The following is a 72,089-nucleotide window of genomic DNA, read 5'->3' as shown; positions in this document are numbered from 1 at the left end:
AAATGGGTTGGCTCTCTGACCCACTTAATTACATATTTTTAAATAAAAGAAATTACAAATTTTTTATAATTCAAATCTAAACAAATTTAACTCCCAAATTTCACTCCGATGTTTAATTAATTTTGAAAATAGGGAACCTAAATAATTTTTTCAAGCAAAAAAAATAATAAATATTTTTTTATAAAATTAAAATTAAATTTTAATAAAATAAAATTAGGTAGGTGGGTCGGTGGGCCAACCCGGTCCACCACGGGTTTAACCCGCATGAGCCGGGTTAAAATCTGACCCGCATAAAAAAAATACAATTTTTTCAAATCCAACCCGGCCCGAACCCGTGGTGGACCGGGTTGGCCCGCGGGTTGTGACCTATTTTGATAACTCTAATCTAGAGATAAGTTCTTATGAGGAAAAACTTTATGTTGCCTCTGTCACTATATTTGTCGTTGTCGTTGACGACGCAATCTACCGCTGCCAGCAACGCCATCTATCGTTACTGAAGGCGGCATCATCTACCATTGTCGTTTACTACAGCCACTATCGGAGTTTCAGTTTCAACTAACGATCACACAGTTTTGATCGTCTCGGCCAAGCAACCACTATGTCGTCGCCGACGCCTTCATCATAACTCCTACAAGCTCTTAGCACCTTTTGAAGTTGTGGATCTACTCCTTCTTCCGTCATGTGTGGTGGCACGTTTGTCTCTTTTCAGAAAACGATTTAAAGTGTCAAGGTCACTCGTTTTTCTCTTTCAGGTTCATCGTGCATGGTTGCACGTCCCGTCTCCTCTCAGACAACTATTCATAGCATCGAGGTTGCTCTTTTTGCTTTTTTAGGTGCCTTTGTTGGAGAATCTTGGATTTTTAAAGTTTTTCTCTCTTATTAATCCATTGCCTTCTTATATATGTTTTTTCTTTCGTGGAAAAGATGGCTTTTGTTAGTTTATGTATAGCCATGTGGCTCTTCAACAATGAACTCTTTATCAAGTAGATGTCAACAATGCATTTGTAAGACCCGAGAAAAATATAGTAATTAGGGAATAAATTGATTTTGAGACACGTGTATTATTGTTTGGTAATTGGTGTTTAATGTTTTTATGTTTCTTAGAATTATAATTGCTATTTTAATTATATTAATTAGTGTTATTATTGATAAAGTGCAACACATGATTGATATGTTATTAATTTGGTGGTTTGTGTGTGTGTATGTGTGACATTATCAATGTGATGTGTTGGTTTGATGATAGAGATGTTGTTTAGGATTAAATGGATAAGGGTTTAATTCTTAGAGAGAAGAGTTTAAGATAAATTTAAATTTTTAATTATATTTTTGGAATAGGGGTAAAAGGATCTTTTTACCTTTATAAATGGGGCAAAAATTAAGTCAGGGAGTGTAGAAAGTAAAACAATGCAAATAAAATCTGAAAAAAATATAAAGGTTACATGGATTTGGAAAGATTTAGTAGTTGGGAATATTTTAAAAAGTAGTTGAGAGAAAATAGGAGATGAAATCTTGGTGGTTTTTAGAGATTATGTGAGAGATCTTATTTTAATAAAAAAGATAGAGATAAAGTGAAGGGAGATAAAAAGAGAAAAGAGAAAGAGGAAGCACATTGTTACCCTAAATCTAGAAACGAAAAAGAGAGAGTTAGGGAAAGAGACGTTTTCTGGGAGAGGAGAGGAAGAGCTGTAGAAAACCTTAGTGCAAGGGAAGATTGGTGATGTTTTGAGTTGTAGATAAAGCATTAAAATTAACCAAGATATGGGGAAATTTGAATGCATTAGGGTCTATCCATAAGGGTATATGAGATTTGAATGCATGTATGATGTGTTGAGTATGTTTCCTAGTGATCTAGGGTTGTTGTATATATGTTTTGAATACTTGATTTATGTCCAAGAAGTGTTTCGATTAGACAATAATTGATTATAATTTGTTATAATCGATTATTTGTGCATTGGTTTTGAGTTTATTTCGGCAATAATCAATTATCTAGGATGATAATCGATTATCCTTTCATATGTGATGAATATGAAAATTTGTTGGGTTAGAAGCATTAGAATAATTGATTATCTCAAATGATAATTAATTATCACATTATATTTTGTGTAAACATGAACTTCTAAAAAATAATCGATTATGACTTATGATAATTGATTATCCTAGTGCATTTTTGTTAAAAATGACGAATTTGATGAAGAATGGACGTGGACTAAGCTTAAGGAGTTGTAGAACATAGTGATAATCAGAGAATGAGATTTGTAGTTATGTTTAGGGTTAGTCTTGACTTGTATATGAGATTGGAGCATGTGTGGGTGTTGGGATGTACCTAATTGTGTGGTTGATGAGCATAAGAGTGTAGGATAAGTCTACTTGTTGTACCTAGTAAATCCTGAGTTTATTTGCGGATAGGTGCTTCTTTTTGCCTTGTGTGCAAAGGAAGGGTCATTCAGGTACTGAACCTTCCTTGTGTAGGGGTGATAGTGTTTTTCTTGTCCTTGTGTGGTAGGAATAGATGTTCCTTAGCTAGATTATGGAACTACTTAAGCAGATCTGTAGGGAAGGCTACAGATGGTCTATAGGAGCGGCTACAAGCGGGTGAGGTAGGATACATGAGTGAGACCTTTCTCTTTCCACTATGGTGTATGGTATTGAGGATGCTCATGGTTATGTTCATGATGGGGTTAAACATGATGGTGGTACATGTGTTAATGATCGTAATGACGATGATGCTCCAGAGGATGCTATGTTGATAGTGATGGTATACGTGGTGTAGTTAACATAAGTGCTCATGAATGGATAAAATGGTGGTCTAGGGTTAGAGTCGAGGATCAATGATCGAGGATGGATGATCGAGGTTGAGGATGGATGATCGTGGATCAAGCATCGAGTAATTTATTATGATTGAATTGTTATGTTAGAGGATTAGGAACCTTATTGTTATTATTATTGTGTATGGGGTAGTTGTTTATGGTTTATATAATATGTATGCTTATATCTTGTTATTTTGATTGTTGTATCGATAACTTACCCCATACTTGTTTGTGTTTGTATGTTTGTGAACAAAATTATCCATGATGTTCGTATAATGTGCTAAACATGAGAAGATGATGTTGCAGATGTTGTTGAGGCATGATGGATTCGAGAAATGACGGGGAACAGACTTGAGATTTTTTTAAAGTTATTTTTGTTTAAATTTAAGACAATGTAATTGGAATTATTTTATTTTCTTTTTTATTTTCATTATTTTGAATAATGTAATTGGAAATGTCTTTTGAAACTTATATACTTTGAATAAATTATGCATGCTTAAATGTAAGGTTTCGAAAAATATGTTTTTGTGCTATGATATAAAGTTGAAATTTCCTGTTTTTGAATAATCCGTGACACCCTGAAATTTTGGGCGTTATAGCATTTCTTAACAGTGATTTGTAAGAAGAGATTTATATGGAGCAACCTCTCACATTTGTTGCTCAGGGGGAGTCTTCTAGGTTGACATTTCATCTTCTATGTCATCTTCGCAAACCATTAACAATTTGGTGTAATTCGAGTGCAAAAGCAAATATTTTCACTAAATCTTTTTTTATCATATTAGTAACTAGCTTGGTACATACGTTTTGTATGCACCAGCTTGAGAGGAAGCGTTAGATTTATTATCTTTATCTTTTTTTTTTTTTGTTATCATTATTTATTTCTATTTTGGGCTTAGTCCATGTTTCTTCTATTATAAATAGAGGACAATATGTGTATATTAAAACACAATGGAGATTAATCTCATACATAGTTTTCATTATATTCAACATATTGTGTTTCAAAATCCTTTTAAAATTGTTTCATTAAGTATCATCTATACTGAGTAGTTAGACATGATTTGTACGTGTGAAAAAAAAACATAAGAAGGAAGAGTTGAATTGTGTTTTTAGTTATTCTTTCGAAACTTTTTTTACATATTGAGTAATGTTCAGATGATAGTTGTTGAGAGAAGATCTTCTTGAGAAATTAGATCATCTAGTATCCCTACTTTTGAAATTTAACAAATATACTTAATGAAATATTCTTTAGAGAAAAAGAGTGTCCAAAAATAATGAACATAGACAAAACTTTGAGAAAACAGATTTAGACAATAAACTACTAAAGAACCTTGTAAGAAACAAGTGTATGACAAAAGAGAACACAAATACATAAAAAAGAAAACATAGATATATCCTTGAGTGATCACAAGGCAACAAACAATATCTTAGAATCATCAAAACATCTATCAAATAAAATCATCGAGATGATTGTTCGACTAAGAGATAGAAACTAAAAGAATTAAGCTTAAATCGTCTAGAAACGTCTAGCAAAAACATTGAAAGCCTAAAAAGACTTAAGCTCAAAAGCGCCTAAGCGCTTATCTAGAAAGTCTTATCATAAGATATCTAAGTAAACAACGTATTCCCAAACTATAAGGATTATAAAGTGAAAACATAATCAATTTGAAAAGTTCATAAGAACACCTTGTAAAACAATAATCTTAAACGATCAAGAAGAAAAGCGTTTTACAAAGGTATTAGCTTAGAGAAAAAATGAGTTAAAACGATATGACACACTCTTAAATAGAAACATCTTATCAGTAAAGAAAGCCTACATAAAATTGTGAGACATTATGTTTAAAATATAAACACATTCATAAAGTGATGAGTGAAAAAATGTCTAAGAGAATCTTGTAAAACAATAAGCGTGAGAAGCTATCAAGCACAAATATATTTTACAAAGATAAATTTCAACAAGTATTGTCTAAGGAAGACATGGAAAAATGTCAAGATAAGTTCTCATGTGTTGAAACTAAACTATCCTTGATAAGAAAAAAACATTGAAAGCCTAATAACATTATATATTCAACTAATGTTAATGAAGAGAAAAAAAGTTAAAGTGAAGATATTGTCCCATGAATATAAGCTCTGAACAATGAGACGTGGTTTTGAACACTTTGTATCATTTGTCAATATTTGAATGTTGAACTAAATCAGATAATTTATTATTGACATGACATGATAAAAGAATTTTAAACGATAAATGATATTTAATGTATATAAACATTCAAAACATTAAATGTCCATTAATGTATATACTGCAAAGTGCTATTTTGCTTGTATGTTTTGTTCTCGTTTAATGTGGATATTAGAATTACACAATGGACTAATCAGAACAAATGCACATGTTGGATAAAGATGTTGAGAGAAGAAGAGAGCATTCTGGGAATGTTTCTATTGAAGACTTATGCTTTGACAAGTCATACAAGCTGCACATAAATAAAAACTCTAATAAAGCACTGTATAATAGTATAATAAACCTGAGTCTAACTTGGAAGCTAAAAGGGCTATCATACTAATCTAAAAGAAGTTAACTAAACACTCAGCAGATATATTCTCAAGAAAGTTATAAATAGCCAGACGTATGAAGAGAAGACAAGAAGGATAAAAAAAGTGAATACATTTTCTTGCTCAACTCTTTATGCTCGTAGTTTATTAATCGTCTCAAGCTTTTGAGAAAAAAAAAAGAGCGAAACCCATCAAGATTTACATATTAGATTGTATCAAAACATATCATGTCTTAGAGAGTTATTCATTTGTATCTTCTTGTATATCCCATTGTGGATATGTTCTAACCAAGAGTGATACTAATACTCATTGTAACCATAAATGGTTAGAATACTTGTGTAACTAGGAGTGGTTCTAATACTTAGTGTAACCAGAAGTGATGAGAATAGTTGTGTAGCCAAGAGTGGTGTTAATACTCGTTATAACCAGAAGTGATGGTAATAGTTAGTGGAACCTCTCAAGAGTTTTTGAGAAAGAACTGGACGTAGCTTAATTGGAGTGAACTAGTATAAAATACTTCTTGTTCACTACTGTTGGAAGTCTCACATCGACTAGAGATAAGGCCAATTTATAATATATAAGTAAGTGCAAAGCTCACCTTACAAGCCAATTTTGTGGGATTGAGTTAAGCTTAAGTCCACTTCTTAACATGGTATCAGAGCTATGGTTAGAGCTTATCCTAGTGATATTTGTTGTTTGTTGGGCATGTTGTTCCACCCGCTATCGGTCCTTTATCGGACCATCCATTAATGTCTAGTCTCACCCTCGAGATAATGTATATACCTTGGCGTGAGGGGGGTGTGTTGGAAGTCCCACATTGACTAGAGATAAGGCCAAATTATAATATATATAAAGGGGGGTGCAAACCTCAACTTACAAGCCAGTTTTTTGGGCTTGAGTTAAGCTTAAAATCCACTTCTTAACATGATATCAGAGTTATGTTTAGAGTCTATCCTAGCGATATTTCTTGTTTGTTGAGCATGTTGTTCCACCCGCTATCGGACCGTTATTGGACCACCCACTAATGTCTAGTCTCACGCTCGAGATGATGTCTATAACTCGGTGTTTCTCTTGAAAAGTTTTTCCTAAAACCTAGTGTATGCGCAACTCTTGTAACAATCTTCATAAACCTTCTTATAGATGATGAATCACTAAACATATTCCTTGTGCTTACTACACTATTTTATTGAACATACCTTTATACGAGTTTTACAAAACAACAACATCTAAGCAAACCCTTTGATCAAATATATCTTAAAATATTTTTCAAATGCTATATTGCGAAAGGATTTTCGAAAATACTATTTAACCCCCTTCTAGTGTTTTCCTATAGTTTCAATAGTTTTATATATAAAGTAATTAGTCGATGGTAGTTATGTCTAATGTAAAACAACATACAACTTTATAGCTTAATTGGTTTACTTATTTAAAAATCTTTGTATGTATGGTAAAACCAATTATCTTTCTAAGTTTGATAAAATAAATAACAACATGTAATGTACAAAGATAAGGAAAAAGAGAAAACAAACATTATATTTTTATACTAATTCGTCTAACCATGCAAACTATATCTAGTTCGTAATTAATTGATTTATTTATAATAAGCATACTAATGTTGTGAAATACAACTAATTATTCTTTTAGCTCCCAACCACTTTTGACTAACTCCATCTAAGTATTTTATTGACAAGTCAGTTTTTACTTAAAGTATTATTTTAATAAGTCATTTGTGACTCAACTCGAGTATTTTAGACTAGTAATTCCTAGCTCAACCTAATTTTTTATTCGACTCCAAGCCACCCAAGACTAACATCATTCAAGTATTCTTTTCACAAGTCACTTTTGGCTTAAACAAGTATTTTTTTCACAAATTACTTCTAGCATAAGTAAATATTCTTTTACGAGTCACTTATGGCTTAAATAAGAAAAAGATTAATTTTGTTTCTAAGTCTTTCGTTATCTTAAGGATGCTTCCATCAATCTCGCTTATGTTTAGGAAGTTTAAATACTTAAACATACTGAGCAATGAAACAAAGTGTTTCCTCATATAAAGAAGGATGGTTTTTGAATGAAGAAGAAGAAGAAGAAAGACAGAGGTAGTATGTTATTGTGAAAAAAGCCTTTGCGTGTGTGGATGAAATGTACTAAACTTAAAGGAAATACCAAGTTTAGGAAGAAGAGTCCTATAACTACACAAAAGACTCAAATTGAACATATTAGATAAACAACATGCTTTTGACTTCTAACCTTCAATCTTCGTTTGAAGTCATTTGACGAATAAGATGAAATTTATTTGTTGTATGACAATATTGTCACCAATTTTAGTTATCTGAAGAATATTTAAAAGTTTCACTTTGCAAGAATGACTTTCAGATTTTTCACTTTAGAGCTTTCAAACTCTAAATCCTATGTTTTCTAACTTTGAACACACTTCAAATGAGTTTGGTATAGGATATGGCTTGAAGTGGAAGAATAAGATGAAGAAATATATTAAACCTATTTGTCATTATTATGAGAAATTTGGACACTCTAGTATTATATGTATACACAAAAGGTAATAAGTTAGGTCTAACAAAGAACTAAAAAGTATTGGACTTGAAGGATGAATCAACTTAAGCTTTCTAGAAGAGTAAGTGAAACTAGTTTTGGTAGTGATGTTAATGAAGATGGTGTTGAATATTTATTGATTGTTAAAGCTTTCGTATCACATGTGTGGTTGATTCTTATGCAAGGTAATTCATAAGTGCACATAGCTTAATTCATATAGCCTATTTTATGAAGAAAATTAAATGTTTTTTGAAAAATTTTTTAACTACAATTTAATCAATTAAGCATTTTGATGACTTTTTTAAATTTTTTTATTCATGTATTTCCATATTTATAAAGTACATAATAATTTATTAATAGATTTAAAGTTCTATTCATACTTGATTTCAATTTATCTGAGTAATCCATTTAAGTAGAAAGTATTCTCTATCAGAGATTCTTATAGAGTGTAATGAAGTATTTTTCCAATTCTTAACATTATCTGATTTTTATATTTTTTAATCCTTTTCCTTTTCATGGATTCACAAATTTAAAATTATATTTCATCCAATAATCTTTCAAAGAATTCACAGAGTTATTCTTTGAAAGTTGAGTGAAAATATTCTTCAACCCAAACAAGTCCCCTTAAGTTCTCATGAGTACCACTACTTGAAGTCATTAATCACATTTCATTTCAAAAGATTTAATGCTAAAATAGTAGAAATAATTATACCACAACCTAAAATTATTAAGTAGATTCTTAAGATATGCAAAGTGATTCCGTTTTGTACCCATTTTTAGCTTATCTAACATATTTCTTAATGATTGCAAAACTATGTTACATCATAACTTAAGGATTGAAGGAGCTTTAGAATGGTATACTGAGAACAACTTAAAGGAGTGTGAAACTTGAAAATTATTTAATGTATATTTAATGTTTCTTGAATTGATTGACACTAACTTAGATTAACAAAAGAAATATGTAAATGAAAAAACATGAAAAAAAAAAAAGAAGTATAATATAAAACTGGTAAGAGTAAAAAAATTAATGAAAAAAAGAAAAAAGAATAAAGAACCAGTAAATATTATTAAAAGTGTAACTTTATACTTATTTTAACAAATTATCATTTTTCATCTTTCCTCTTCAGTTTTAGAGATCAAAATATTTTACTTTTTCACCATAACTTTATTACAAATCTAATAAAGTTTCTTTAATAATTAGTTACATAAAAGAAATTTTAGAAAACTCGAAAAAAAAAATTACTTATTCATCATCATATTTTATTCTACGTTAAATATTAAACAATCAGTCATAAGATATAGTTTCTTATATTAGAGGAGTTTCTAAATTACAAACTCAAAAGGGAAAGTATGTCTACATCAGTGTAGGTATGCAACTTGGCAATCAATTATTGAATGGTTGCATGATTATTTATAGCATCATGCTTATTAATTAGGAGAGATGTATATGAAACCGACGTATGTTCATGATTTATATTTATCATAAATGTTCAAAAATGATTATTTTATTTTAGTAAGCTCAGCTAAACATGGTCAAATGTTCAGATTCATGAGAGTAAATGCTGAGATTACATATCCACTTTTAATATCATAAATCTTGAGTTGTGTGCAAATAGTTTTGTCTATGATAATGCTAAATCTACAGATGTATTGAATGTAACAATTAAGTTAGATAAATGGAAACGTAATGGTTACACACATGCACTAGCTATACTTGCAGATCTCATCTTCCTTTATTGATGGATCTGACAATCTAATTTTTTATATAATTAATTATTTATCTCTTCTTCTATACTCATATTGATCAATGCATGCATTTATGTAGTACATGACAATATTCGTGATGAAATAGTGAATTAAAAATAAACCATGATTAATAGAAATCTTCTATATATTCAATGTTAAACAAGAGATTCTAGGATAGAAGATTGAAACATATTTTTATTACTTAAAAATTATAAATATTAAGATTAATTTACTACGTAGAACTATATAAATAATTTGATTAATCACGAAATGATATGTGATTAAAAATGAAAGATCTCACTAATCCAAACTCATTCAAAAAAAAAATTACAAAACTCTATAGATAAGTTGACATTTTGGCATATATAAATATATTAAATAACATTTATTACTTATAACAAAAAAAATATTAACTTGAATATTAGAATGTTTTTTACCAACGTACCATCTTACTTATACAATCACATCTTAAACTTAAAAATTATGAATATTTTGAATATCTGAAAAAGAAGCATCTTGACAAGTTTTTAATTCATTATTAAATAAACATTTGTTGTATTATTAATTACGTGTATCTAATTGTTTAAATATTAAATTAGTTTATTTAATGGTGTGTTTTTATTTTAAAAAAAGATAAATTTGTGGAAAGTGAATAGATGAATTTAGATAAATTTGAATATAAAAATTTATGTGGTTTCTTTTAAAAGAGATTTAGATGTGACAGAGATTTGAAGATAAAATTTATAAAAAATTTAATGAATATGATAGAATTAAAAAAATATTTTAATAGGTTAAAATATAATAGTTAAAATTAATATATTATTATTATTATTATTATTTATTATTATTAAGAATAAGGATTGGATATTACATGAAGTCTTGAGAAAAAAAGATTACACGGTATGAAGTAATTAAGGAACCGATTCTAGAATCAGTTGTCTCGCAACATATATTACCATGGAATCAATTCTCTCGCAATATACATTAACATGGAATCGGTTCTCTCTACATGTATAACAATTTAGACTTCATTGACATGAGATATGATTGTAAAAGTAAAGATTTCACCTTCAAATCTTCTCTCATGTCGTCTCCTCTATCTCACAAATTGCTTTGAAATCACTCGATAGAAACAAATTGATGGAAAGAAACAAACTAAAAGAATAATAATCCAGGTGTACAAAAGTTAAAAGTTGTAACAATTCAATGAATACATCTAATGATCGTATATGTGTTGGTATTTGTTGCGTATTTAAGTAGTACTATACCGACACTCCACGAGGCTGCACTACATACCGTATTATTCATTGGTAACAGTAATGTTAATATATAGAAGAAGGATAAACTATTAAATGATTGAGTGACGTGGATAATTTAACAGCGTCCCATCCTCTTTTTTTTTTCATCTCTCCATTTTATTCTTAAACTCTTAACACTGTTTTTTTCTTTGTAGTTTTTTAGCGGTAATTATTATATTTTTCGTGGTAGAATATGTAGATATTAAATGGTACAGTTTTAAATAAAATATATCAGATTTTTGTAAGCACTTTTGTAGTTACCTAAACTTCATAAATTTAGTAACGAAGGGAGTAGAAACATATTCGGTTTTTTTACTTAAAAAGATATAATTTTATTATATGAATTATATGAAAATGAACAAAATATTTAAAAAGTTCAAAGAATGGGTCAAAATAAAGAAACTGTGCTTCTAAACACGAGTTTTGTTATATATATATTATATACTTTTACTTCTTTAAAGTTGTAATTTATTATTTTTTTAAGAAACTTAAAAGAAACGTGGATGATTTTTAATTTTAAAATAATATTTATATTTATTAGTATATTTTTACACAATCTGGTTTCTTAAGTAAAATAATATAGTCCATTGATTGTAATTTGAGAAATAAAGTGATTAAGTAGATGAATAATTTCAAGAATAATACGCAGATTGAACATATAAAATAAATGTTTTTTTAACGTTGATTGAAAGTTTTTTTATATTAAATATTTTGGCTAGTAGAGATTATCTATATATACCACTAGGGTAGAATTTTATTTTTTTTTTATATCGATTGAAAACGATTATCTATATCAGTTTCAAATGGTATAAAAGTAGGAGTATAAAAAAATTTCAGTTTTCTATATCAATTTTAGAATTGGTATAAAATATTTCACTTTCTATACATATTCTAACCGCATCTAGTATAAAAATCATTAACTTACTTCTCACTTTTATCTTTAAAGTAATCGACAAAAAGTAATGTATTTGATTGATCCCAAAATAGTCTTTGAAAAACAATCTATTTGATAATTGAGAAGAGGAAAAAGAAATAGCATCACCATTATAACAAGATTTATATTTATATTTAGTCTTTTAAATAGACTTGGTTGATTTTAATTACACACATGGATGAAACACAAAATGAAACAATCAACTAAACCACATAAAACATTTTTTTTAGAACAATAGAAGAAAGAAAAATGGCAAAACCTCAATCTTTGATCTTAATGGTGTTTGACAACATATTGGTAGAGAGAAGGCATTGTTGGTGCGACCTAAGCAACATTCTACATCTTTGATCTTCGTTTCAACACCTTTTTGGCAAAGCCGTAGCAGTACGTACTGTCGTCGCTGAGCGTAGAGCTTACCCAAGTCTCCCAGAATGTTGGAAGTTCCACATTGACTAGAGATAAGGCCAAATTATAATATATAAGTGAAGTGCAAACCTCACCTTACAAATTGGTTTTGTGGGGTTGAGTTAGGCTTAAAAACCCACTTTTCTAATATGGTATCAGAGCAATTATTAGAGCTTATCTTAGCGAGTTCTAAGTGGGCATTTATGTTTCCACCCGTTGTCGGACCACTATTGGACCGCCCAATTTCTACTATCACGCATGAGATGAGGGTGTATTGGAAGAGTGCTTTATGAAGTTAGTAGGGTTGGAGGTGCTGAAGCAACTTTGAAGGGTACAAAAGAGAAGTCAAAAGTTTGCCAAAATAATTGGGAAGAAGTTAGGGTTTAGGGATTGAAATTAGAAAGAATAGTGAAATTAGGGTGGAAAAGGAAAGTTAAAGAAAATATTTTTTATATCGATTATACTTAATCGATATACAATTTTTTCATTTTATTATAAAATTGTCATTATGCCGCATTTTATATTGGTTATTGGTTCAACCAGTATAAAAAATCTCACATTATTTACAAAATTCACACCACCTCATTTTTTATACCTAATGAATTAGAACTAGTATAGTATGTCAGTATAAAATGCACATTCCCATTTTATACTAGTATATAATAAAGTTTATTTGATTTGCAAAATATTAGAGATTGCATGTTATTTTTGTAGTTATAAGATAAAAATGTCACAAGTTTTGGTTTTACTCTAGTCAAAAAGTTAATTATTTATCTTAGGTGATATTGTTTGACACAAATAATATCATTATCTATTTCAATGATATCATTATCTATTTATATAACTTATTTATGATTCCAAAACACTTTTATCACTCACAGTCAAAGAGATTCTCCATCATTCCATAATTACATTTATTACTAACATTTTTTATTATGCTAACTATATTTTTTTTTTAAATTTTATGGCTCTTTATAGCAAAAATGAAGTGAGACGTTTGATAACATTAATGGTAAGTAATGTATTTGTTTCTTGGATAGTAGAGTTTGATCAAGTTGATTCAGTTGTGATATTTCGATCTTCATCAATTTATTTCTATTAATTGATTTAACTTAGATCAACTCCAAAAGAAGACATGAAAAGATGAAAAAAAATTAGTTGCAATATATTCAAAATAAATAACGTTATGAAATAATTAATATGACATCGTTATGAAACTTGCAATACCTTCACATATGTATGATCATGGAATTGAAAATAACAAAAGACGAAAATAAAGTTAATAAAAATATTTTGAGTGCAAACTCATACACGTTAATTTAATCATAGCATTGCCAAATAAGAAAAGAAATTATAAGAGTAATTTGTATAATTTTCTCTCACAAAAAAAATATTTGTTTACGTTCATTTTTATTGCTCAAAATTAATTCTCATTTTGTTAATTTTTTTTGACCATTTTTTATTCTCTAAATTACATTGAATTAACAACATAAACTCAAATTAAAAAAAGTAACAGAGTCATTTTTTAAAACTATAAATATTAATTAAAAGTAAACACCACATATGTTAATTTATAATTTCTTAGAAAACAATAAAATACATTTTGAAATAAATAAAAAATTAAAAATTCTTTATAATAAAACAAAAAACCTATATCAAACTTTCACGCGCACGATTTTTTTTGTGATAAAAAACAAAGAACGAATAAAAAAATAAGAAAGAAGAGTGAAGACGTGTCTGGCTGCATACTTTAAAAGGAAAAAAAAAAATCCATCTCTCCAAACACGATTTAAGAAAAAAAAAAAAAAAAACTGGTGTACTAAGTTTGTGCGTGTGAAACGGTTTCATAAAAAAACCATTAACCCCAACTTAATAAAAAAAAAAAGTAAAATCGTGCTTTTAACTTTAGCAGCATGATTCCTTCCCAAGCTCGATTTAACAGTTCTTGCATAATAAAAACAAAATTAAATATTTTTTTAATCTCTTTAACATAAAATTATAGATTATAATTTGTTTTATTCAAAATTTTAATATATTTTGTTCTCTACACTTAAAAATAATTTTCTTAATAAAATCACGTTAAATATTTTGGATTTGTGAATGAGTTTTTCAACATTAAATACGTTTAACATATAAAAAAATTAATATAAGTAGTTAAAAAGAAGATAATATCTATTTAATTTGAAAATTTAGAAATCAAAATACCTAAATAAATTTGAATATATGACATGGTTACCCAGAAAAGAAATAGTAAAAATTGGAACTTTATATATATAGAGTTTGGAAACAAAATGGGATGGTTTTAAAATGTCTCAGTCAAGCAGCTCTGTCATATATGACAATTTATTGTGTACAACTACTCTGGTCCCTAGCCATTGAGCATGGATGTATGCATGGTTTTGGTATGAGACAATAACATATAATTGATGCTGTGTTGGTTATGGTTATGGTTATGGTTATTCTCTAAATTTGTGAGCGACGGACTAAACGGTCTCCTCCATGCAGCGCGAGGTTAGCGAGGTGAAACTCTGAGGACCATCCATTGCAAGCAACAATTCATGAAGCATTTGTCACATAGTCAATAATCCTATCTCCATAAGCCCAGCAGTGTTTTGTCCCCACATGCCATCAATGTTCAAAGTTGTCGTACAGCTGAGAGAGGCTTAAATTGAACACATGCAGCAGCTACAGCCACACTTTCAATGCCCTCATTAATTTGTCCATCTCTCAGTACACATACATAACATACATACATAGTCACACCCCTTTCTCACCTAGACACAGTTATACTGCACTTTTTCACCATTTTTTTTCTATCACTCATACATGGCTTCCTACACCACCTCCTGATGCTGTAAAATGGGAAGAACTCCTTGCTGCAGTCACGACCAACTCAGAAAAGGTGCCTGGACTGTTCAAGAAGACCAGAAACTCATTGCTTACATTCACAAACATGGCACTGGAAGCTGGCGTACCCTTCCTCAGAAAGCTGGTCAGTTTTTCCTTCTTTTTTCTTTCAAATTAAACCATCTTACTCTTCACTGCTTCACCATCACTACTCCAATTTCATCCTTAGTGTTATGTTGTTGATGTTGATTTAGACATGTATTTCGGTAAATAGCTTGCATCTCAGTCAGGGTTATCATTGCCTCTGATTTGTTGGAAATCTACCATCAATGAGATATGTATATGATTAAATATAGTTTTTGAGTGTGTTCAAATCTCACATTTCAAGTTGGTTTCTGAGATTGAGTTGAAGTTGAAATTCATGTTTTTAAGATGGTTGGAACAACAGGTTAGAGACAGAGTTGTTTTAGAATTAGTTTGGCTAGCATCGTTCATTAGTTTTGGTCTTGGAGATGATCGTTGAGTAGGGTATTTCTTGTGTACTACAGGTCTTCAGAGATGTGGAAAGAGTTGCAGGCTAAGATGGTTTAACTACCTCAGGCCAGACATTAAGAGAGGAAAACTGAGCCCAGAAGAAGAGCAGAAGATTATAAAACTTCAGGCTGTTCTTGGCAACAGGTGAAAGATCTAACTGCTATTAGTTCTGAATGTTTTTTGTTAGGTGCCCTGCTGCAGAATATTTTCATTTATGCAGTTATGTAAATAACTAAGATACTGGTTTAGTTTAGATACATACCATTTGAATAAATGTTTCCGTAAGTAGGGTATAAAGAAAACAAAGACTTTTTGGATAAAATATACTAAGTTAGAAAGAACTTTTAATGAAACGGAATTGTAATTGGTAAGGAAACTTATTTTATATGTAGGACCTTACTGAGCGGAAATCGTGGAACACTTTTTAATACATTGTATCGCTTTCGTGTTTTTGGTTCTTGCTAGGTGGTCAAGTATTGCAAAGCATTTACCAATGCGAACTGATAACGAAATAAAAAACTATTGGAACTCATATCTGAAAAGGCACTATGAAAAGAATGATGTGTATCCATCTAGCTCAAAACCAATTAGCACTGCTAGTTCAACAGAATCAAAATCCAGTGACTTGTGCAAGGTTCCATCAAAGGAAACTGATTGCCATGGACCAAATGCCACTCCACACCAATCTAACCAGACCAACTTACCAAAGACAATGTCATCCTCAACTCAGCTTCTCAACAGAGTTGCTAGTAAAATTCTTTCATCTGGGTACCTAGATGCAATAAAATCATATCAACATGCTATTGCTGGGAAAAGCAACGGTGATAGTGTGGTTAAAACCGGAATTGGAGTAGAAAAGGAGGGTAACAGAGACCCCCTTTTGCCTAATTTGACCTCATCAAATCATTCAGTAACTTGTTCTGCTCAGCTACTGAACAAGATGGCTACTTCACTCCCTCATAAAGTTCACGGCCTTGAATCTGCAAAAGCTGTTTTTTCAAAATTACTGGAAAGCAGTGAAAAAGGTGACAGTGGTAGTGATGGTAGCTTTATTAGCAGTGATCAAATTGGAGAGTGTTTGAATGCTCTAAGCCCTTTTGAGGATGGACCGCACATAACGAACGTGGTTGGGTCCCCTTCTAGTCCTTCTCTCATATTCAATCAAGTGACCACACCCTCATGCTTTTCAGACAATGAAGATAATTGGCAAAACGTTTCATCTAACTACGTTTCATTCAGACAATGTGCTCCAACTGCTCCTGAATGCAGTGTTTCTGAACTCAACTTGGGTGAGTCTTCTAGTTCAACGTCATGTTTCCTCTTTGAAAATACTGATCTCGGAATCTGTGATGATGAAATAAGCAAGTACATTCAGTATTTGTAAGAAACAAATAAATTACTGAACACCCAATGCAAATCGAGAAAGGGAACAGAAAGAAATAATGTATTGATGATATATGCAGATTTTTCTTCAGAGGTGTTTATCTGTTCTGTATTAAGAAATTTTATTTTTCCTTTCTAAAATTTTCTATACTTTGAGGAGAGACAAAAAAAATTGAGAAATGAAACATTTAGCACAAAACACGTGATACGACAAAAAGGGGTTAAATAATGTGATGTGTGGAAATGTAATTTAGTTGTGTGTAGTTAGGACCCACATCGGTAAGTAAAGTGATCACGCATCTCTCCAATAATCTACGGGAAGGTTGGGTGGACCCCAAGTAATAACGGGGTCAACACTTATTAAATAAAGACCACACGAGAAAATCTAGATATATGAAATAATATAATAGTATGATGATAGGAAAACCAGAGACAAATATAGGGTCATTTATTGTCTCATCTTCTGGGGTTCATGGAAATAAATGGAAGATAGGGTGATAATAAATAGGTTTAAATATGTTTCTAATTTTTCTATTATTTTTTAAATTGATTTTGGAAATTTTAATTTCAGAAAATGTTGCTGCTGGTCCATAACACTGACAGTGCTATATTTGTTGGTGTGACACTGCATTTGGAATTAGTTTCTCAAATTGCAAATTGGACCTTTCGGTCCCTCAATTTTGGACCTTGCGGTCCCTCGATTGGAAAAAATGAATCAAACTTTCAATTAAAAAATGAATGCTAAGCTATTTTGTTTCATTCCACTCCTTTAAAAAAAAAACCACAGATGAAAATGTATAAAATAATTTATAAATAGTACCTACCTCATTTTTTTTGGATGATATGAATAAGTTTATGGATATATTTAGTAGTGCTGTAAAAACAGGTCATCCGGTCTAGTCCATCACGGATTGATGCTTTAGTGAGTCAATCCAATTCGGTTTATTTATTAGTAAGTCATAAAAATTCGAATCCGATCCGATCCATCACGGGTTGGTGGATAAACGAGTTGACTAATTGATTCACTTAATTACAATTATTTTTAAATAAAAAAATTATAAATTTTTTGTAATTTAAATCTAAACAAATTTCAATCTAAAAAATGATGTTAAACTCAAGACAATTCAATATAATAATAAAAATTACAATACAATTCAAATGTCATCTAAAAACAAACACAAAAAACATACAAATAAGTTTTTTAGATTGTATTTTGTATTGATATAATATTTGTACAAATTCTTTAATGATTTTATATTATGATTGAAAACATATTTTTCATATTGTTATAAGTAATATTATCATTAATATGTTAAATAAATCTATCATATTTGCTTATTATTAATATGTTCAATAAAACTTGTCAAATTTGTTTATAGTGAACATCAAATTTTGTTTGAGTGAATAAAGTTTGGTTTTAAAAAATAAATATGTGCCGTGTTTAATTAATTTTAAAAATAGGAAACTTAAATAATATTTTTAAGAAAAAAAATATAATAAATATTTTTTATAAAATTAAAATTAAAATTTAATAAAATAAAATTAGGTACGTGAATTAGTGATCTAATCCAACCTACCACATGTTCAATCAGGATGAATCATGTTTAAATAAACCAAGTTAAAAATTGATCAGTATAAAAAAATACATTTTTTTCAAATCCAATACAGCTTGAATCCGTGATGAATCAAATTGGATCGTGATTGTATCTCATTTTGATAACTAATATTCAGTATTGTAAGAAACGAATTACGTATGATTATATATTCGTATTTGATGATTTACCGGTGATGATTTGTGGGATAGGTTAGAAAAAGGAGTTGCGAGTGAAGTTTATGGATGACAGAGGCTTTTACAAAAATGCCTATATGTTATCTCACATTGCATGTGCATGAAGCTACAATACTGATTCTATGGGTTGAGGCAATATATTCCATGGTTTGATGAACAAATTTCATGGTGCATATTTTACCTATTTAGCATGGTGGATATATATATATATATATATATAACAACATATAATTATAATTAAAATCCCTTAAAACAATTCAAAAGACATTTAAATGAAAATATCATGGTATTTCAAAACAAATAAGTTATAATTAACATAGTGATTTCAAAAGATGATTTATATAATCGTATTAACTAACTCATAAGTATTTTATGTATTTAGTGACCGTTTTCATCACATGTGTTACTATCACCACTTTGTTCATCTCTTTTCATGGATTAATACAAAAAATCAATCAAACGTAAGAAAGAAAAAGTAAGGATGAGTTAATATATTTAAAAGAAAGAACTCAATATAAAAGCAATAATAACTTATTATAAAAATTATCAAAATATCTTTATGCAATGAAAATAATTTTTTAGCTTATTCTTTTACAGTTTCTTTTACTTACACTACAATATGCGTAGAGCATACAATCTCTATCAAAATCTTTTTCACTATGATCTTTATCAAAGTTAGAATATTTTTTGGTATATTTAAGTTTGAAATGGTTTATTTTAAAAGTAATTACGTGTGTGTATTTTAATTACAACATGATTCAATTACTGTTGTGTGAGTATAAATAGTTTATGATAAATAAAGTTTTGAGGATATTTGGATGTTTTTTTGTTAAACATATATACATGGTTATCCATTTATATTTGTATGATAATGTTGTTAATACAGTTGTGTGCTAAGTTAGGAACGTTGGGCATTACCTTAATTATATATTGGGTGTAGTAATGATGTAAGTATAAGTTACACGGTTGCTTGACAATATGAAATGGAACATCTTATTATGAACATAATGCCTACGGATGAGAAACATGCATCTCAATCAAAGGTTAGGGGACTCTAGGAGTAAACCCTAAGGGAGCTTTGAGAGCTGATCATAAGGACTCTAAATGTGGTCTTTGGGAGAGTGATGGGGAGTGGTGTGTCTCGGCCAGAGATGAGGGGGGATCCGGGAGCTGACCTTGAGGACTTCAGTTGTGGTCTCTCAGAGCAGTGAGGAGCGGTGGACTTGACGTAGTTGTACCGAAGGTCAACCTCGCTTGGAGAAGCTCTATAGGATAGTGTTGGGAAGTGAGACCTATGTACTTGACCCGTAAAACTTGAGGAGCAGGGGAAGTAACTTTTGTCCAAAGACTCCTAAGGAATAGGAAGAAAGAGTGATTTTAGCTCTAGAGGAGAGTTGGTTTTGGATGGTAAACTATGTGCGAGGGTTATGTTGACGATTGAACCTCTTGGATTGTGTTTACACATGGATTCAATGTTATTGGATGATACAACAATAGTTGTTATCTGATAATTTGTTATTATATTTTCTTTTAAGTTAGTTCACCTTTGCATGTTCACGGTTGTGATTTTCACCTGTGAGGATCGTATTACTTGTGTTATTTGTGAGCAAATAATATTGTAGATGGTAGTTCAAATGCACAACAGTTGGGGTTGACTTGGGAATGAATTTTCTTTTATTTTGAATGTATTTTGGATAAATTTGAATTATTGATTATTTTTAAATGTTGTCTTATCATTTGAAATAAATTTTATTGAGTGAAACATTTATTTGTTGAAATAAATGAATGTTTTAATTTTATTTTATGATGCAAAATAAATATGTTTATACTATACGTCAAAATAGCATTTTGAAGGGGTGTTACAAATTTAGTTCACAAAATCATGCATATACCATATAGAACTCACTTGCATTTGGTCTACTAATCTCTCAAGCTTTATAAATACAACAATCAACTCATAAGCCAACCCTTTCAATACCATTGATGTCATACTTTAACACACTAATCAATGAAAACTAGAACAATATTCTCTTATCCTTTTAACAGTTTAAACATTCTAATAGTAGTTTTCCTTTAACTAGTGAATCTCAAATTAGTTTAAATATCATAGAAAAATTCAATTACATCAAACTAAAGACCTAACCTATATGGAGAGATAGATATAGTCATAACCTAACCCTCTCACTACCTTTTCTATTTCAATAAAACAATCAATTAAAAGATCACATATAAATTCAAATACATCCAACAACTCAAACTACAGTCAAATTTTCCTTTTTCATCCAACAATGTCACCAATAAATAATTTATCTCTATTAAGTCATACATCTAAAAACAATTTTTACCCATCTTCATTTCATTACTCTTAATCACATTCAATCTCTATCAAGATTAAAATAATATTCATTATAATTTTAATTTATACAATTGTAATTAAATAAGACTATAAAAAATTGATTAGCTTCTCTGACCTTGATGTGGGTTTCTAAAATAAACTACTCCTTACACAACTTTGTTCTTTTTAATTTGCTCTTTCTACCCACGCAATGGGACCTAAACAAAAATAAGAATATGATTCTAAGATTGCAAATGGATAGAATACCATCTAAAAGATAGAGAAACATAATTTAACTAAAACAATGCTACGTAACAAGGTAGAAAATGAATTGATTCAAAGAAAAATGTAAAAATTGAACTTACTCTATTTCAAAATCCAATCGGTCTAAAATACTCCTTAGTTCTTCAACTTCACTGAAGTGTAATTTAATATAATGAGAGATTGTTGGTAAAAATTGAGATAAGAAGGATAAATGAGAAAGTGATTGAGGCCCAACAGAGAAAAAAAGAAAGAAAAAAAGAAAAAAGAAGAAAATGTTGAGAGGCGTTGTGTGTGAGTTTGTATTAATAAGAATAACTATACTTTAATCTCAAAATCAAAAACATAAATTGAAAACTTTATTCATAGAGGAAAAACAAGAACTGAAAATTTTATTCATGATCAGAGGAAAAATAAAAAAATATAAGAAAAGAAGATATCATTATTACAATTGTCCTAGCAATCATATGAGCCCATATTATAAGCAAATGGGATAACTAGAAATGATATAAGAAAGATAAAGACTATTAAAGGGTTTTTCACAAATTAAATACATGAAAGTTACATCAATAAATTTTCAATAACATAAAATTTGAAATTACTTCTTAGTTAAAAAAAAAATTAAAAACCATTTTTAAATTTACGGAGTAAAAGATATTTTGAATTTAGAGTACTATAAAAACAGTTTTCAATTTGAAGAATTGAGAAATATGAAATTTATACTTAAGGAGAAAAAGTCATTTCTAAGTTTATTGAATTAAAAATAATTTTTTTTATCTAAATTTTAGAGACTAGCTATATTTAGTTAAAAATTTTAAAAAGTAAGTATTTAAGTGCAAAAATGATATTTTAATTAACGTTTTCTTCTACTCTTATATCATAAAATGATGTGACAATCTAGTCTACATGAACGTAATGCCTACATATATGACATGATGATGTGGATGAGAAACATGTGTCTCGGCCAAATGTAAGGCTTTGGGAGTAACCCTAGGAGGGCTTTAAGAGCTAACCCTGAGGACTTTAGCTATGGTCTCTTAGAGAACAGCGAGGAGTGGTGTGTCTCGACCAAAGATAGAACGACTATGGGAACTAACCTTTAGGGGTCTTTGTAAGCTTACCTTGAGGGCTCTTGTTGTGGTCTTTATAGAAGAGTAATTGGGGGTGGTGGACTCGATATAGTTGTATTGAAGATGAACTTCTTTAGGAAATGCTCTAGGAGAGTGGTGGAAAGTAGCACCTATTTACTTCTCTCGTGAGGCTCCTAGAGAGTAGGAAGGAAGAGTGACTTTAGGTTTAATGGTAAGTTGGTTTTGGATGGTAAGCTACATGCGAGAGTTATGTTGACGATTGAACCTCTTGGGCTATGTCGACGCGTGGATTCATTATAGGTGGATGAGACAACAATAATTGTTATTTGATTATGTGTTATTATATGAATTACTGAAAGATTGAATAATGTGTATTATGACGTGTTGTTATTTTATATATATATATATATATATATATATATATATATATATAAGTTTAGTTATTATGTTTTTCTAAGTTAGCTCATCCTTGCATATTCATGTTATGCGTGAACATATAATGTTGCATATGGTGGTTCGAGTGCACAACAGTAAGAAGTTTGAGGATTGCTTTGAGAATGTATTTTCTTTTATGTTGAATGTATTTTGGATATATTTTAATTATTGACTATTTTTAAATAATTTCTTATTATTTGAAATAAATTTTATTAAAGTGAAACATTTATTTGATGAAATAAATAAACATTTTAATTTTATTTTATGATGCAAAATATATATGTTTAGAATATGCTTGAAAAATTCTAAGTTTATAAATAACATCCTTAAGGGTTGTTATAAATTTAGTTATTGAAAAATTCTAAAGTTTTTAATAACATCCTTAAGGGTTGTTACAAATTTAATTTACAAAATCACGCATATACTACATAGAACTTCACTTGCAATTAGTTTACTAATCTCTCAAACTTTATAAATACAACAATCAATCCATAACTCAACGCTCTCAATATCATTCCAATTATACTTTAACACATTAATCAATAAAAACCATAACAATATTCTCATCTCCTTTTCACACTTTTATTTAATTAATCAATCTTAAATCAGTTAAGATATTACAAAGAAATTCAAACATTAAACTAAAAACCAACTTTTATGAAAAGATAGAATCAACCATAACTCAACTGTCTTAATACCTACCTTTTCTATTTCTATAATACACTCAATTAAGATATCACACAACGATTCAAATACTTCAAAAAATCAAAACACAATCAAGTTACCTTTTCATTCAATAATGACCAAAATAATTTATTTATGTTAAATTAGACTCCTAAAAACAACTTTTACCTATCTTCATTTAATGGCTTATAATCAAAGTTCAATGTTTCTTATGATTCAAATAATATTCATTATAATTTCAATTCATAAAATTGTAATTAAATAAAAATAAAAACATTTTATTAGTTTCCCTTCCCTTATCCGAGTTCCTAAAACAAATAATCCCTTAAACAATTTATTCTCTTTAATTTGTTCTTTCTACCCACACATTTGGTCCAAATAAAAATTAAAATATGATTTTAAGATTATAAAACTAATATCTAAAAAAAATAGAAAAACAGAATGTAACAAAATTAAAGACTACATATTATGTGGAAAATGAATTGATTAAAAAATGATAGAAATTAAACTTATTTAAATTCAAAATCCAATCGGTCTAAAATTTTCTTTTACTCTTTAATTTTTTTCTTGGTGTAATTTAATTTTAAAAAAGATAAAAAAAAAATTAGAAGTGAAAATTGAGATAGAAAAAGGGTCTAGACACGTAAGAAAGAGAAACAAAAGAAAGAGAAAAGAAAAAAAGAAAATGGAAAGAGGGACTGCAGGAGGTTTTACACTAATAAGAATAACTATACTTTAATTCCAAAATAAAAAACATAAAGTCAAAACTTTATTCATGCATCATGAGAAAAAACCAAGAAAAGTATAAGAAAGGAAGATATCATTACAGTTGTCGTAGCAATCATATGAGCTAATATTATAAGGAAAGGGATAGCTAGAAATAAGAAAGATGCTTCAAAGACTATTAAATGGTTTTTTCACAAATTAAATAAATGATAATTTCATCAATAAATTTTCAATAACATCAAATGTGGAAATCAAAATGAATTATTTCCCAATGAGAAAAAAATTAAAAACTGTTTTTAAATTTGTGGAGTAAAAGATATTTTGAATTTAGAATATTAGAAAAACAATTTTCAATTTGAGGAATTCGAAATATGAAATTTGTATTAAGGGACAAACAGTCATTTCTAAATTTATGGAATTAAAATAAAATTTTATTTAAATTTTAGAGACTGGCAATATTTAGATACAAATTTTAAAAAGTAAGTTTTAACTACGTTTTCATTTTGTCTCATAGAGACTAACAATATTTAGTCACAAATTTAAAAAGTAAGTTTTTAAGTGATACTTGTTATTGTTGGAATTGATGTCATTAGTCATGTTTTGGAATGAACATAATCTTGATAGTAATAACTGTCTAGAAAGAACATTTTCTGAAACAGAGAAACTAAAATAAAATATTTTAATTAAGACAATAAATAGAAAAAAAAAGGGTTGAATTATGTTTTTTAAAATGTTACAATTCTTTGTGCAAGGAAAATGTATTGTCTTTAGTTTAGTATCGAATAACATAAGATGTCATTAAAAAATTATTATTTTCACAGCATAAAAGAAAGAAAAAGAAAAACTCAAACCTAATATATGAAATAAGATAAAGAGACAAGAAGGAACACAAAAAAATTATAATGGGTGAATTGGTTTTAAAAGTTTTTGTTTTAAAAGATTTACTTTTTTTATTCAAGTTTCTTGAAAATGGTTTCAATTTGAAAAACTGAAGGTAAATAATTTGGAAATTAAGATTAGTAAACAACAAAATAAAAAAGATATTGAGAGAGAAAGATTATAAAAATATATATATTATATTGATTCATATCACAAATGATCTTATGTTTTATCTTAGTTATATAGTCTTGGAATAATTATAATCCACTATCTTTTAATGCTTGTACAAATACTCATGTTATCAATATTGATAGTTATATTAAATTGTATAAGTAATAAAGTAGATAATACCAGAAATGTGTTATTTATAAAAGTTATGATTATTTACTAATTTAGATGAAAAACTTTGATTGATGAAAATAATGAATTTTTATGATATAATTTTAAGATCTAAAATACAACTAAATTGATGAAAGTACTTATGTGGTAAAATCTTTAGCGAAGTTAGATTTTATGTACCAAATCAATATGTAAACACTAAATGATATATCTCTAATTTCTACTATAGCATCCACACAACTATTTAACAAGTCCTAATGTCTTAGGGACAAATCTAAATTTATTAATAAAAACCTTAATGTCTTAAATCGTTTTATTAAAAGTCCGCATTAAGCATTAAGTTTGGATATTTAGAATGACCAATTGATGAACTATATGTATAGATGTACAATCAATTAATTGTTCTATCCTAGTTTAGGTTCTTACATTGTGTCCAATAATTAAATGCTTAACCTTGTGAATGAGGGAGTTATTTACTCATATACATTTTGAACACTAGAAAAAGAATAATGATGAATGTCTTTTATAGATTTTCAAAAATCCAAAGCTTCTAGACTAGGCTTAATATTCGTACTTGAAGTAGTCAACTCCATTGATAATTGATTTTATTGATATATTCTTTAATCTTCAATTATTTTCACTTATTTACAAAATTATAAATCGAGTACTTATCTTTTCTAAATTATTAAATAAGATCTTAATTATCTAAAAAATAGTAATCAAAATACCAATAAAATATAAAATAATTATCTTTTATCTATAAAATATTAATTATCTAAACAAATAATAATCAAAATATTAATAAAATATTTATCTTTTCTAAAATTCTTTATAAAACCCCTAATTATTTAAAAAGATAATAAAAAATATCAATAAATGATAAAATAAAAAAATATAAAAAAACATGGTAATGTGAATTATAAAAATATCTCAAAGTTTAAACTTTTTCATGTTTTCATGAAAGATAAATCTAAAAACTCAGAAAAAACTCATATCATAATAACATATGACTTCTTAATCAATCTTAATCATGCAACAAAAAATAATTTCACTTTTAACTCTAAAAAATCAAAACAAAATTATATGATTATTTATATCACTTCAATCCTTAAAACATTATAAGAGATAATGATCAAACTATTAAATCAAAAAGCTCACAAGAATTAATATTTAATCTCCACACAAGTGTTTATCCATGATCTCTCATAAGCAATGTGTTATAAAATCACTTCATCGACTTTTGCTCATCATTTAATTTACCCAATTCACACATTTAGTTAGATCAAAAGGTCTTTCTTAGGTTGTAATGAAACTAAGCTAGAAGAAATATGGTTTTTCAAGAATTCAAAAACACTAATAGTCTGGAATGAACAACTAAATGTAAATAATTCTAAGGTATCTTAGTATTCTCTATCAATTCTCCCAAAATTTTCCATATACTTCTTATAACTCAACCCTTTTTTCATCACATGTAAATTGTTGGATTTTTCCTTCTTTTTTATGGACAAATAGCTTTAAGAACTTTCCAACAATCATGTTTCACATATTTAGGTAGGGTATTGACACCCTCCCCCAAACTTATTCAATTTTACACTAAAGTAGGGTGTTTATACCCTACCCAAACTTATTTGATCTCAAACCATTACTCAATATTTACTTGTTCTTCTTCGTTAAACTGTAGAACAAGCTATATTTTCTTTAAAGGCTAAAGGTAGAAGAATGAAACAATTAATCTAAAGAAAGATTTACAAATGCACATACCAAGGTTGGCTATTTGGCCAAGTAGCTTAAACACAAAGATCAAAATAATTGTCTTTACCCTATCTAACCAATTATGTTATTATAAAAATCAGACAAAAATCAAATTCATGGTCATAATTGCTTTTCTCTTAACTCTCTACACTTAAGCTCACTACTCAAATATCCAATTTGGTCATACTATCAAACTAAACAAGGACTAACTCAATCAATGAACCCATATCAAACTATCTCAAAATCAATGCTTATCACAAGGTATCCCAATTACATGCACAAATATGAAATAAGATAATCACTCCTCATAAGTATTTTAAAACAACTAAAAATCAAAAAATTGAAACATTCAAACATTCCATGCACATAGATTAATTTAAGATAAGATCATGATTAAAACAAGTTCAAGACGTAGACACAAATTAAAACAAGAAAATAAAGAAAAAGAAAATTACTAAAATATAAAAAAAAGAAACATAAAAGAAAAAAAATACTTTTTTAATTCTTTTAAATAGTGACTACTCGTTGGGTGAGCATAGTAGCCTTGCGATGGATGAAATAGTGGCATTAATTTGTTAGGCAAGCATAATAGTCCAATGACTAATGTGAAAAATTTTAAAAATTAAAAATTTAGAAAAAATTAAAAAATACATAGAAAATAATGGATTACCTCTCAACAAACGCTTGTTTAACGTATTTTAGCTTGACGCATAATATTCATGGTTCATTATTAGTCCTCGTGGTGTGTTTATTCCCTTCATCACACCTGTAAGGCTTCAACTTTTTACTGATCACCAATTTTATCCTTCTCAAATAGGGATCTCCAATCTCAACCTTTCCATCAACTTTTGTTTCTTTGACAAGCCATATCTTCGACCGTTTTGCTCTCCATCTTTTTGAAATAATCTTCAAGTTGGGTTGAAAAAACTTCATAGGTTGGTATGATTTGAATATATTTTCTTCATTCACAATACTATGACGATCCTATTTATCACCCTTTTCGTTCAGTTAAGGGATTCTATTAACTTGTTGTACTTCATTGACCATTTCTTACAATAATTTCTCTTTCTTTTTGTTGTTAGATTATGAAGAGAAACCCTAAACAATTTTCCCAATTTCAAACACATTAAATTTCATCTCTCCATCTTGACTTCTTACTTTTAGCTTTCCACCATTAACATCAATGAAGACATTATTTGTTTTCATAAATGGTCACTCAAGGATGAGAGGAATCTTCATATCTTCCTCTATATCCATAATAACAAAGTCCAATAGAAAAGTGAATTTGTCCACGTTTACAAGTACATCTTTAATGACTCCATAAGGGTATTTAATAGATTGATATACTAACTGCAACGTCATTCTTTTTGGCTTGACATCAAGTTCACCAATCCTCTTCAATATAAAACGTGGCATCAGATTGATACTGTCTCCTAAGTTAATAAGAGCTTTTATCATGTTCTAATTTCCAATGGTGTAAAAACTCCCAAGATCTTTAAACTTTGGATGAAGAGTTTTCTGAATAATAGTACTGCAATTTCCTTGAACTTTAACAGCTCCCTCTTCTATATACTTTTTTTATTGAGGAAATCCTTCATGAATTTAGCAAAAGAAGGCATTTTTTATAGTGCTTCTGAGAAAGGAATGTTGACCTCAACTTCTTGAAAATATTTGTAAAGCGAGCAAACTACTTTCCTTGTCTTTCTATGAAGGGACTAGTGAATATAGAAAAGATTTTTCCACACCTCTCTTATTGCTTTTCTCGTGGTCTTTCTTCTTTTGAATTCCTTCCTCAACTTTCTCCTCATTCTTTTCACTTATTTTTTTCATTATTTTTAATTTTTTCCTCATTGTTCTCATTTTTCTCACTCTCTATTTTTTCAACCCTTCTTTTTTTCACTCTCGCCTCCAATACCTTCCTGCTCCTAGTAGTGATAGCATTACAATGCTTATTTGGATTGACCTTGGTGTTGGCCATAAAAATAATTAAAAATTTTCCTCCAACTTTCGTACTAATTGACCCATTTGAGTCTCCAAATTATGGATGGATGTTTCTATGCTCTTATTATTGGAAACAGAGACTTGCATGAATTGTTGAAAAGTTTCTTCAAGGTTTACTGTCCTTTCATTCCAAGAAGGTTGTTATTATTGAGATGACCTATTTGAAGGTTCAGTTTGTCCCATGCTTAAATGAGACTTGGATCCTTGATTGTAATTCCAATAATTTCCTTTTCGTCCTTGATTTCCTATGTAATTAACCTCCTGTTGAGGTTGGTTTTGCATCCATTAACATGATCTCCTCAACACAACACACAATTTTGTATTGGTTGTTGGTGTTACACTTAAGGAGATATTTTGGAGCTCTTAAGGAAGTGTTGAGAGTTTCTTCATTAAAGCTTCCATTTGTTGAGTCGTTAGCTTGTTTTGAGCTAATAATGCATCTTGAGTTTTCAGCTCCAATACATCCCTTTTTTGGCCTTGAATTCTTTCGTTCTACACTTTAAATTCATTGGATGTCGTATTCTCTATCAATGTATTTGTTTCCTCAAGTGTCTTTGACTTAATCATGCCTTCAGTTGAGGCATCTAACATCAGCTTTGTGCTCATTCCTCCCAAGAAGATGTTAATTTGTGTTGGTTCATCAAATTCATGCATAAGAGTCTTTCTAAGAAATCCTTTGAATCTTTCTCATGCTTGACTTAATGTTTCAACATAATCTTAGTAAAAGGAAGCAATATCTTCTTTCCTGTTATTAACTTTTTGACTAAGCGAAGAATTTGTGAAGAAACTTTGTAACAACATCATCTCAAATAGTCAAGCTATTCTCAAGGAAAGAATGCAACCACACCTTTGTGTTACCTGCCAATGAAAAAGGAAACAAACTTAGACGAATAAGTGAGTATATAGGTTCTCATGAGATAATCCATGGAATTGATTACTCTACAGTAGATGAATAAGAGCAAGTTTCATCTCCATATTGGTTGTATTCACCACTAGTCTAGTAATATTGTTAAAAATAAATGGTCCTACAAATGTTGAATATTCTCCCAAAATAAGTTGTTTGTGACCTTCTCCAACTATATCTACCTCTTTTTTTTTTTTTTTTTGCTCTAAAGGTGGAAAATGAGAAACTTTTAAGAAATCTAAAATATTGTCTACTTCCCTTGCAAAATAAGGAACACTAGAAGAAACGAGTTAGTAGTAACTATTTATTTATACATAAAAATTAAACTATACACAAAAATAGAAAGAAAAATATATAGACAAATTTAACTAAATTGGTAAATGAAACACAATTTACTCAACAAAATGCAAGTCTTTGGCAACGATGTCAAAAACTTGTTATCAATATTGACAAATGCATTAAATCATACAAATAATAAAGTAGATAAGTTCATATATTGTTCTCCCACAAAGATTCACGTTGTTTAGAAAAACTATGATTGTTTACTATTTTAGGCAAAAACTTTGAATGATGAAAATAATTAATTTTTGTGATAATAATTCTAAGATCTAAAATGAAATTAAATTAATGAAAGTACTAATGAAGGAAAGACTTCACTAGGGTTAGATTTCATACACCAAATCAATATGAAAACACTAAACAATATATTTGTAATTCCTACTCTAACATTCACACCACTATTTAACAAGTTTTGATGTCTTAGAGACAAGTATAAACTTATTAATAAAAACCCTAATGTCTTAGATCATTTTATTAAAAATTTGTATTAAGCATTAAGTTCGAATGTTTAGAATGACCAATTGTTAAACTCTATGTCTAGATGCATAATCAATTATTTGTTTTATCCTAATCTAGGTTTCAACATCATGTCCAATAATACTATAAATATGCACTACATAAATTATCATGTAATTAAGAATTAAAATAGAACACGAGTAATAGAAAAGAAATATGTTAAATAACAAAAATTATAAAGAGTTAAGATACATTATGTTCATTCTCCTTGAATAAGAGAGTTAATTATTCATATAAATTTAGAAACATTAGAAAAAAAAGTAATGATAAATGTCTCTAATCATCAAAATGTGTCTCCACCAAATAATTGAATTTTAATTGTGTAAAACCTTCTATTTATAGATTTTAAAAAACGCATAACTTTTGTGCTAGACTTAAAATTTGTACTTGATTTTATAATTGAAATAATCAACTCTATTGATAAGTGATTTTATTGATACATTCTTTAATTTTCAGCTATTTCCACTTATCTTTCAAATATTTATCTTTTTCTAATTATTAAATAAAACTTTAATTATCTAAACATATAATAATCAAAATACTAATAAAAATAAAATATTACATTTTCTTAATTTATCGTATGAAATATTAATTATCTAAACAAATAATAATCAAAATACAAATAAAAGATAAAATACTTATCTTTTATAAAATTATTTAATAGACCTTAATTATTTAAAAAGATGATAAAAGAATACTAATAAAAGATCAAATTAAATAAAATAAAAAACATGATAATTATCAACTTCCCACTAGCCAAATAAACACAATACAAGATCAACTCTTAAACACATTCAAGATGAAATGTTTGTTACTCTTAAAGCAGTGCAGAAGGATACCAACCTATCAACTCTTAATCACACAAAAGGATATACACTAGAAACAATCAAACTAAAAAAAAAAAGAGTGTACCAGAAATTTCACAAGTGAAAATTGATTGTGATATATTTAATTGATTTTTTTAACATAATCGATTACTTTTTTTCCTGAACGCTTTTTATTTTGATCGATTATGACACAATAGATTATTTTAGTTTTTTAATTTTTGCAAGAAAACAAATCTAATTGATTATGTAAGAGTTAACCAATTAATTTATGAGAACATTTGAATACACATAAAACCCTTTTTGTTGTTTTAAAAGTGCTTTTTCTAGTTTCGAAACCATTTACTATTTCTAATTAATAGTAAAATCTACTTGGAGATACATTTTCATGATACTTTGTTGCATTTATCAATTTAATTTGCTTCACTTTAAAATGCTTAAAGTAAATTTAGGACAATTTTATTCATGTAAATAGATTTTGATTAACTAAAAATTACAATAATTTGAATATAAATTAAGCCAAGTGAGTTTTAAACCATTTCTTTTTTATGTTACATCATTGAATTTGAAATGCCAGAACTTAACTTGACTATTTGGATTGAAACTTATTTTATGCAATTTCCAAAATGATTGAGGCCTTCCTTATTTTAAATCACGGCCCAATTAACATACCCCCGAAATAATCACCTTGTGCATTCCATTAAAGTCAGACTGCTCATTTCTTTGATTTTGAAGCTAACCAGAAGCCAGTGAAAAATAATGAAAAACCTAAATTGACAGAATTTGAAAAGCATTGAAACTCTTTTAGGAGTTAACAATGAATAAGTGTGGGTTTCAAAACTAAAAAAGCTATTATTTAGCTAAGTTAATTTGCTCGATGAATTCAAGCTTTTAAACTTGTTTGGTTCTCGCTAAATCAACCTCAAGTTCAATCCAATCAACATGTGATGGATTGCTTCACCACTCTTGAAAATTCAATTTGGTTAAATACACTCTACCATAAACATTATGCAACTCAACAAACATTAATGAAGAGACAAGTTAAGAATAGTTAATAAATTATTTTAAGTAGTAACTAATTATCCGCACAAACAACTAAAAAATCTTTAATTAATCAATTATATTTTGAAAATAAGCAATTGTCTTGCTCCAAACCAAGAATTCCACCTTCAGATCATGTAACATTTTGTATATTCCTTTCCTTCATGGAGCAACCAAACTGAAATTACTCAGAGTCAGAATCTGATAGTGGAACCTGGTAAGAATTCGATGGTTCAAAATCAGTCATAGAAGGGGGTGGTTTTTTATTTGACCGACTCCTGACCCGGTTTCTTGGTATTTGTTCCTTTTCATCCTGTGAAGACATCTGTCAGAATGAAAATATACAAGTAACTCCTACAGTTTGAAAAAAATGCAAGATAACATATCAGGGCAAAACTTACCTTTGAACTGGGTTGACTTGGTTGATTTGATTCAGATGGCTGATTGGAACTAGATTGATTTGGTACAGAAGGATGAACTTGTTGGCTCCTACGCAGCCATATAGTACCCAAAGAAATTAATGCACCCAAAAGCAAAAACGGACCAACTCTAGGATCCTCACGGTATAGAGAGAGTCCACTAAGACTACCAAGAATACTCTGCTTCAGATTTTCCAGAGGAATATTTTGTGCTGCTACGGACCAAATTGGTTCTGTGTCATCCGGGACAAGCTCAGGAGTTCTTAGCGTCTGCAATGAGATGGTATTTTCTTAATCAGTAACTACAAAATTAATCCCATCAACAACCTCACATTTTAAAATGTTAACCTGGGCAATTGTGAAATCATGACCACATAAATGAATGTAACATTTAGAGAAAAACGGTAAACAGAAATTAAATACCCAAGTGAGGGCCAAGGTTATTAATTCAACATTGAATGTGCCCCATACAATTAGGCTTCCCTACAAAACCTATTCAAAAGTTGATAAAACTTACAAAGAATGGTAAGTCTCTAGAGTCACCATCAGAAATAATGTTTGCAAGCCAGTGGGTTATCTGCAAATGAAAATAGAAAATATCTTAAAAGAACTGTCAATCTACGTCATTGTACATCATTAGTTCTTATGATGAAAATACATTAAGTTATAAAAGAAATGTAAAAGCAATTTGTCATTGTGAATCTTTTATTGCAAAATGGCAAACCTGTAAAACATCATCTTCGCCCTTGTACCCAGCGACAAACTGGCCTGCAAGATCAGAATCAGTAATTAGATCTTGGACCAGTGATGATTTCCACTTGGATTTTTGTTCTGTTCTCAAATCAACAGCACTATTATTCCTCAGGTAACGAATGACAAACAACCTAGGAATATCAGTCGCACTCCGTCGTTGCCCACAAGTGTGATCAGTACCCGCTTGACCAAGGTAAAATTGGCAGTAATCCTATACAATCAATTCAGGTAAATAATTCAGGTTAGAAATAGTAGCAAAGATGATGCAAAAGTATTTTCAATTCAAAATACATCAGAAAAAATTTAAAGAAATGACTCACTTATTTTAGGATTTCGGATTTTGAAAACATAAAAGATATTTTTAAAGAAATGACTCAAATATTAAAATAAATCCTCAATCTTATCTTCCTAAATCTAAATAATAAATAAATATATTTTAATCTTTATGTAAAAGATATTTCTAAAAACTAAAGATTTTTTAAAAACCAATTTATAAAAGATATTAAGTAAATATTGTCAATAACATAAATAAGATTAGAATTAGGGGAGTGTTTAGTTCGAAAAATGATTTTGCTTTCATTTGCTGTTAAGAGACAATTTAAAAGACATGAAAAATCTAGTTTTCAATATGTTTCTCATTTCAAATATTTGTATATGAAACTGTGAAAACAAAAGAAAAATCTGGCATACACCACGTTGAAAGAGAAGAATAGAGGACATTTAGAGAGTACTGTGTCTCAGATACTTGGTGGTGACTTTATTATATTGTCTGAAAATGATAAATACAATTGATTATATTTGTTCCATATCTGTTATACAATAAGTCAACAATAATCAAAATTGATTCTCAACACAAAGAAAAGGTCAAGTTCCAAATGTTGTGTTGGCATGAAAGCACTGGGATGTGGGCCAAAGCAATAGTAATATAAATGTCACAAAATAAATGAGTAGAAGTGATAGGCAAGTGAAACATAACTGTAACGTGAACCCTTTGACATTATCTACAATGAATATGAAAACCTATGCTTTTTAAAATGCCCCTATTTCCACAATTTCCAGTAAAAAAGGCATAATCAAGGCTCCAAGCCACTGTAGGCTAGTGAACAAAACCATCTCTGTGCATATATAATAGCACAAAATAATACGTTTTATATTTAACAAAACAAGTGCATCATCCTAAAAAGATAAGTAACACCTGGATGAATATGTAAAATTGAACATTATATCGTGGTAAAATCTGGATAGATATGCATAATAAAGCATTCTAATGATTTAGTGGTGAAATTAGGTCATGTGACTAGTTCATCAAAGTGACGTATTATACAGCCATCATCTTGCAGATTAGATGCTGTCAGGGAAGCAATTTAGAATAACTTTTGCTTTGATGTCCATGGGTCATTGTCAAATGAAATTGGCATTCTTAAAAAAGTTCTCTAATACGTTTTGTTAATTCAATCACTGATGACAAGCATCAGCATTATGAAATTTACTCTGATAAAAAAAAAGGGTAATTTATTTAGAAAAACAAGCTAAAACGTAAATCATTCAAATGAAAGAAGAAAAAAAATACCTTTTGCTTTTCACCATCAAGCCAAGCAAATGTCAATCGCCTTCTCTTAAATGCATCCACAGCTGGAGCTAAGGATTGATTTTCAGATGATGCATCCACTTGGCTGTACTTAGAAAATGTTTCCTGGACCCTGTACATAGTCTATGGAACAAAATTACAACTCTACCAAATTTAAAGCTGTAAAAGATAAAGGGTAAATAGTCGGTTCAGCATAATAAGTATTGACATATTTTGCTTTTAATACAGCAAGAAAAAATAATTACAATCTTAATACAAAAACTTTAATTCATTAATTTTTATTTAAACTCTGTTTATAGTTGAAGTAATTGAATACGTGTTTGATCTTTAGTAATTGGTTTTTGTGTTTATTAAAAAAAAATGACTGTTAATATGTAATTAAACTTGAAGGACTCTTTACCTTTTGCTTTGCAAATTTAATCCTTAGTGGTTTCTTCAAAGTTAATTGCATGTCAACATCAAATTTACTTTTAATAAACACAAGTGACATTTACTAAAGACCATACGCGTTGACTTACCTTAACTATTTACAGAGTTCAATTAATATTAATGGAATTAAAGTTTTTGTACTAAAAACAAAATATACCAATACTTGTTTCGAACTGGCTATTTACCCAAAATAAAAATGCAAAAACAGAGTAAAAAACCCCATTTTCTAAAGATTATGCATATATTTCCAATACTAGAATAGAGCCTCAAGTTTACTTTACTAAGAACCTATCAAAACCCAAAGTAACAATTATCATAACAGTGATTTGACTTTTATAAGGAACTAAAATTAGCATCATTATGAATATAACCAAATTATGCCCAAAACCGAGACTAAGAAGACATACTTCACGCATTCTGTTCAGCTCCAGACTTGGCCTTCCAACCACAATAGCACAATACCATATCATTGTATCATAACCAGCACGAGAATAGCCGTGAGGATCACAACCTAGCTCCCTTGATGTCACACTCCTTAGTTGCCGAAGCTCTGAAAGCAAACAGGGTGAACAAATATTTACCATTATATAAACAAAAGTTAATATTAATAATGCCTTGAATAGAATAAGACATGCATCAGATGGTCAAAGTAATTTATATATACATTCAAGGAGTATTTGTCGTTATACGCAGATAAAAGTAGTCATCACTAGCTAGTACCTAGTCACAAGAAATTGACAAGAAAAAGGCCAAAGGCACATAGTATGCAAACAGACAAACAGTTTTGGGTTAATATTGTGCTCCTTGCAACATGCGTTGAGGACAAAAATTAGTCAAAAGTCATAGCCTACATGATATTGGACATCCCAGTTTTTGTTTTCATTTCTCTTCAGATGAATGAACTTGATACTAAAGTTTTAGAATGTATTGTCATACAGGAGTCAACTATCATATTTGTTTTCTGAAAACGTAAGGTTTATTCCAATCTAAGTAGAAGTTAATTCCATCTATTTCAGGACTAGATCTTTCAACTGTCAATTGAAGTTAGTTCACTAATCCCACATGCAGATTCTCCACCCAATTTTCCCAACCCACCTTTAAAAATTATAGGTATGTAATTTTTCGTTTCCGAAAAATTATAGCTATCAAACATGTACCTTGCTGTTTATTATTTTCGATCAAGTTCAAAAAAATTGAATTGTTGACAGAACCTGCAATACACAATGCATAGATAGTCAGTGGATTTGAAGAGCAGAAGTATATTCGTATAGTAATGGGGTAATATGAAGAAAGATGAAACGGACCATGGTGAACCACAGGTTTGACACCAGGATCTTTAAGAAATACAATAGCCGGTGCAGATTCCACCCCAAATCTGAAATTTGAAAACAGATAAACCAAAATAAATTCAACACTTCAATGCCAGATCAAGCAATGAACCAATAGGCTGGTGAATATAACATTCATAGCACCATCCTCTTCAGTACAGAAAATGTAATGCAGAATATTGTTTTCCTGATTCATATTTTCTGAAAATTGTCACTTACGCTCCCAACCAATAGGAAGATTCCTCTTCCCGCCAGAGAATGAATGCAAATGAAGCAAAAGCCCAATAGTCTTTAGCTGCTTGTCGTATAAATGGGGCAGCACGCTCACCAAGTGTTGAGAAAAAGAGGACTTTTACCTATATGTGATGATCCACAGCAAGTAAACCTTAAAACAGATAAATTCAAGTATAGATCTACTCAATCAGAGGGCATCCAAACAAGATTAAGTGCGTGGTGTTAGGGAATATATTATTTCTAGGAAATAATTGTTCTTTTTCTAGCAAGACTACCATAAAGATGAAAAAAGTGAATTACTATTTCTCCAAAATAGATTGAACCTTTGAGTTTAAATAATTGTAAGTGTCTCTTTTGTTCTTGTATATAAGTACTAAAAGGTTCCTCCTCCACTCACCTAGCATTGTCTTAGATCTCAAGATCCCGTTAAATACTTATTGAGTCAAAAGATACATTATTCTCTTACAAATTTCAAAACTTTAATAGGGGTGCCATCAAGACCAACAATTTTACTGTTGTCCATCCTCTTGATCATGTTGTTTACCTCTTCAACTCAAATTTTGCATCAATATTCATACTTCAGAACGGAAATTGTATTCCACACCAAATCCACATTGGACACCAGGAAAAAACAGAATGAAATAGAATTTGGTCACCAGAAGATAAGGGACCCAATGCACAGATCTCCCAAAAGTATGAGCTATTCAGCTTCCTTTTGGAAGAACTTTTGCATGACAAACCCCATCCCAGCTGATTTCATTTATTTTGACGTCTTCTTACATTTTTTTCTTGGACCTTCCTTTTCCTCAAAGCTTCACACCGTCTGATACAAACACCCCACATCTAGGTCCACACACATCATCCTCTGTCCTAAAAGAATATTTCTGTTAGATTAGAGTTAAGTGAGGTTGAGTTAGACTTATAAACTCACTTTCTAACATGGTATCAGAGCTATTGTTAAAGTCTATCCTAGCGATATGTGTTCGGCATATTGTTCCACCCGCTATTGGGCCGTTATCGGACCACCCATTAATATCTAGTCTCACACGCTCGAGATGTATATACCTCGGTGTGAGGGGGTGTGTTAGAAGTCTCACATCGACTGGGTGTGTGTTAGAAGTCCCACATCGACTAGAGATAAGGCCAAATTATAATATATAAGTGAGATACAAACCTCACCTTACAAGCCAATTTTGTGAGGTTGAATTAGACTTATAAACCCACTTTCTAACAGTCACTACAAGACACCTTTACCTTTAGTGTATACAAAGCCTTATAAAAGGGAAAAACTATTAAATAAAAGACAGAAGAAAGTTTTTTTTGTTTTTTCTCTTTCCTTTTCTTTATCCATGAATCCAACAATGTAACACCGTCCCCTCCCTCCAATGATATTTTCATTTCTCATTCTCTTATCAAGGTTTAAAGCGTAGCTCATAATTGGATGAAAGATGGAGTGGATAAGAAATATTAACTTTCCACTTTTCCTTAACCTTGAAACTTGGCCCAGAGGTGGAAAAATATTTTTTGAAGATCTACAAGCTAATTGCAAAGGAGGACAAAAGTTGTATAATGAGTAAAAGATGGTGCTTTTGAAACCAAAAGGATTTTTCTTCTCCAAGATTAATCAAAACCAAACATAAGTAATAGTTATTTCAAACCTTTCATAGCACCATTTTCTACCAGCATACTTTCTGTCAACCAAGCACAAACCGAATGTAACAATTCATGACTCAAAAAGTATTGCTTACGCATATTATGGAAGAAGACTGATTTCTAAACATATTAAATTCATTATTGCTGCCACAAGACAAAACATGGTAGTGTGTAACAGTAGTTGTTGCTCATTGGCTAGAATTAGGGCAGAAAACTTAAGATAGAGAAGAAAAGTGGTTAATGTGTTTCCAATGACATGCTCAAAAAGAATATTACACCACTGGACAATAGTAGTTTAGCATTTTCTTTAAAAAATGATTGACTAGCCGCTATTTTTCAGGCCATATTTTAAGCTATTGCAAACTGTACAGGTTACAAATTACTAAGCAAGAAAACTGAGCAACAGTTTACAGATACATTACAGCCATTTGTAACCTAATTACATTGGATAAAATTGACTTCTCATTAACCTCAATCAGTTACACCAGAAATCCAGTAAAAGATCCACACAATAATATGAAAACTGTGTTATGAAGTGTTTGGCATATATTTTGAATTAATGAACAATGTTTTTTAATTTATTAACTGCCCTCATCTTCCGTAATTTGAAATATTTTCAGCAAGCATTCCTAAAATATTATTTTCCTCAAACAATTAGCAACTTAAATAAACATTAAACTTTATTCAATAAAAATGTATGATGAAAGTACAGAAGTTCACTAGTAGGTGGAAAATAAGAACGATATTTAAGCTAAGAAATCAGAGAGAAAAATATGTAGATAGAAGAGAAATGTATTTGTACCTTATGATGGCTAGTTTTACCAAGAAAATTTGGTACCTGAAATTTTGGAAGTGGCATTCCAAATACCCTTAGTAACCATTAAAACTCTCAATAGATAACCTCAAGTTAGTTGGACAATAACAACGAAAGCAAGATAACCCAATAGAAGTTAGTTTTCAAATTCATTAGATATGCCATGAACTTGTTTAAAATCTTCGTTCAGTTGTCCTTATACCAAAAAAAAAATTATTTCCATTATTGTAAAAGGACCTTTTCTAAGAATAATAACTGAATTGGTCAATATTCGACTATATACCTATTTCTATAAGCTATAGACCAAATAAAAAATATTATCATGTAATTGGTTATCACTTATTCACTTTGTTTTTGGTTAATCAGGTATCATTTCATAAACTCCACCCTTTCTATGTATTGTTTCAAATATATACAAAGCTATTCTAAGCCTAGATAAAAGTGGAGGTTGTGTTAGGCAGTCAACTTCTAACATAAAACAATGCTAAACTTTTATGGCATGGACATATTTGATTGTTTAATGCTGATAATTTGGTAATGAAGTTTAAGAAAGGCCAGATGAAAGAAGGAGAAACACTTTCATGTTTATTTAGGATTAAGGAAGGCATAGAGCTATACCAACCACAAAAACCAGCCATACCATGAATGCATTACCAAGTAATGGGAAACATTTGATAATGAAGAAGAGATACAATAATACGGAAGAAAACTATACCAAGTAATGGGAAATATTTGATAAGATATTTTCCTATCAAATAATATCATATTTATTTGATATAACCAATTCGTATTTATAACATAATTAAATCATATTTTTAACACGTTTAGACAAAATACCAGAGTTTCCCTTGAGTAGTAGTTAATTTGAGGTAAAGCCAGTATAGTTGTTGCAAACCAATTTGTAACCTTATCAACAGTAAGCTCACTATTAAACCTGACACAAGAAAATAATTTATAGTAACTCCATTTAGTAGAAATGATTAGTGCAAGTAGACTACAAACATGATATAATAATGATTATTGACCTACTTATACAAATGTGAACTAGCATGTTAGTAAAGTTTAAAAAAATCAAAACTCCTATTGCCTAATCTCAAACGAACCATTGGTTAAATAATATAACTCACCTCCTAATACATTTAGGAGATCGACATCCTGCAGGAATGGCAACAAGAGATGGAACACCTGGACAATTTTTTTCAATACATCAGGACAAGGAAAATGCTATCTTTATCATCGAAAACTTAAAACAGACATCTATCATTGAAGACACAAACAGGCATTTGGAAGTCAAGTGGAAAATAGAAGTAATGGCAATCTATAAAGCTAAACCCCTTTTCTAATATTGCATCTCTAACTCATTTTTGATACCATGTTAAGGTGGACATTAAACCTAAGTATATCCTATAAAACCGATTTGTAAAGTGAGATTTGTACCTACTTATATACTCTAAAATCATCTTATCTTTAGTTGATGTGATACTTCTAACATTTATTAAAGGATGTTTTATATGTCCCAGAATGACATATTCCCAAGTATGGGTTCATCATGAAAGACTGGGATATTCCCCCTTCAACATTATAAAATCCTTGGTCCCTCATTTGTTCACTAAAAAGTCGGTTGAGTCTTTCAAACGTAATATTTGTCAACTGTCAAAGTATCATCATGCATATTATTGCATCTCAAGTAAAAAAAGTAATTTCCCATTTGACTTGATTCACTTTGATGTTTGGGACCCAATATAGAATTTTTTTATTTCAGAGCTACAGTTTGTTACTTTTATTGATTATTATACTCATGTCACGCAGACATGTTATGAAAAGTAAATATGAGGTTTTTCAATTTTGTTACTTTTTTCCATCTTGTCCAAAATAAATTTGGGAAAAACATAAAAGTAATTAGGCATACAGAATATGTAAACCAAGAATTCTCCAAAATTGTCTCATAATGGTATGTTTATGAACTTATAAGTGTAACACTCCACAACAAAACAGAGTTGCAGAAAGAAAAAAGCATCATCTTCTAGAAGTAGCTAGAGCTTGCCTGTTCCAAACGTGTGTTCCTAAATCATATTGGAGAGAAGCTATGTTAACTGCTACATGCCTCATGACTGACTACTCTCTTGTATCTTAAAGAATTTCAAACAGTAGGCATATCCAATAAAGGACTTCATCAAGGTAGATTTGAGGATTTTATTAACAAATTGAGAATGATTTATATTTATTTACTAACTTGAGGGGAAGTGTTGTAAATAACATGTTATTATGATAAAATATATTCTCAATATCTTCAAAGTAATTAGGAAAAAATATCTTCAGAATCTTATTCATTTCAGCATAATCTTATTTTCTTTTCTCAAAGGTTTTGATATTACAAATAGGGACTGTGAGAATGTATCTGGTATAAACATCATTGAAGTTTGACTGAGAATGCATAGGTGTTTTGCCAACATTTATTGATGGAGAAAATGTTTAGTCTGAAATAGTTATCTTCCTATAATCATGATCGGGAATAAAGAGAGCAAGAATGGGACTAGAAAGAGACGATTGTAACCAGACTTAACATTTGATCTTGTTGTTTCCAAACAAGATAATTTGGAGTCACATAATTAAGATAAAGATCTTGTTCAGAAAGAAAATAAAGAGGAACTTTCAGAGTCAAACTAAATTATGCAACCTATGTGCTTGAATTGTTGACACCATAGCAAAGAATTTTTGTCATCACGTTTCTCTGAAGTATTATGAGAAAACGTGATTGGAGCTAGCAGAATAGATATGACAGAACCACTGCTAGTTGCAGTTCTGTGAGTTTGCAACCACATTGTCTAAGCCACTGCAGGTAGTAGAGGGTAATGTGATGGAATATTCTTTTAGGCCATGGATCACTATGCTCTAATACCGTATTGAAAGAAGATTATATTGAAACTGAATGGAAGATGTACATTCTGAAGAGTTAGTTCTCTATGAAATTTGCTGTTATTGAGAAGCCAAATACAGATGTGTGGTACCTTATGGAATATCATCTATCTAACTGTGTTTTTCTCCCATTACACAAAAAATCTAGGCCAGTCACAGCTTTCTGTCTAAAAAGTATACTACTATTTTAATTTTATTATAAGGTCGTCATCTTGTATTTATATTTAATCAACAAAGAAGGAAACCACCAATAATAAATTTGTTTTATCACAGGTATCATGGATAGATGCAACTCGATTGTTATAAAGAAATACTCACAAGTCTCACACACAAGTGTGTATTTAGTATACACAAAAAGAAACATACTCGGAAACAACACGCATTGAACTAGTACGATTTGGATAAAATGGAACAATCTTTACAGTGAATTTACAAATAATAATTGCACGTTTTGTATAGAATGCTCCTTATATTGAACTGTTTTATAAATATATAACAGAAAGGGTCAAATAAAACAACTACTAAAACAAGGGAACATTCATTTTTTATAGGGATCCCACCCACAAAAACAAAAGGGCAGAAACAAAAATTTGACTGTATTCAGCACATACCATTTCTAAAAAAAGGTTTTCCAGTTGATCTTCTATCAGCAAGGTATATGGCAAGCTCCTTCTCACCAAGTTCCACCACACCAATGTTTGCAACATCATCCAATAAAGAAGCTAAAAGCAGAGGAATTCATCAGAATAAACTGGTCCTTGAACTGGTGACTAAAATAACGAAGTGCTTGGATATAAATTAGATTAAATCCATGCAAAATATAAACAATGGTGCCATAAATTTATCACTGTTTAGGGAAGGAAACACTGTCCAAAAAAAAAGACTGAGTGGAAACTTCCAAGAGAAAGAGAGAAACAGAAACAGGGATAAGGGGAAAGATACACCTAAAATTGCAAGTATTCCCTCATTATGAAACATGCTCGCATATTTCTCATATAACTTCAATTTACTGTGACAAGGAAATTTCTCTTCCTTTTCTAGCAATATCATTCAAAAACCTAAAGACTAAGTGACTAACTCAAGAAAATTAAATGCTATTCATCAGAAAAGGGTAACATTTTCACAGAAATATATGACGTGCACAAAGAAAAAATTTTATGCCCAGAATCAAGTTTAAATAACTTACCAATTTTATTCCAGGACTTGGAAAATTGAGCACAATTTTCGCTCCCTGATGAATACAACTGATACAAATACATCCAACATCAAATTCAAGTTAATTTTTTAAAAGAATCAAATAGGTAAAAATTATGGAAGCAGGCAAGAACGGTGATATACAAGCTTTAAAAGAAAGATTGATCAAATATATCTTTCAAGAGGCATCATGTTACTAAAAAGTGAAGAAAGCTGATGAATATCTTTCCAATTTACAAAATGAGATTAAATATGACTAGTTTTCAATTTCCTCGAATAACACGATGAAAAGCAAATAATTTACCAACATATAGTTATAGTCTCACAAATACCACCACATTTCTTTTTTCAAAATAATGTTCCAATATAATCAAAAAATAAAATGTTATCTTGAAAGTTCACATGACATTCCCAATTCTTATGTTTGAAGCAGTACAACAAAAGGTGCAAGAAGGGATGGTTAAGGTGCTAAAATCAGGGAACAGGAGTCAGCACCTCTTGATTAAGGTGCAGCCACTTCAATGAGACACGCCATTTTGGTTCATTCATTTAAGCAAGGCATGACTTTAATGTATTATTATTTAATACAACAAGAGCCTTATCCCACTAGGTGAAGTCGACTACATGGATAACGCCAACATTATTTGTCTCAATTAAAGATCGAATCTTCAAAGATATTATTTACCTTGAGATCCCCTTAACTCATGCCTCCTAAGGGTCCCTTTTGGTCTACTTTTCATAGGACTAAAAGGTATGCAATCTACTATCCTCAAAAGTGTGCCACTAAGCTGGGCTTAAGAAGGACTAAGGCTCAGATACATGCAGCGAATATGTTGCTAGTATATTACTAATAGGAAGTTAAGTTATCTCATAATGACTAGTCAGGAAATTATCTTTCCTATTAGGGTTGTCAATCAATTTCTCAATTCACCAAGTGATTGTCATAGGAATGCCGTTGATCAAGTCCTAAGATAAATCAATGAATAGGGATCACGCTAACATCAAAGGAGGAATGGGCAGGAAATGCTAGTGATAGATGATTCTTGATAGGCTACTGTGTTCTAACTGGTGGGAACTTGATCTCTTGGATAAAGAAAAATATGAAGCAAATTGTGGTTGCACGATTAAGTACAGAAGTAGAGAGTATATGGCTATGGATAATATGATTTGTGAACTCTTGTGGTTAAAGCATTTGCTTCGGCAGTTGAAATTTTTGAAGATAGGTATCATAGAACTTGCTTCAATCAACATTTCTCCAAATCCTATTATACACAAGATATAAAGGTTAATTGTCACTTCATTACAGTGAAGTGAAGATCTCCCTTGGTATCATCAAGACTACTTTTGTAAGCTCTAAGGAACAACTTCTAGACAGGCAAACTAAATCCCTACAGGATCCTTGGACAGCCTACATGTGTAATATGCTCACTGCTACTTGACATATTTATATTTCAGCTTGAGAGGAAATGTTTATTATTCTTTTGAGGTTGCTCAAAATTAAACCAATTCTATAAAATCGACTTGTAAGATGAGATATACACATACACTTACTTATATATCGCTCATTATCGTTACTCGTAAGGTTGAGGATCCTATTACCATTGCATAAATCACTTGTTACATTGTGGGCCTTAATTAGAAGCACAAGCAGAATGGTGGTGTTCACCCCTTGGGGCTTTCCATCCTCATGGTTGGGTTTGATTCCTACACTAGCACACCCTCACTATACCAAATAAACTCCTCAGGCACATTGAACTTTGGGAAGGACATTGTGAAATTAGCTATTCATGCATTGCTTGAAGCTGTAGAGAGTGGAGGGAAGAACATAGAAGTTGTAGTGATGACAAAAGGGCATGACCTGCATCAACTAGAGGAAGCTGAAACTGATGCCATTGTTGTTGCTGCAGAGATTGAAGCAGAGAAAGTAGCAGCAAAGGCTGCTAGAAAAGATCGTCTTAAGGACACATGATTTTCTGTTTAGTGTGTGATGCAAGCAGTGTTCTTGCTAGGTTGTGGCTATACTCGATGAAGGTAAAATTGATGCCATTGTGTCTGAGATTGAAATAGGGAAAATGACTTTTGAGGCTGCAAAGAATACTTTTTTTAAGGAGACATGATTTGTTACTTTTGTTTAACTCGTGAATTATTCTTCCTAAAAACATGGTTTTATAAGTTAAGTTAGACCTAAACTCACTTTCAAAACTTTAGGGGTAATTGATTTGATCCAAAGCTTTAGGATCAATTAGTGAAATACTACGATGCAAGTGTAGAAACCAATATTTAAGGCATCATGAAAAAAAAATACCAAATTTAATAGTCAATAATACAGTTTCAGAAACTCAGATTTTCATTCAATTAAATAGAATATAATTTAATTGAAAATAGTTTTAATTTCATTCAGTAGTTATGGAGGTCAATAGTGGTAAAGCACAGTTAATTCAGTTACACAAAATAAAAATGAGTTAAAATAACAAGAATAATTTGGCATGAAAGTTAAACGGAGATCACATTTGTTACAATATATCATCATATGTACCTGCATTAGCCATGGCTTAACATCTGGAAATATATACTGGAAGTCACTAGCTGTAATGACTTTAGAAGAATGATCCACAGATCCTAAGAGGTAAAAAAATTTGCATCCATCAATAAAAGAATTTTCATGTCACATATCCATTGAAAACTTCAAAAAAGAAAAGGTATCACATCTAATGAATGTTTTGACTAACCAGATTGGGCCTGTAGTAAAGGGAAGTCCAATTCTGAAATATGTTTCCCTGCATAATGCTTGCTGGCACTCTCAACAATATGCTACCATTGTATAATTATATCAGTTAATGAAACCACTTGGAGATGATAGTAATCAGGGACGATACAAACATTTACAAGAGAGATCTTAAAAACAGACACAAGTTTAAAAAGATGCAAAAGAGAGTACTCACAAGTTGTTCATCAATACCAAATATGTCATAGTCTCTTTTCCATAAAGGATTTGTCAGCAACTCATAAGCATACCGAATCTGCAAAGCATGCTCTCATTGCAAATCACATAAATAAAACCATAGTAAATCCACCATGCTAGTGTGGTAGTGAACAGCAATCAAACAAAAATCATGAGTAATACTTAAAACCGTGTTAAAGTACCAAGGCATATGGTAGGAAAAAGAAAGACCAATTTATAAATAAGAGTACTACAGTCCCAAGTCATGAATGCAAACCCACTTCTTTATAACATGTTTGTGAGTTATGATATCCAAAACAGTTTCTGCATATTAATTTCATAATAATTACACTGCACGACAATAATCACATGCAGTTTACATATCACAAGTTAAATGAATTTAGTCTTTCTCTGAATTAGGACTTGGAACCTAACTCAAATCATTGTTCTTTCTAATCAGAGATACTTATTTGAATCACAGTTGTTACTAGCACTCCAGTATTCTTAGCCCTTGTGACTGTGGGGAGCCCTACCAATAAGATTGTTAAAGCCCTCTTTTACCTATCATCCATATTGGGCATACCAATAACACAAACTGTGGAGAGGATACCAATATCTCAACTAATTGGGCTTTCTCCATGGTCCTTATATGACTTTTGTAATATTATACATTATATATAGGAGTTTGTAACTTAGCATCATGTTTTCATATATTTTAAGACACTTTTCAGATTTAGCTTTCAGAACTCTTAGTTTCACTTTACTTTCGGTTGCTCCTTACAAGCTTTCTTTACAATTTGGAGCAACACTCCCCCCATGCCCAGGACTCCCAGCTTGGAATGTGGCAAATTCACTGACCAAATAATGGATCTAGGATAAGCCCTTATACTATCATAAAAATTGGCTTCCTTAATTATCTCACTGTATAAGTCATATTTCTAGTCAATATGGAACTAAACCACAACCTTTGCGGCCATAATTAAGGCAGGCCCCTAAGAGGGCCAGCGCTCCCTACTATTAAGAATGCTTTCCAACAGTGTTCATAGGAAACAAGTCCATGGAAATAGCACCCAGTCACTTATACTTGTAAATTGTATCATGAAGTGTATAGTGTGTGTGGGCGTGGTGTTTCTAGTGCCATTTCATTCAAAGCTATTCTATCTTATGTCTCTATCGTTTCAACATTTTTCAATAGAAAACTGTTTCAAGCTTTCAACATATCCTTTTGGAGGAGTTGCATATTGTTAAGAAGTATAGTTTAGACCTAACTCAATCCTACAAAACCATCTTTTAAGGTATGGTTTGCACCCACTTATATATTCTAAATTGGCTTTATCTCTAGTCGCTTTGGGACTTCCAACACACCCCCTTATGTCGAGGTATATACATCTCGTGCATGGACTAGACATTAATAGGTAGTTCGATAACAGGTAAAACAATATACTCCAACAAACAAAAAATTTTGCTAGGATAAGCTCTAATCCATGGCTCTAATATCATATTGAATATAGTGAAAAACTATATGGGATTAATCTCCCTTGTGTAGAAAATATTCAAATGGTACTGTATTTATAATAAATAAAATATGAGTTAAGTCCAATATACAAATAGAAAATAATAACAAAGTAACTGAAGATAAAACATAAAGATAAGATATTTAATAATCTAATATATCTAACACTCCCCCTAAAGTTGGTGAATACAAATCATATGTACCAAACTTGTTACAAATATAATCAATTCTCCATCCCAGCAAAGACTTAGTGAAAATATTTGTTAAGTAATCACTTAAGTTAACAAGCACAGTTTTGATGTCTCCAAATATAATCTTCTCTCGAATTAAATGACAATCAATCTCAATGTATTTGGTTCTCCCATGAAAGACAAGATTAGAACTAATATGCTAATATGAAGAGCAGCCTAATTGTCACATATAAGTCTCATTTGAGTGACATCTCCAAATTATAACTCTCTAAGCAATTGCCTGAGCCAAACAAGCTCACAAGTGGTTAAGGCCACAACTTTATATTTTGCTTTTGCATTAGATCTTGTCACAACCCTTTCTTTCTTGCTTTTCCAAGATATTAAGTTACCACTAATGGAGACACAATATCCGGATGTAGATCTTGTATCAAAAGAAGATCATACCCAATCAGCATCTGAATAACAAACAATTGTTGTATGGTTATTGAAACCATACAACAACCTTTTTCCAGGAGATCCTTTAATGGACTTTAATATACAAATGACTGCATTTCAATGATCTTCACAAGGAGAATTAAGAAATTGGCTTACCACACTATACTGCTCAGGAGTTACATAGGCTCCCCCTATTTGATGGAAGTTTAGTATTAAGATTCATGGGTGTGCCATCATATTTTGAATTCATCAATCCAATTTCCTCCAAAATATTCAATGCATATTTCTTTGATATAACAATACCATCATTGGATTGTGTCACCTCAATACCCAAGAAATATTTGAGTTTGCCAAGAACTTTAGTCTAAAAATGATGACAAAGATGTTGTTTCATCTGGGAGATGACATGGTTGTCACTACCAGTAAGAACAACATCATCAACATATACTATCAAGTAGACACATGGGTGACATAAAAGACTTAATGATTTCCCTCACACCGAGTCATACCAAATTTGGCCTGTTCCCAAATTTCAGAACATGTGTCGTGAGCATGAAATAATTGTTTTAAAGAAAAGTGAAGGGTACCCTTGATAATGATGCATAACTAAGCATCAGTTTTCTTCCAACGGGAACCTCTGCAAAGCAATAGCAATCACTTTTTGAGTAAGATAATTGACATAACCTTGACTCTCAAGCTAGAGTTTAATGTCTGACGTCCAAGTCGCATAATTAGTGTCATCTAACTTATTAATAGACGAGTGCAAGTTGACATAATTAGTATATATTAACCTGTCAGACACATTAGTGGCAAAAGAGATGTCAAAAAAGACAGCAGCAGAAGAAGCCATAGATGAACAGAAGAGAGAGAAACCCTAAAAATCCAAGGTTCTCCAATCAAGGAACCAACCAGAGATCCTGAAAGCGGAGAAAGAGGCGACCTCGGTGCTTTGAATAGCTGTTGGAGAGGAGTCAGGGTGCATTGCCACGTGCAACAAGAAAAGGGAGTAGAATTGTAACTTCAAGAGACACGTAAAACCGACTTGTAAGGTAAGGTTTGCACCTATTTATATATTTTAAATTGACCTTATCTCTAGTCGATGTAGGACCGTCAACATAGCATGGTAAGGTTCAACCTTCATGAGAGGGGAAAAATTGAATGGTGTTCGAACTTGAACTACAAGTTACAATAAGATATCTAACTTCAACACTTTATTGGCCTGAATATCATTACCTCCACATACCAATACCAACAACGACAATCAAATTTTGTATGCAAAATTCAATCTAACTGAAAAGTCATGATTCTTCCTATGCACCAATTCACACTAGGCTAACTTCCATAGAAAGACCATACTTCAACTATACATTTGAAACACACGTGTATATACAAAGTTTAATCTCATCACATCATTCCAACATTGTTTGCAAAACCATATTAAGGCAGCTGTAGTTCAACATCAAGGCAGTAGATTTTGATCTCCGATTAAGCAGATCTGTATCCTTAAACCTATGTTGATGGGATTCATTCAAATAAATTCAACCGTCTATGTTTGGAAGTATTAAGTATAATTTATATAATGTGAATCAAAATAGTCCTAAGAAAACAAATTGAATCATGAAACCAACACAATAAACATAAAAGTTAAAACTAGATTTGGCCAAAGTGTAAACCAAGTGCAATGATCCTTATCATATCATAGTGGTCTTAAAGCCATATGATGAGTACCACAAAGTACTTAGAGAATCCACCCTCAAAAGCTAGTTATTAAGGGGGAAGAACAAAGCACTTGATACTCCACCGAACCTTCCATATTACTTGATGTGGAATTTGAGCACCCCATGATACCAAAGTCACTATCACCTTAGGAGAATTTTTTTCTTTGGAGGATTTTGTGCATCATGCAGTAATTTGACTGATAGACAAGATAGCTAATAAATGTCCTCTCAATTACCTTTAAAAACTCGTGAATATCAAAAGCTTCCTCCGCAGAATTCCTGAAAGACAATTTAACTAATGTCATAAGATTATTAATAGCATCTCAGGTAACATGGCACACAGAATGCTCCACAAAAGTTTAAGCACACTCAACAAACTAAGACCAGAAAACCTATTCAACAGCCTATATGAAAAAACAAAATCACTATTCTTTATCTGAAATTTTGCTAAAAGAATCCTAACTATCCTATTATGGCAATTGAACAATTTTTACATAAAATAAAAACTCCAATTTAAAAAAATAAAAAGTACACACACACATACACATCTAAGGTGCCCTGACTAAAAATAAACTTAATAGAAAAATGTAAGAAAATAAAATAACCAAGCTACGGTAAATAAGCTAAGTAGAGTGAGCACTGATCACTAACCTAGCCACTACTCATCTCAAACAGCAAAATGCAGAAACCAATCATTTAGCAATCCCTTCATCTTGCACCATACACGCTTTTTAAGACTAAATACTCAAAATAAATCAGGCAGTGAATAAGAATTCCCTTTATCCATGTCTGGTCATCCACAGTCCTTACACATAAATCAGAGTTTCAAATTGTGGATGGGAAAAGCATACTTCTTAGTCACATCACAAATTCAATCCATGCACATAGCTAACGTTCAATTGTGCGTTTAGGTTACTTCATATTGAGAAAATAACCACTTCTATTTTAACTTCTTGAATTCCTTTAGCAAAAAAAAAAAAAAGATAGGTATGTGCAAAATTTAGAGTATATTCACAGTTACCACTGCCAAATGCTAAAATACAATAAAATCATTCCATAAACTAATCTAAAGAGACATGAATGAATTACATTTTAGATTCAAGCTTCTCATAAGCGTCCTGCACTTTGTCAACAGAACTATAGCTCTCAATTTGCAAAACTGCAATACACAAACAAACAGAAGTAAAAAATCAGTTTCTGAAAAAATAAATAAATAGATAGATTGATAAAGAAGGAATTACCATCGTAATGAGAACGAGGGAAGGCATTGGGAATAACGAAGAGCTGGTAGTACATGGCTCCGGCGAAGAGAACAATAGGGAGCGCGTAAGCTCTGACGGTGGAAGCCACAGAGAATAAGCCTGAGGAAGAAGGATTCGCCGAAACCCTTGGCATGGTTACAGAACCAGGAACGGTGATTCTGTGTTCCTTTGTGTAGTACTAAATGAACAAACTTTTTCTGAATGTTTTAAGGTTTTAGTAGCAGTACTCTTGCTCCCTGGTCAAGTCTTCTCTTTCCCTTTTCATCTGTTTCTCTTTTGTTCCATGAACTTTTGTAAAAGTTTAAATACTCAAAATTTGAAGAGAACAAATCTCAACCTCCAACCATTCACTTTATAATAACTAGTAGAAATATGAGTATCCGTTTCTTTGTTATAATAATAAAATCTAATTTTTATCATAATTATTAAAAGAAATAATATATGAAATAAATGCTTTTATCATTTTATTTTATATAATTACTTAAATTTTAAAATATAATTATACAATTTACAAAATTGAATAATTAATAAACAATTACCAAAAGGAAAACTTGATAAATAAAATTGTATATCAAAACAGAATCTTAATAATACATTATTTTGGCTTTATATTTTTTTATGGTTAAAATTTTAATTTTATTATATTCTTTTAAATCTTTTACAATTCAAATATTTAGAGATAAAAGAAATTTTTACGTTTCAAAAAATAGTTGATATTCTTATATATTTATTATATGTGAATTGTTGATAATATTAATATTTTTAGATATTTATTTTATATGTACTGTGGATAATGATATTTTAATAATAGTTTATAAACGGGTTAAATGTTGATATTATATAATCTAAATTAATAAATATTTATTATTCATAAAAAATAAAAATAAAAATTTAATTTATATTTGTTAAATTTAATTTAATTAAAATTAATTTATATGTTATAAAATTAAATTTATTTAAAATTAAATTTTAATTTATATGTAATTTAATTTATATTATCTACTATATATTTTTTAATTTTATTTTAATAATTTATAAAATATATTTTTAAATATTTGTAATTTTAAAATATCTTGTCGATATTTTTTAAACGGATATATATAAATAATAAATACATTAAAAGATATTTTTTAAATGGATATATATAGATAATAACACACGCTAGAAGGTGGATTTTCTTTTTTACATCTCTATATCCTTTTCAATATAAAGAAAGAGTTTATGAATATATTAGAAAAGATTATCCATGATTATATATATACTATATATATATATATATATATATATATATATATATTTACAATTTTGTTAAATCTTTTAACTTTAAAATTAATCAATCTCTCCCATAAAAGAATTATTAACTAATCCAAACTTATTGTAGTTGATTTGTGTTTTCCATAGCCATAGATATATTAGTATGGTGTTATTTTCTATAAGAAAACTGCATATAAATATACTGTAGATTTTCTGTCAATTTTAAAATTATATTTACAATTTTGTTAAATCTTTTAACTTTAAAATTAATCAATCTCTCCCATAAAAGAATTATTGACTAATCCAAACTTATTGTATTTGATTTGTGTTTTCTATAGCCATAGATATATTAGTTTGGTGTTATTTTCTATAAGAAAACTGCATAAGTAGATTTCCTGTCAATTTTAAAATATTATAATGTTTATTTGCCAAATTCTTTTCCCAACAAAATACGCATGAAAAACTTTAAAAAATCTATAATTTTTTTTTAATTTTTTAATCTGCAAAATAAAATTTGGCAAAAATTTTATGTAAAATATATTTTTTTAAAATTGGTAATAATGTTTTGCAAATTAATATTCATAGCAAAATCTATAGGTATTTTCTTGTAAAAAAATTCTAAAAGAAATTGACAGGAAATATGCAATTTCTTAGTAGTGCTTGCTTAGTAACTTGCAATAGCTGTTAGTATGTTAGTACAGAGCTCTACCCATGTACCTTTCTATGAGCACAGATCAGCGGGGTGAAATCATTGAGATTTTTCTCCTTCTAAATTATATAATCTTCTAAATATAAAATAAAATAACAAGACAAAGATATGGATAGATCGAGGTTAATTAAGAAAAACAATTCTTATAACAAAGAATAAGAATATCAGATAAAATTATAAATAATTAAATATTAAAAAGAGTGGTTGAGGCACACAAATTATTGCCCTTAGAGAGAAAATGTCTTTGTTGCACAAGGAAAGACAAAATATTATGTATTTCTCTCCCTAAATATAACAACTAGTATAAATACAAATGTTTTAAAAGATAATATAGAGGAAAAGATAGAACACATTTTTATGAGTTGTGGTGTTTTTTTATTTGTGTATTTTCCCAATACAAACAGATAATATTTATAGGTAGAAAGAGAGACTTATGAGTAGATTGTAATTAATCTAATTTAAAAAAATTATAATTTGTGGTTAATCTTATTAAAATAAAATAAATGTAAAAAGTCATTTATTCATAAATAACATTTAGCTCTAAATTAACATTATTAGTAACAATAAGATTTTATTTTATTTTTAAAAACTATACTAATATTTTTAACATTCCCCCACATAATTTATATATATATATATATATATATATATATATAACATTATCTTTTAAAATAAATATCATATTATTTTAGTATAAGGAATTTATGGATGTGAGCCTTATACTAGTGATTGTAAACTTTCATCCGAAAATATACAGAGATTTAATTATCTTGATTTACATCTCCTAAAATCATATTTTAATAAATAACACAATTAATATTCATCTTTATTTTAGGTTTTTAGAAATGGTTACAAAGTATGATCTTATGCATGTATTTTGTTTCATGAGTATCACTTAAAAACTTACCCATGTCTCATAATGGTGACCCACCAACACACTTACTATGTAAACCATTAAAGTGGTTTGTGAGTTACACCCTTACAAAATTATCATTGATTTTAGGGTTAAATATGGACGATTTTGGTTTTAGTCCCTCTTTCAAACTAAGGTACAATTTAGTCTTTCAATTTTAGAAAACTCTGATTTTAGTCCTTTTTACCAAATTTTTTTAACTTTATTTGTTGTTTCAAACACGTTTCTCAGTTAACATTGAAGCAAAAATGTGTCAAACAGTGTAAACAATACAAATGCTATAATGAAACGTGCTTAAAACAGCAAATAAAGTTAAAAAAATTTGGTAAAAAGAACTACAAAGTTTTCTAAAGTTGAAGGACTAAATTGTACCTTAATTTGAAAGAGAGACTAAAACCAAAATCACCCTAAAGTATAGAGACTAAAAACATATTTAACCCTTGATTTTATTACGAGATATTTTAAAAATTAAGGATAATAATACATATACTTAAATCTTATTATTTTCACAATTTGTAATACACTTCGCCATAGGAATGAGACATAATATTTAATCAAATCAACTATGTACATTAGTCAACAAAAACTTCATTATAACCAAATGAACTTCATTCCATGAGAGTCATTCATGTGGAGATAGGTGTCCATTGTTACAACTAATTTATGGGCTTTAATTACATTTCCCTCAATGACTTAAGTAATTGTTGATGTGTGAATCCTTTGTTAAGCAAATATGCAATATTTCTTTCTAACATAACAAAGTAAAGAGAAATAATACCATGAATAATTAAGGTTCTAATAGATTTAGGTCTCCCTTTCATATGTCTTTTTTTTCATTAAAGGATACCTCAGCATGTCACATAGCAAGAAAGTAAACGTCGTCCACATCAATTAACGACAAGGGTATTATTGACTCAATTTTACCAAAACAAGACCTAATTGAACACTTTCAAAATACGAGGACCTAATTGATATGAATCCATATAAATAGGGACATCCGAAATTATTAAACCTAAACAATAACAATATTAGATAAAATTATAAATAAGGAATGAATTAGAACCAACAATTATCAATCATTTTTCTGTGATTTTTTGGGAATCTCTTCCATGTAGCATAAGTAGAGGTATGAAGAGCTTTTATGTTTAGAGAGAAAATGCTTCCACTACACACGACAAGACAAAATATTATGTACTCCTCTCTCAAGGTACAACAACTTGTAAGATTTATCAAATACAATGATCTCTGAACTTTATGAACCCAATATTTTGAAAGATTGTATAGAGCACAAGACAAAACACTTTTGTATGAGTTGTGATGTTTTTTTTTTATATATTTTCCTATCCAAATAGGTATAGTATTTATAGATATAAAAGATACACAGTAGTGAATTGTAATTAATTTGACTTTAAAAAATAATAATTTGTATGCCCATTGCTAAAAAGCTATCATGGTTTATTCATCAAAATTGATCAAGAATGTATGGACACGATTTGATCCTAAACATACCAGATATTCTTGGTTGAAATTATACTTTTATAATAATAAATAAGATTGAGTTTTGAAGTATTAATGATTTATTAAAATGTATAATTTTTAAGTAGAGTGCATAGTATTCATCAAATCAAATAAGCAAATCATAACCTCATGTATTGTTTTGTTTATCATTTATATAATATTGTGTTAATATACTATAATAATAGATAAGTAAGAAGCAATAAGATGCATTTATATATTATATATGAATATTTTATTAGATGTTTTATAGACATCTTCAATTAACTTTATTATTATTTATGAGAATAATTCTCATATAAAACATTTGTATCATATCAGAAAGAAGTTTAAAACTAATGAAGGAGTTCATGCTACCTACAATACATTTTATAAAAGGTATTAAGCTATATGAAGAAGAAAATTTTTGTAGCTTGATTGCCTACATGACTTTGTGGACTTTGTGAGAAACACATTCCAATGTAATCACTTATTGATGTTGGATTCTCATAAGGAATGTTTGCTTGAATAAAATATAAACACACTATTATTAATTTTTATTAAATGACCAAAGTATAGATCATAAATGTGTTTCATTTGAAAAATGAAAGCTTTCTAAAACTTCAAATTTCGTAAGACACAATAACATCCTATGATCTTTGCTTCATCTGATAAACATAATAGTATCTTATGATAAGTGAAATCTTCATCAAACGATAAGAACATAATATTAAACTATAACATACAATTTTGTAAAGATTATTAATTTAGTAAAATTTTAGTTAAGTTTCTTACACTATCTAATGTCGTGACTATCTTATAAGTTCAAAAGTGTCTAGTACACAAAATTATTTGTCTATTCTAAATTGTTCAATTAAAAAAAAAAAGGAGAGATTAAATAATCTTTTTGAAAAGTTTGAGATTAAACAATGTAAAAATATATGTTTGTGCGATCCAAAATGCATTTCCAAATCACATTTCAGGTTACATATTCGAAATATATGCTTGTGTTTCAGACATATTATAGATTATACAATCCATAATGCACTCTAATAAACATATTTTGGAATGTGTAATCACAAATATTTTTCCAAGTCTGGTAACATATCACGGATTACAATAAAAAACATACTTAAAAAAAATCCAAAATTCATTCCATCCTAAAACACCACACCTATCCCAACAACAAAATGAAAAAATAACTACATCTACATCTTCTTCTGAGTTGATGATGAAGGTGATGTAAGATGGAGCAAACCTTCAAAAACTTCAATAAGAAGAATTGTGAAGCAATAGTGAACTCAATCGTGAAAGTGAATGTGAGTGAAGGTGAAGGAAGAGTTAACCTTTTTCATATTTTATTAGGTATATCATATTTTATGGAAGTGTAAGAAGAAAAAAATATTAAGGTAGAAATGACCTTGGTTGTAGGAAGTAGCCCATGTGAGTTTTAGGTCACTTCTTCCAACACTCCTTTTTTTCTTCTTGCACGCTCCTAAAATAATATTTTCCAATTTTACTCTTATAGAGAAATTAACTTCATTAACTTAAATAGTTGACTTCAAACTCTCATTTCTTTAGTTGTGTTCTCTTTTTGAAAAAAGTGAACACAGTTAAAAAAAAAACTTATAAAGGAATGTGAAGAAAGAGAAGTTTGGGGTGAGAGATTCAATGAAAATTTTATCATAAATTTGTAAGGGTGAAATTGGCTTATGTGATTTAGTAGTGGAGGGAAAAAACAAGGGGGTGAAGGAAGAAGCGGCCGGGTTTTTAACTTGGGTCTGGCCCAATTCGTGCATTTGAATGCGTAAAAACGAAAAAAAGCGAAACGGAAAGAGATTCTTATTTCTCCAGTACCAGCCAGTCCTTCATCGCCCTTCATAACTTCTCAGTCTCCGACTCGGGTATTTTTTCTATTTCATTTGTTCTTTTATCTGAAAAGGTCCCAGATATTCATATACTTGTCTGTTCCAATTCTCTACTTCCTCTTTGTTTGTGCATATGTTTTCTATTGCTTATGCTGTGCGCTTCGACACATCTGTGCTGTAACACTTTCACGAAACTCGACATCAATTTCCATTTTCATATTGCCCTTGATTTAATCACATGGCTTATGCTCATGGTTTGGTTCGGATTGTGTTTTTGTTTGTATTAATTGTTCCATACACCTCAACCCTTGTGTTTTCTTTTTAACTTTAATTGTGTCTGTGTCTTTCTTTTTCCTTGTACCACAAGTCTTTAGAGCCTTTAGCGACCCTCTGTTGAACGATTTTAACTGGAATTAAGAAGGTCTGAAGTTTAAAGTTAGATAGTTCGTTATTTTGGTGGATATAGAAGCATAGATTCATTTTTGTAAAACCTGTTGTTAGGAGCAATGGGTTTGTCTTGGGCTTTTGAATTTTTGAGTTGATTTCTGTATGTTAGAAAAAAGTCTGAAAATTTGTGGATATGAGCTCATTTTATTGGGTTTAGTTATGGTCTTCGTGGACAGACGAAGGTCAATTCCAGTGATTTTATTCAGAATACCCCACCCGTGCATTTCTGTCAGACAGATTGGAGTTGTTTCCTAGGAGTTCAATGTTGGGTGGAGTGGATAAATTCTCTTTTTTCTTTTTTTTTTCTTTTTCTTTTTACTTGGGAGATTGAGGGCGGTTGCTTGTTTTTTTGGCCACCCATTTTTCTCTTCTTTTGTGGATGGTTTAAATTTTCTATGCTCTCCTCTTGATATTTTCATTACTTTTATCTCCAACAGGGAAATCCATTAAGCATATGGTACATTCGGTATTTCTGTTGAAGTTCCTAGAGTTATATACATTACTGGATTTTATTTGCTTGTATTATCGTTGTGTGAATCTGTTAATAGTCAGTGTCCCTTTGTTATTTGACTCTTATTGGTTTACTTCTGCAATCTTCAAATGTTTGGTCTGCTTATACAGTGGAAATTATTTAAGTTGTGATAAACATGGGAAAAGACTCTAAGCCAAAGGAGTCAGGAGGGAAGGGGAAGGGGAAGCAGGCTGCAAGTGGAAGTGATGAGAATGCTTCTAAGGGAAAAGGAAAAGGTGGGAAAGGTGGAGATGGGCTCGGTACTTGCACTTACGTAAAAGGTAAACAAAATTCCAAGATACAATTGTATCCATCATTAGTTCTTTTCATAGTTTGGTTTACAATGATTTATTTTTTAGCTTTTTATTTCGTTCAGCTAGGCATATTTTATGTGAGAAACAAGGTAAGATCAATGAAGCCTACAAGAAGCTGCAAGATGGTTGGCTCTGCAACGGAGATAAGGTCCCGCCAGCTGAGTTTGCCAAGGTATTTTTCTTTTGGAGGTCATACAATAAATTTTATTCTTGTTTCATTTTTCAAATCCTTATTTTGGTTTTCTGTTCATAAGGGAGATTAGTTAAATGCAGAATTTTTTTCTTCCCCCACAATCTGTTGTTAGTAATGCGAAGTTTGATGAATGTCTGTACACTGAAAAGTATAAATACCAATCTGTTCATTTGCAATTAAATCTAGAGCAAATATTTTGATCAATTATTATAAAAAATATTTCGCTTACCACAGATAGCTCAAGAGTATTCTGAATGTCCTTCGGGAAAGAAGGGTGGAGACCTTGGATGGTTTCCTCGAGGAAAGATGGCCGGGCCATTTCAGGACGTTGCCTTCAGCACACCTGTTGGCGCAACTAGTGCTCCTTTCAAATCAACGTATTCTCTTGCCCTTAACTTTAATTATTCTGATTAGCATTTCTGCTCATTCACTTCATTATTTAGGAAGACTTGGTAATGTTTACTTGGATGATGTTGCAGGCATGGCTACCATATTATCTTAAGTGAAGGAAGAAAGAACTGATCCCTGATTAAGAACGAAGCTGAACTTCAAGAACATCAGAGTTCTTAATTTTCTGATATAATTATCTGCTTTCTCTCCTTTTGTGATTGTGGTTGAGGATAGAAACCGACAGTTTCTAGTATGTGTATTGATTTTGCTTTCTAATACTTTGATAATTCAGAGAATATATGTGAATGTGGATGGTTTTACCTCTTTTGTGTCGTATTACTGCTTTAATACCAATCATGCAGACCCCCAATTTCATCTTCGAGAAAGATTTATAGGACCCCTATTAGGATATTACTGTTAATCATACATGTCTGCATTTAAAACATACCATTTACAAACATAGTCAGAATACTGCAATAGGTATGCGACTTGTACAATCAAATCCAACTTATTATCCATGAATTCAATCAAATGTATGATATACATCTCTATATGCATAGCCTGTGATATAAATTAATATTTAAACCATTTAGTGTTTATATGGTCTGATAAAAAATGTATTTTATGCAAGAGACACCCATTACTGAGCAAATTCAATTACAAAATTATTCTAATTGCTATCTGGTTGAGGTTTGCTCGGTAAATGTAATTCTATTGTGTAAATTCATCTAATCCACTGTAACATTTATCTGATTCACTGGGTGAATTTGAATTTGCATAGCAAATTTAGGCCTAGAATTGGCCTTAACTTTGGAGTTGAAATTCATTAGCTAAGTCCCAATTTTCTCAGTGAATTATGTAAAACCAGTAGTTTTACATCTGCAGAATCAATTTTTCATAATATTTGAATACACTCATATCACACATTTCACGTTCCAACAAGCATTTCAATCCAAAATGATCATTTAAAGTTCTATTCTATTCAATTAGATTGCATCGTCATTCCAAACCTAAGTCAATTCAATACAACTAAATCTAATTTGTCGTACCAAGTTTCAAACCTCAAATTAAAGTAGTTTTCCACTGTAACATGCACCATGTCTCAGGAAATCCCAAAATGACCATCCAACATTCCAATGATCCTTAATTGTCATAATATTTCTTAAATTTCAGAGGCAGAAACGTAGGCACCCATTTTAATTTCTATTAAACATAAATCAATTTGCAATATTTGATCAAGAACAACTTCTTAATTTGAAAGAGTTGAAAATTCTTTAAAATTGAAAAAACTCCGGAGCAACATAATCAAACAATATAGTTAAGAGTTAAACTACTCGAGAGAGTAATTTTTTCATTCAATCGAACAAATAATGAACTCTTATATAAATGAGAATTGACAGATTTTCTTTTAGAAAAATCATTATTCCAAAAATATGACTTTGAAAAAAATAAGAAATTGAGTGAGAAATTTATGAAGATGAGAGAGATACTAGAGTTAGAGAAATGATGAAAAGGAAGAAATAATAAAGAAGAAAAAAAAAAGAAAAGGGAAAGGGCGGATAACACTCACGAATCTTACAAAAGTTGATAATTAGTTAAATGGAACAAAAACAAGATAATCTTACGGATGAAGAATGATTGACAAATCAAGAAATGCATTCAAAAAAGGTGTTCGTTAGATAAAATTGAAAAATAGATTACTCGAAACCGAAAGAGAAGTTCATATAGTAACTACCATTTATGGACGTAGCATAAGTGACACAACATGATGCTTTTAAACAGTTATTATAAATTATGTAATTTTTCATTTATTTTACATAAAATAGGAAAAATATAAATAAGTTGTTCATATTTAAAAAAGGAGGTGATAAATTATACTTTGTGTAACATCCCAATTATATAAAACATAATATAATATAGAAGTCTACATTTTAATATAGGAAAATAATTAGAAGTAGAATGACAATTAGAGTATAGGATTATAGTCATCCAGTAAGATCCCAGAATTTAAACTTTAAGTAGAAGAGGTCTAAATCTAAAACTTAGACGTAAAAAATACAACAAAGTGATATAAATATAAGAGTATTTCAAAATGTCATCAGGTAAAAGAAATAAATCCTAAGGAAAACTAAGTTGTCGCATTGTCATCGCCTCCCAACATTTGTTTCAAAGGAACCTTCTCAACATCTGCTCACATCCAAGTGGATGATCATCGTAAAAGAAAACACACACAACACAGAAGCAAGGGTGAGCTAGGTATAAAAATCATACAACCCATACCAATTTAACCAATACATAAGCATGTGACAACCAAGTATTCCAAGTATGCAAGGACCATGCCACAATACAAACTAAGACCGAATGCATTATTCTGATACCAATGACCGACCACGTGATTTGACCATCCGAACTAGTATGAAATGTCAAGTTCCAGGGGTTCGTGCACCCGGGTAGTGTAGTAACTGGAAAACCATCAGCTGCCACCCGAGGTTAGTCTGTTATAACTCACCCAAGAACATGGGCTAGGACCTCCTGCTATTCTCACCACACGACTCATCACTTTCTACTTGAGCATGGATGATCATTAGAATGTCAGGATAAACCCCATAAGAACACTCCGACCATTCATACGATCAATCACAACAAACCACAAGACACCACCATGTAACCTCCCTTGAGGATCATGGAATTACGTCCATCAACCATACTTTCACTTTAAAACTTAACTCAAGACATGAACCACCAAATACCATAATATTATCACATTGAATCCAAACATATAACCTCACTGACCATACAATATCATAGATACTTTTACACCATTCTAATAATCAAAACATATATATAATATTAATTATACTTCAAAAGACCACAAACAACCCAATAAGTCATCAAAAATCGCATGAAACCATTCCATATACATTAACAGACAATTATAGTCCAAAAAGAACCACTAAACAACACAAAACCCCGTAACTCATACTCAGACAAAGAAAATGGCTTTGAAACCATCACCAACAGTTTCAGAAAGGTCCAAAACCCCCAAAACGACTTAAAGAACGTCCAAAAATGATACCCAGAACCCCGAAAACCACCCAAAACTGTCTTGGATGATTTTTCGATGACAATAATCGATTATCATACGTAATAATCGATTACTTACGAGAGCTTCGAAGAAAATACGACTTTCTGACTAGAATAATCGATTATCAAGTGAGACAATCGATTATTCTTATCAGTTTTTTACAACAACCTAATTTTTCTGGTTTTGGTGCATCTTAGACATATCCAATTGATCAATTTAAAATCTGTAACACTAATATTGATATGAAACATGTTTATAGATGGAAGTAAAGTATTGCATTGGTCATTTGGATAGGAATTAGATGTACTAACCAAATTAAATTCTACTCCAAAACATCAAACTCAATAACTAAAGGACCCCATACCCAATTCTAACACTTTGTACCTATTTTGACCAATTTGTTGACTCAAACAAGTCACAATCTACTTGCTAAGACTGCCTCAACAGCCCAATTATACCTAGAACCCCTAACTCTCAAAATCACCCTCTCACTTCCCTTCAAACTACCTAAAATGCTCTCTAACTGTTAAACTATCCATTAACTTACTTATCACAACAGATTACTTACTCTAATCCCTTCTTACTAACCCAAATTGGTCATTGGAGAAGAATCAAATGTTTGAACGCATCAAGCTCACCATAAGTGACAACACATATGACTAGTCACAACTGATTAGATTAAACTAGGGCTGCTCTATGATTAGGGATATGCCAACTCCGGTTTTTATGATTCCTCTATCCTACCAACAAAGTGCTCTCAACAAGTCCCAAATGACCCCTCTAAACTATCTCAACACTCCAAAAGCACCCAAGTTACTAAAAATCACTATCTCAGTTCCTCTCAAATTACCCAAAACCCTCTATTTTCACTTAGGCTTCTGTTCAATTCAATCATAATAGTTTTAATACCCCAAGTGCTGCCCAATTTAAAACAACAAGGCTCATCAAAAACAGATCACCACAGTGCATTACCAGTTCACAAATTTAACGTCATAGCATATGGACTTCAAGCCACCAAAATTTAACATTAAGCCCAAATGGCATACTCATTCAACTTAATTCATATTCAGTTAATCAAGTTTCACAATTTTCACAGTTTCAGTTTAAAGCCACTCAACATGTTCCAAACAGAGAAAGAAATGTAATAGTACAACAGGTTTAAATATACCAAATAGGCACATCATAAAATCACTTTTAGAAAAAGGCCTAGCTCCCCTTACTTGGAAATTTCATAGCTCTATACCAAAGCTTGGTTCTACAGTACCCCGGGTCACACCGAACTTGGACCTCACCCTATAGATCACAAAATTATGATCAAGAATAGTTCTTAGAGATCAAGAATAGTTCTTAGAGCTACTGTTGAACAAGGATTGGAAGGATAGAAACGAAAGGCACATGCATCGATAGAATTGTTGCATGCTCAAAACCCTATAAGCATAAGGAAAGGGGAAAACGACTTATCGGCGAAATAACGAGAACTCAATCGATTCAAGTCAAAGCTCTCGACTCCGAGAATGCAGGGATGCCACCTAAACGAAAATGCACGGGTTAAATTAGTGTGAAGATTAGAGAGAAAGTAGAGGACAATGGAAAAGATGGGTTCTAGAGAGAAAAACGTCATTAAGAAATGAGTTTAACTTTTTCTAAAACTTTTATAAATCTGTTCTTATTTTTAATAAAGCTCCTCCGCTCTTTCTTATTACATTTCTGCCCATCTTCTTTTAAAATATATTATATAATTAAATATAATTTCTTACAGTTTGCATCACATATATTACGAGATTGTCGCGAAGAGAAGAATGGCTAATTTAGTAATAATGTTTGTTATAATTTGGATCACCATTTTTATAGATTTATTTTACAAGTCTTGTTCTCTCATTTGTTAATTTGTTTTCAGGTATTTACATTTTTAGCACTTGACATTTTCAGTTTCTCAAATACTTTCACATTAATCCATCTTCATTTTCTTTAATTCTCTTTACTACATTTTGTTTCTATTCTCGTCATTCTATTTTTATCTAAAAACACAAAAAAAAAAATATTATTGGAAAGAAATACATTAATTTGTAATTGGTATTCACATAAAAATAACTTAGTGAATTAAATGTATTTATGAAATTGATCTACAATGTAAATTGCTTATATCAATTTTGTGTTAATTGTAGAATTCTGAAGTAAAACACTCTAATTTATATTAAAAAATAATTACTTACAAGTCTTATTGACAGAGTTTACATTAAGTTAATTTGGTTTACTTAAAAGAAAAGTTAAACAAATATCAAATCAAAATTCTCGAGAAACTCTTACCCCATGTGGAGCGGGAAAGAAGAGGAGAAAGTAGTAGTTGAGAAAAGAAAAAGAAAAACAAAAAGAAAAGATGAAAAAAAAGAAGAGAAAAATAGATGTTTGAGGACAAATGAAAAAGTGAAAGTTAAAAAATAAATTTATAATAATCTATTTTTTAAATATACACCAAATATATATTTGTTATTGTAAGTATTAATTTTGATAGTAAAATATCTTCTCTTCATCTTCTCTCTCTCTGTTACTGCACACTATTTGGAGTCAGGATTTTCAAAACCCCATCCCAAACGTGTTTTATTTCTCCAATCATAATTTATATGTTCTCAAACTATGTCAATGGGTTTGATGAAGAATATGAAAACAAAGGTTTTTTTAATTTAATCACAGTTTATATGTCAAGAAAAAATAATTAACTTCACAGTTAATCTGATCTATGTTGAGTTTGTGTCTAAGTAGGACTTTTTTAAACCGTGGTTCAGAATATGATTAGTTTTTACCACTTAAGGTGATTCTAATGCCATTAGATGTAAAGAAATATAATTAAACGAAGAAACATTGTTAAAAATAGGCAGTTACATTCTCGAAGGAAAGGAAAATGATATTTTAACACCATTTTTTGACACTGCAAACGTGTCAAAATGTGATTGGACGATTTCAAATTAAAAAAGTTGAGACAGGAGTATGTTTGGAAGAAAAAAACCAAAGTTTGTTTTTTAATCTGAAATTGTCTAATCACATTTTGACACGTGCGCAGTGTCAAAATAGTGTGAAAAAAATAGTGTTAAAATTTTATTTTCCCGAAGGAAAACCAGTCATCGACGAAGTTAATATTTCACACCTAAATCAGTACTACTCTACGCAAGTACATCCAAATATACACAAGTCATATGCTACCTGTTATCGTAGTCAGTCCAATAGATGCTAATACATTATACACTCAACCGAAACATAGTAACGAAGGAGAAAATTTTCTATTTCATGGTTTCTATAGGAAACAATAAAAAATTTAAACCAATAACCAATTCTATAGTACAACAAAATTTGCAAAACTTATGAGTTATGACAGTCATGAAGGCATTCATGACCGTAGCAACTTATTGCGAACTAAAGCTGTCTACAAGCTTAAGACCCCAGCTCATATCCTCACAATGCCGTACATGTGGAACAAGTGCACCAGTATCAGTTCCTCTCTTAGCCTTACAATCATAGAAGGGAGGAGCATGGAAGCATGGCTCCATTGACATGGCACGTTGACAAGCTGGATCAGGGGCTGTTCCATTCTCTGGCTTGTACAGTATCCATGGTTTCAAACCTCCAAGCCCCTGTGCCACATAGCCGAAAGTAGACCACGAGCTCGTGACCAACGCGTCGGTCAAGCTCAATAAGTACATTTCTGCCCAAGCTTTTTGGTTGTGCATCTTCTTCTCTGTTTGTTGATAACCTTCATGGCTTGGCTGGTAAATGCCAATAATTTCTCCTGTCGCTGTAGGATGTTCCCAATACATGTCTCTCACTTTCTCAACATAACCAGAGCTCAACGATGTCATCAGTACAGCTTTTGACTTCGGCTTTCCTGATGAGTTAACAAAATCACCCTTTCGAATAACATCAGGTAAAAGATTCTCCTTTAAGGTGCAAGCTAAGATCTGATCCAACACATGTTGAAATGGACCAGTTCCAGTTTCAAACACTCTTATCTGGATGCCTAATTTTTCATCAGCATTAGCTAAATAAGCTTGATAGTATCTACTAACAAGTCCCCATACTTTGTTGGTGGGGTGGAAAAGATATCTACCCAAGAAATGAAAAATTGTTTCCTTGTTCGGAAAGAGATCACTCAGTTGCTGCTCAAACGATGGCATCAAGAATAGAGATGGGACAAAGTAATTATCTGTTCTCACCGCTAACCATGGTACTTTCTGAAGAAAAGTTTGGTCTTCATCACAGAAGAAAAGTTTGTCTTGATCATCATAGTCATGTGCTAAATGAAGATAGACAAAAGAGGGCACAGTGGATTTTGTAGTTGCTTTATTTTTCAGCATTTTCCCGTAACATTGATCAGATTTCTGATCAAATTTGGAAAAATGACTGTTGAGAGGGAAATCAGGAGGGAGAAACCAGGAACCATGTGGAAACGGTTCACAAAAAAGATCTACCATATCAGCTCCAGGATCAACTAATAAAACACGATTCGTGAGGAGGGCGTATAGAAATGCAGAAGCTAAGGTCAATATCCTATTCCCTAGCCCACTATATGAAATCCATACCACATATTTACAAGGGGAATCACTTACATGACCAGACCTGAGATCTTTCACAGTTTTATTATAGGATTCAGTGTAAGGTCCACATTCCTTGTGAAGAGCTTCATATTTTCTCAATCTAGAAATAAGGTAAGGTGAAGGATTTCCTGATAGTCCTTTCCCATACGAGGCAGAATGGTACCTGCTGAAGCAAGATCTTTCATCGAAACCACCTGCTAAAAGGCCACCAAGTAGTTTATCTTTTTGCAACTCAACAGAATCAGATACGTCACCTACAAGCCAAAGAAGAAGAGTTCCATTGTAAACCACAATATTCATCCATGGACATAAGAAGAAAATCATATAAAACATCTGGAACTGAGAAAATCAGATCACTACAATAATAGCAACATCAGAAGTCATATTCCTCTAGGTTAAATCAGGTACATGAATCAAAGTGCTTTTGAACCCACCTAAAACCTAAGTTCTCAGGGAAAATCAGTTTATTCATTTACAAAGCTACAAAAACACAGGGAAAACATCAAGTTCTCTCTCTCATCGAATTCATGTCTGCTTCCTTAAAATTTTGAGTTTGATTCTGACTCAATCGAATAAGTTTTCTCATGTAACCCCACTTATGTATATTACTTTGATTTTGATTATATCATTAGTCAACATAAGATCAGCAATACTACTTCATGTCAATGTCAAGAACAGAACATCAATAGAACGAAATTAGTAAGACTAAATATTTAAAGATGATCCAACAAGCTTATATGCCATCTCAAAATTTTGAGTCATTCACATACAGTATTCTAGTCTTATCAATAGTGACGGTTGGATCTCCAACTATCATTAGCTTTTGCACGCATACATTTGACTACGAAAAAATGTAGAGAAAACCAGAAAAGACTTATAGGCTGTGATTCATCAGAAACAAATCCAACACAGCAGACACATTACACAAAACCAAAACAACGCACATAATTGAACAAGATCTAAAGTCGATCAAGTTGAAATAGAAATGAAGACCAAATCATAAACTAAAGAAGAAGAGAAGAAGAGGAAGAAACCTTGTTGAGTTTGTTTGAGTTGGAGCAGAGCTTTTATAGTTGGAGATGATTCGATGGGAGGGTGTGGGAAAAGGAACGTGAGGGAGAAGAGAAAGAGAGAAAAAAAGAGAGAGAACGCCATGAGGCGCGTGAGAGGGAATTTCCTGGTGGAGCGCGTGTCGGAATCGGAATCTGGGAGGCTTTCTTCGTCGTGACTGATGTTGCGCCAGTGCCTCTTCATTCGACCTCAGTTATGCGCTGCTTCTTCTGAAACAGTGTCTTGTGTTAGTTACTCTCTTACATCACTTTGGAGTTGGAGATCTCTTCCATAACCATAACACCACTCATCATGCCACAACTCAGGTTTTGACTAAACCAGTTTTACTCTTATTTTACAAAACATAATTATTTTTTTAGGGAAAAACTACATTGTAAATTTATGAACTAGAGACACTTCTCAAACATTATGTTAATTTAATTTTATATATTTTTAAAATGAAACATGCTTACTATTATAAGATATATAGAAAAATATTGAATCACTTCATAGCTATAGTTAAATAAAAAAACTTATATAATCATAATTATAATAAATGTTTTTATATATATTTTTCTAATTTATTACTTTTTGGAATAAATTTTTTCTTATACTTAATTAGTGAAACACATATGCAGAATGTTTACATTTTTTTATAATAATAAAAAATAAAATTATTATTATTATAATCATAAAATTAAAATAATTCTTGTAATTTTATTGTAATTATTTTTTATTTCTTTTGTAAGTAGTTTTATAATTAAAAGATATTGTTAAAGAAATGGTCAAATAAAAAAAAAATTAGATTTTAAAAAATATTCATAAAATATTTATTTAAATTTTAAAAGAAATATTAGTTTAAAGTAAAAATGAAAAATAAATATGAAAAAAAAGTTTTCTTTATATAAGTATAGATTTTCACCATTTTGTTTTTATTTTTAAAAAGAATAATGGATGGATTTTAGTATTTTGTCTATAATTAACAGAAACATGTCTTGACAGTTTCAACTCATGATACAACATGGATTAATATGTTAATAATATGTTATTGAAATTGCAAATATATAAGAAAAAAATTTATATCATTACTATTAGATATATATTTTTTATTTTATATCTATTTTTTAATTTGTTATTATCTTTTATTTATATTTTGGATTTAATTCATATTTCTTATATTCATTTGTTATAAATAGAGGATTTTATGATTAATCTTATACATAGTTTTTATTATATTTAATATAGTATTAGAGTCTGGTTAAAACCTATTCTATGACATTTGTTGTTTGTTAGGCATCACTAGTAGAAAAAGAGACTTTTATGACAATATGTTATAACGCATAAAATCTATCTATCGTAATAGATTGATTAATAGCACTTTTTAATAAAAGTAATAGATATTATGACATAGATATCAGTTATAATATATTAACCGGTGGTAAAATTGAAATTAAGTTTAGAAGATATTACGTATCTAGATAAATCTGTTATAATAGAGTTTTTATTATTTACAATAATAAATTCGAAATTACTTTTAAAATCATATTATAACTTAGTTTTAAAAACCTATCATAATTTCCTGATCACTTAACTTTTTTTTTTCTCCAAATTTTTGTACTTCACGGACAGAGCCCCAACCTAATCACAAGTTTTTTTTTCCCTCTATGTCTCTCTCGCGGACAGAGCTAGCCTCTGGTGTCCATGGGTTTTCTTCTTCTTCTCCTTCGTCCTGGTATCCGCGAACGCTGGTGGCACGAGGAGGCGACAACGACATTTCAAGTGGAGGCTCGTCGTCGAGCAATGAGACGTCATTTCCTTCCTTGTTCCTAGTTCGTTCACCCATGGAGGGAAAACGATTTTGACAGCAAGCGCGACCTACCTATTGGAGGCATCATGGTCGCGGCAAAGCGTCTCCGTGACGCAAGGGGCTTTCACTCTTCAGTGACTTCGAGATTGTTGGCGCATGTTTGGGGTTGTTGGTAATTGATGAGTCGATATTTTATTGATTTCACTTAGTTTATTGCATGTTTGGGGTTGTTGGTAATTGATGAGTCGATATTTTATTGATTTCACTTAGTTTATTGTGTTAGAATTAATCAGGAAATTGAGCTTAATTGTCCAGTATTTTCTCGTTTTTCCTAATTATGCTTAATTTGACCGGAAATTCTAATTTTAATTAATTTGAATTTTCTAAGTTAATTATTTGCATTATTATTTTCGGGAAAAATTTTGGAAACACGATTTGGGACATTTGAAGGAGACAAAATAAATTCAAGACTCTTCCATAAGCGTTTTAAAATTATTTGTATTTTAATTTAGTAGTTTAGAATTTTTAAACAAACTTTTATATTGTGAGTCAATTTTTGGTATTTATTGTTGAGCCCAATAGTAAAAAATAGACACATGACACTCTAGGGTTGGGTGGACCCCATCCTAATTTCAGGGACACTTGCCCCTTATAAAAGAGCAGCCGTCATTTCTCGGAGGACTCACCTAGGCTGCAGCGAAAAACGTTTTTGGGGAGATGGAGCTTTTTGTGGAATTATTGGATTTTGGATGAACATTCCAGCAGCTGACACTTAAAAGACAAGACCAATATTCTCGGCAGATTAGGAGGAACACTTTACTGCAAGGTTTTCTTACACATTGCATATTTTTATTTGAACCATGACTCCTGTGTTTGATTTAAGTTGAATGAAAATATCCTACCATTTGCTTTTAAGTTTTCGGTACTTGCTTTTAAGCTTTCTTTGCTGGAACGTTTCTCTTCTTGCCAACATACATCTTGGCGCTGATTTCATTGAAAGAAAAGTGGTGCATTTGGTTTGCTGCAGTTTTCACGCTGCCTAACACATCAATTCACGGTTTTAATTCCTTTCTTGAAGAAGAAAGCATACTCTGAACCATTTGAGCTGTCACGTTT

At 30.4% G+C, this 72,089-nt stretch overlaps 4 protein-coding genes across 6 annotated transcripts; 2 read left to right on the top strand and 2 right to left on the bottom strand.

Annotated features, from left to right (window-relative positions):
- The first annotated feature begins 14,589 nt into the window (after positions 1-14,589).
- On the top strand, positions 14,590-17,149 carry LOC106757097 (transcription factor MYB34). Its single transcript, XM_014639685.2, has 4 exons — positions 14,590-14,686; positions 14,790-15,276; positions 15,680-15,809; positions 16,131-17,149. Exons 2-4 carry the CDS (start codon positions 15,144-15,146, stop codon positions 17,047-17,049), a joined length of 1,182 nt encoding a protein of 393 aa, XP_014495171.1. The 5' UTR covers positions 14,590-14,686; positions 14,790-15,143; the 3' UTR covers positions 17,050-17,149.
- Positions 17,150-32,792: 15,643 nt separating this feature from the next.
- Positions 32,793-52,655, bottom strand: LOC106757965. 2 transcript variants are annotated; one of them, XM_014640836.2, is made up of 20 exons: positions 52,332-52,655; positions 52,180-52,249; positions 51,327-51,369; positions 47,235-47,312; positions 47,022-47,103; positions 46,829-46,911; positions 44,285-44,342; positions 43,710-43,820; positions 41,310-41,367; positions 41,020-41,116; positions 40,171-40,206; positions 37,701-37,837; positions 37,458-37,528; positions 37,311-37,364; positions 36,561-36,703; positions 35,707-35,847; positions 34,108-34,347; positions 33,901-33,960; positions 33,366-33,653; positions 32,793-33,277 (listed from the first exon to the last, which is right to left on the bottom strand). In XM_014640836.2, the coding sequence occupies exons 1-20, from the start codon at positions 52,483-52,485 to the stop codon at positions 33,149-33,151; spliced, it is 2,133 nt and encodes a 710-aa protein (XP_014496322.1). In that variant the 5' UTR covers positions 52,486-52,655; the 3' UTR covers positions 32,793-33,148. The 2 variants fall into 2 exon arrangements, with proteins under 2 accessions (XP_014496322.1, XP_014496321.1); XM_014640835.2 differs by having other exon boundaries at positions 32,793-33,289; positions 52,332-52,654.
- A 5,848-nt stretch (positions 52,656-58,503) lies between these two features.
- Positions 58,504-60,769, top strand: LOC106757181 (peptidyl-prolyl cis-trans isomerase NIMA-interacting 4). Of its 2 annotated transcripts, none has more exons than XM_014639794.2 (5): positions 58,504-58,626; positions 59,659-59,829; positions 59,925-60,034; positions 60,290-60,432; positions 60,535-60,769. In XM_014639794.2, the coding sequence occupies exons 2-5, from the start codon at positions 59,685-59,687 to the stop codon at positions 60,575-60,577; spliced, it is 441 nt and encodes a 146-aa protein (XP_014495280.1). In that variant the 5' UTR covers positions 58,504-58,626; positions 59,659-59,684; the 3' UTR covers positions 60,578-60,769. The 2 variants fall into 2 exon arrangements, with proteins under 2 accessions (XP_014495280.1, XP_014495281.1); XM_014639795.2 differs by having other exon boundaries at positions 58,537-58,626; positions 59,674-59,829.
- A 5,940-nt stretch (positions 60,770-66,709) lies between these two features.
- LOC106756792 (galactoside 2-alpha-L-fucosyltransferase) lies at positions 66,710-69,484 on the bottom strand. Its single transcript, XM_014639376.2, has 2 exons — positions 69,151-69,484; positions 66,710-68,370 (listed from the first exon to the last, which is right to left on the bottom strand). The coding sequence occupies exons 1-2, from the start codon at positions 69,368-69,370 to the stop codon at positions 66,929-66,931; spliced, it is 1,662 nt and encodes a 553-aa protein (XP_014494862.1). The 5' UTR covers positions 69,371-69,484; the 3' UTR covers positions 66,710-66,928.
- Between the last annotated feature and the right edge of the window lie 2,605 nt (positions 69,485-72,089).

The sequence above is a fragment of the Vigna radiata genome, chromosome 3 (genome assembly GCF_000741045.1).
Source record: "Vigna radiata var. radiata cultivar VC1973A chromosome 3, Vradiata_ver6, whole genome shotgun sequence".
Classification (NCBI taxonomy): Eukaryota; Viridiplantae; Streptophyta; class Magnoliopsida; order Fabales; family Fabaceae; genus Vigna; species Vigna radiata.
The sequence above is the reverse complement of the archived record's forward strand: the minus strand, read 5'-3'. Positions and strand labels throughout refer to the sequence as shown.

What these genes read in the sequence shown, in the direction of transcription:
- LOC106756792 (XM_014639376.2), bottom strand. Translation starts at nt 69,370, where the DNA reads ATGAAGAGGCACTGGCGCAACATCAGTCACGACGAAGAAAGCCTCCCA. An exon ending in ACTCAAACAAACTCAACAAG is followed by an intron (nt 68,371 to 69,150) that starts GTTTCTTCCTCT and finishes TTTGGCTTGTAG; the next exon opens with GTGACGTATCTGATTCTGTT.
- LOC106757097 (XM_014639685.2), top strand. Translation starts at nt 15,144, where the DNA reads ATGGGAAGAACTCCTTGCTGCAGTCACGACCAACTCAGAAAAGGTGCC. An exon ending in TACCCTTCCTCAGAAAGCTG is followed by an intron (nt 15,277 to 15,679) that starts GTCAGTTTTTCC and finishes TGTGTACTACAG; the next exon opens with GTCTTCAGAGATGTGGAAAG. An exon ending in CAGGCTGTTCTTGGCAACAG is followed by an intron (nt 15,810 to 16,130) that starts GTGAAAGATCTA and finishes GGTTCTTGCTAG; the next exon opens with GTGGTCAAGTATTGCAAAGC.
- LOC106757965 (XM_014640835.2), bottom strand. Translation starts at nt 52,485, where the DNA reads ATGCCAAGGGTTTCGGCGAATCCTTCTTCCTCAGGCTTATTCTCTGTG. An exon ending in ATATTCACGAGTTTTTAAAG is followed by an intron (nt 47,313 to 51,326) that starts GTAATTGAGAGG and finishes CATGCTTTGCAG; the next exon opens with ATTCGGTATGCTTATGAGTT. An exon ending in TTGGTATTGATGAACAACTT is followed by an intron (nt 47,104 to 47,234) that starts GTGAGTACTCTC and finishes ATACAATGGTAG; the next exon opens with CATATTGTTGAGAGTGCCAG.
- LOC106757181 (XM_014639794.2), top strand. Translation starts at nt 59,685, where the DNA reads ATGGGAAAAGACTCTAAGCCAAAGGAGTCAGGAGGGAAGGGGAAGGGG. An exon ending in CGCCAGCTGAGTTTGCCAAG is followed by an intron (nt 60,035 to 60,289) that starts GTATTTTTCTTT and finishes CGCTTACCACAG; the next exon opens with ATAGCTCAAGAGTATTCTGA. An exon ending in AGTGCTCCTTTCAAATCAAC is followed by an intron (nt 60,433 to 60,534) that starts GTATTCTCTTGC and finishes ATGATGTTGCAG; the next exon opens with GCATGGCTACCATATTATCT.